Source organism: Hevea brasiliensis, unplaced genomic scaffold, assembly GCF_030052815.1.
Source record: "Hevea brasiliensis isolate MT/VB/25A 57/8 unplaced genomic scaffold, ASM3005281v1 Scaf524, whole genome shotgun sequence".
NCBI classification, from domain to species: Eukaryota; Viridiplantae; Streptophyta; class Magnoliopsida; order Malpighiales; family Euphorbiaceae; genus Hevea; species Hevea brasiliensis.
In genome coordinates, this window is record NW_026615056.1 from 1 (window position 1) to 53,114 (window position 53,114).

The 53,114-nt window shown below is 33.4% G+C and overlaps 2 protein-coding genes, 2 long non-coding RNA genes and 4 pseudogenes across 10 annotated transcripts; 5 read left to right on the plus strand and 3 right to left on the minus strand.

The window, feature by feature from the left end:
- Positions 1-382: 382 nt before the first annotated feature.
- On the minus strand, positions 383-1,450 carry LOC110665615 (uncharacterized). Of its 2 annotated transcripts, XR_002496938.2 has the most exons (4): positions 1,280-1,450; positions 917-1,157; positions 527-679; positions 383-444 (listed from the first exon to the last, which is right to left on the minus strand). It is a non-coding gene; the product is annotated as an uncharacterized LOC110665615 (long non-coding RNA). The 2 variants fall into 2 exon arrangements; XR_002496935.2 differs by having other exon boundaries at positions 383-679.
- A 119-nt stretch (positions 1,451-1,569) lies between these two features.
- Positions 1,570-5,491, plus strand: LOC110665612 (zinc finger CCCH domain-containing protein 48-like). Of its 4 annotated transcripts, XM_058142527.1 has the most exons (8): positions 1,570-1,686; positions 2,093-2,711; positions 2,875-3,060; positions 3,152-3,259; positions 3,613-3,762; positions 4,256-4,435; positions 4,917-5,014; positions 5,118-5,491. In XM_058142527.1, exons 2-8 carry the CDS (start codon positions 2,094-2,096, stop codon positions 5,266-5,268), a joined length of 1,491 nt encoding a protein of 496 aa, XP_057998510.1. In that variant the 5' UTR covers positions 1,570-1,686; position 2,093; the 3' UTR covers positions 5,269-5,491. The 4 variants fall into 4 exon arrangements, with proteins under 4 accessions (XP_057998510.1, XP_057998511.1, XP_057998509.1 ...); XM_058142526.1 differs by lacking the exon at positions 1,570-1,686 and having other exon boundaries at positions 1,818-2,711; XM_058142529.1 differs by lacking the exon at positions 1,570-1,686 and having other exon boundaries at positions 1,820-2,711; positions 4,951-5,014.
- Positions 5,492-5,996: 505 nt separating this feature from the next.
- On the plus strand, positions 5,997-11,311 carry LOC131169106 (uncharacterized; annotated as a pseudogene).
- Positions 11,312-19,945: 8,634 nt separating this feature from the next.
- Positions 19,946-21,129, minus strand: LOC131177513 (uncharacterized). Its single transcript, XR_009146964.1, has 3 exons — positions 20,977-21,129; positions 20,617-20,853; positions 19,946-20,379 (listed from the first exon to the last, which is right to left on the minus strand). It is a non-coding gene; the product is annotated as an uncharacterized LOC131177513 (long non-coding RNA).
- A 143-nt stretch (positions 21,130-21,272) lies between these two features.
- On the plus strand, positions 21,273-24,551 carry LOC110669889 (zinc finger CCCH domain-containing protein 48-like; annotated as a pseudogene).
- Positions 24,552-25,081: 530 nt separating this feature from the next.
- On the plus strand, positions 25,082-31,305 carry LOC110669914 (uncharacterized; annotated as a pseudogene). Its single transcript, XR_009146963.1, has 7 exons — positions 25,082-25,784; positions 26,109-26,396; positions 26,759-26,951; positions 27,099-27,200; positions 27,299-27,370; positions 27,497-27,613; positions 29,672-31,305. The product of XR_009146963.1 is annotated as an uncharacterized LOC110669914 (transcript).
- Positions 31,306-42,737: 11,432 nt separating this feature from the next.
- On the minus strand, positions 42,738-46,744 carry LOC110657855 (uncharacterized). 2 transcript variants are annotated; one of them, XM_058142532.1, is made up of 5 exons: positions 46,584-46,744; positions 45,945-46,122; positions 45,717-45,834; positions 45,459-45,611; positions 42,738-43,353 (listed from the first exon to the last, which is right to left on the minus strand). In XM_058142532.1, exons 2-5 carry the CDS (start codon positions 45,950-45,952, stop codon positions 43,150-43,152), a joined length of 483 nt encoding a protein of 160 aa, XP_057998515.1. In that variant the 5' UTR covers positions 45,953-46,122; positions 46,584-46,744; the 3' UTR covers positions 42,738-43,149. The 2 variants fall into 2 exon arrangements, with proteins under 2 accessions (XP_057998515.1, XP_057998514.1); XM_058142531.1 differs by having other exon boundaries at positions 45,945-46,463; positions 46,584-46,739.
- A 425-nt stretch (positions 46,745-47,169) lies between these two features.
- On the plus strand, positions 47,170-50,979 carry LOC110657948 (zinc finger CCCH domain-containing protein 48-like; annotated as a pseudogene).
- The last annotated feature ends 2,135 nt before the right edge of the window (positions 50,980-53,114 follow it).

Sequence of the window (53,114 nt, forward strand, 5' to 3'; positions counted from 1 at the left end):
AGACAGAATGCAGACCTATCCTATCTCCAGAACAAGTCAATTTGGCACTAAGATAATACCAGACTATGTTAATAAATTATTTTCAAAGGGCTAACCCAAGAACAATGGAAGATGAATCACATAACAACTGATTCCCAAAATAAACAATTTTTCTATTTTTAAATGGAAAAAGCAATTAATGTAAGATGCATGACACAACACTGTACCGTTTACTAATTCTTATCATATTGATTTTACCATTTAAAAATTTCTCAATAAATTTAACAGCAGATTTCTATTCTTTTTCTTCCAAATGATTAAGATACAAATTTATTTCAATGCGTCCCTTCACACCTTACATAAAGCAAATGCCTAAATTAAAGCTATCCTGATAAATGAGAAGTAAAAGAACATTCACAAATTGAGAAAAATAGCATAGAAAGTGTCACTCCTAAGCCAAGATTTCTGTAAGGACAATTCAAAGAAAGAAAGAAGGAATGAATGAATTAATTAATGAAAGAGAAAGATGAATTAATAATAAAACTACCGGGTCAATTTCAACTAATTCACGAGGTGCAACGTTGATGACATTGAGGATCTCAGCTTTTGCAAGTTTGTATGTCTTATACTTCTCCATAAATTCATGGATTTGCTCTCTCGTTTGCCTGCAAGCAGGAGTCTCCACCAAATAAACAGAAACCTACAACAAAAAACAACAAATGCAATTAACACCCATAAGAGTTTAGATTTCTTTTACCCATTCAAATCCTATATACTCAATTTTTTCACTAAAAAATGTAGACACCTTATATTCTGATGATGCTACAGGAGCAATAACCCTTGAGAGGAAATTGTAATACACTCATCCAAGAAAGAATGGAGAGGAAAAAGAAAATGAATAAAAAAAAGCCATTAATGATGTAAGGCAAGCACTTACATCTTCATTGGAATATGATTCTTCAATTCCCCTGAAAATGAGACCAACAAGAAAAACCAGCAGAAAATTAAGAAAATCCTGCTTCAGAATTAGAAGCTAAGCTGTAATAAAACTAAAGTTGCTTATCGAATTTGCGATCAGCTTAAGTCACATATTGGTAGCTCCAAAAACTCAGCTTAACACAAGAGGCAATGGCGGCGAAGCACACTAGCACAAGCAGCAGTTTTGGGAGCTATAAAAGCTGAAAAAAAAACAAAGAAATTTAATCTCCTCAGGCAGTAGAGCTGGAGAAGACGATTCAGACGAGAATGAAGAGGCAAGATCTAAAAATCTACAATGAGGGGAAAAAAGCCTTAGCCTCACCTTGAATCGATGGGAAGAAGAGGAAAGCAGGAAACAACGTCGGTCAGACACAACAGAGGAGGAGCAGGCAAGACCAGTCGACTTCGAGACTAGGAGCTAGATGGAATAGGGCATGAGGCGCTGGATGCAGGAGAAAGATAAGAAAAAAACATATAGCAGATGCAGATGGTGGGCTGGGCTTAGGCAGGCAGACTGTATATGGGCTAGCTGGACGAATGAAGACAAGGGCATATAAGTAATTACATAAATAGGTTAATTAATTTTAAATACTTACCAACGCAGAGTCTTTTATTATCTGTCTTTTATTATCCTCTGTTTTTCAATTCTTGCTTTCTACCCTGTCGTGATCGCCAATACATCAACACAAGACTTCGAAAACTTCATCTCCCTTCTTTCTTTGCATACAGGTTTGATTCTTAACTGCACGCAAGATATGATCTCCAAGAAATCAGTCGCGATGATGCACAAATCCATTTTATTTGTTTGTCCTTGGTGGATTTTTAGGGTTTTCTTTTTAGATTTCATTTTATTTTCATTTGCCTTTGCTGGAGGATAGGCTAATGGAAATCAAGATTCTTGCTTTTATCTAGTTATGGTTTTGTTCTTTGATTGCGGCAACTGATGGATTTTCATATAGTGGATTCGACTGATATGTTGTCTTTATATGCTTTATCTGGCTCCGGTTAAGGTTTTTGTATTCATCGTTTCCGTGGTGTTAAAGAAAACAGATTGGGCAGAGAATGTGGATATCGTTTGATAAATCAGTTATATGGTATCGTCTGTTCATCCTACTATTGTGTTTTGTCTTTCTAGCATGGATGCGAAGATTGCGACCATTCATTCACGACTTGGAGGAGGACCTGCGCGCAACAATGTTGTTTGTCGTTACTGGATGATGGGAAAGTGTAATCGGAACCCCTGTAGGTTCATGCACAGAGAATTGCCACCTCCTAATGTTTATCGAAGAACATCTGAGCAACCCAATCTTTTACGGAAGGAACAATCGATTAGGAGCCCTAGCCATGGCCTCAAAAATTCATTGGCATTGAGTGATGGATCTGAAGTTAAAACTGCTCAGAATAGCACCAATCATGTTATTAAGGATCCACCTAGGAAACGCCCCAATCCTGGGAATTCTTTGGCTTCAAATAGTGGAGGTGGAGGTGGTGGGTCTGAATATAAATGCACTCGTGAGAGCTCCAGTTCTGGCACTAAGGCAATGAATTTGGAGAAGATAAAACCATCCTCTAATTCATCAGTTCTGGTTGTTGAAGGCAATGCTTCTGAAGAAAAAACTGTTGAGTGCTCAAAAAAGGCATGTGAGAACTGGATGTCAGACAAATGTGATAAAGAAGATGGGTGCCAGTTCTTGCATTCATGGTTTTATGGGGATTGGTTTTGGACATTGGCAAAGCTCAAGGGGCACATACAGGTGATCATCTTGTTGAATTTTTCTTTGACTTTCTAGTAATCCGTTCATGTTTTATATAATCTGTGTTTTCTTTTGCATGCAAACAATTTTATGCGCAGGAGGAGTTATTATGTAAACTTATGGATAAATGTTTGATCTTCATTGGTGACTTTTTGTATGATAGGCTGTCTCTGGGATTGCTCTTCCATCAAGATCTGACAAGCTTTTCTCGAGTAGTAGTGATGGAACAGTACATGTTTGGGATTGCAATACTGGTCAATCAACAAGAGTGATAAATGTTGCTGTCAAAATTGGGGCTTTAATCAGTGAAGGCCCCTGGATATTTGTAGGCTTGCCAAATATTGTTAAGGTTAGCTTACATCTGACTTGTAGTGCTTCATCTAGCTTGGTTAGTTTCTGCTTATTATAAGCTTATGGCCATTTTGTGTGTGATCTTTTAGGCATGGAACATTGAGACAGCTGCTGAATTTAATCTCGATGGGCCAGTTGGGCAAGTTAATGCTATAGCTGTAGCTGATGTTGTTGATATGCTTTTTGCGGGGGCACAGGTAATTGCATCTATAATTTTTTAAGTTGTTGACATGTTTACCGGTGGATACAATAAGCTTCTAATTATTGATGCCCGATTTTGTGGAAATTTTGAGATGATGCATTAGGTTTTTGCCACATTATTACTGTTTATTGTTCTTAAATGTAAGGGTGAGGTACTGATGTAGCACAAGCTTTTTGTGTGCCCATTCCTATGATTTTTGGAAGCTGCTTTCCCATTGATGGCATCATGTTCAATTGTTATGCTGTGAATCTTTCTTCTGCATGATTTCTTTTTCTTATCATCACCATGAATATGATGTGGTGAAAAAATAAAGAAGAATTCAAATTGTTTTCTTTTTTGTGTTTACAGGATGGTGCCATTTTGGCTTGGAAAGGGAGTGCTAAGAACCCAAATCCTTTTGAACTGGCCTCATCTATGAAAGGTCACACCAGTGCTGTTATATGCTTGACCATTGGAAGAAATAGGCTATACTCTGGTTCTGTGGACAATACTATAAGGGTAATGCTTGTAACCTTACTATTTTTTCCTTTGTGTGTGATTTTGTGTAGAAGATAGCTCTGATATAGCCCTACACTTTGTAAAACATGAGACTCAATACTCTCAGTCAATTGGATTAAGGCAATACATTGTAATTATGTGAATTTTTGAAGCCAACATGCATATCATTTGTAACGTATCCGATAAGGGTATATTGTTTTCGCCCTATTAATTCACTGAAGTTATTTTGAGGCACTACACCCTTATATATTTGGCTTATTTTAAATTAAATTTTTGTATCAATAGTGCATCTGAGTGATATTTGGAAGAAATTTTATTTCTTTTTGGATTAATTCTTCATGTTTTCTTCCATATCCGATTTCTAAATACATAAGAGTTCAATTTTTTTTTTATCAGCTTTCCTTTTGTTCCTTCATGTGCATGGGAAGGATATATTTGGTTGTTTGATTCTACTCTCACCCTCCAAATTTTGTTTTTGTCATTTTTCTTTTAGGCGTGGGACCTCGACACTTTACAGTGTGTTCATACATTGAGTGGTCATAATGATGCTGTAACGTCTCTTATTTGTTGGGATCAATATCTACTGTCTTGTTCATTAGACAAGACAATAAAAGCATGGGCTTTTACTGAAGAGGGTAACTTGGACGTGATTTACACACATAATGAGGAACATGTAAGTTATTTATCTCCAACTTCTAAGTTTATATTCTTGTGCATTTTAAGTAGACTTTTATTTTTTCTTAGATCTTAGGGTTAGATTTGTTTGAACATTAGTTATTGTGGTATGATTGACCAAGTTTATTTGGTCCTATGGAATGTAGTTCCTAATTTTTATTTAAGCTCTCTTGGTGGATGTAATTTCCGTATGCTATCTTTTATTTTTTAAAAAATTGTACTCAGCTTTAAAAATTTGAGTAAAATCAATCCTATTCTCTTTGAGCTACGAAGATTTTGTTTGTTAATTGTCTTGGGCTTTAATATATGAAGTGGAAGCGTCTATTAAAAATGCAATTGTTATTTGTTTATCGATCTTTGTTATTTGATTTCTTATACTCTATTTCACAGTTATTTTATTTTATTATTTGATTGAAATTGTCAAAGTAATGGTGGAATGAAATAATTTCCATTGTAAAATTAATGTTTCTTTGTAACAGGGCGCTATTGCTCTTTGTGGGATGCCTGATGCAGAAGCAAAACCAATTTTGCTTTACTCTTGCAATGACAATACTGTTTACCTGTACGAACTGCCAACGTAAGTGCACACTAAAAGACCTATAGCAATCAGCGTGCGGTGAATTGATTTTTTTTTTTTTTTTGGCACTGCCCTAAAAATATAATCCTATTTCATTGTCTAGATTCATTGAGAGGGGTAGGATTTTTTCGAAAAGCGAAGTGAGAACAATTCAGACGGGTCCTAGAGGTCTCTTTTTCACTGGTGATGGAATTGGAACGCTGGACGTTTGGAAGTTGACTGAATCACATGGAAGAGCTATGGAAATAGCATGATATCTTTGTAACTACCTGTCTTGCAAAATTTGGTCATCCTGTTTGAGTTCTGTTGATTTTTTTTTTTGTAGAAATTGTAGAACTACGTGGACCTGATCCTTCATTTTGTGATGGAGGTACGTAGGCAGCCTTCGGGTGCGGTCCAAATTATGTAATAACTATTTTTTGTTTGTTTTAAATTCTTTTTGTTTGTTTTTCAATTCACATTTGCATTTCACTTGGCTTTTGGATTTTTGTCATTTGAGCAATATTGTGTAATAAGTAATTGATGTTATTGTCCTTAAGAAGTCATCCTATGACCCATATTCTTTATTGTTATCAAATGTAAGAATTCATCTTAAGGCCCCATATTCTTAATTCTATTATTCATCCTCTCATTTTCAATGAAGTCAATATTGTTTTCATTTTTTCCTTTGTTGAATACTCCCAATACCTACTCTTCATTATGATTCAAAAGGATCGTATCTTTGATTGATTCCATTCCATCAAAATGTTATCACATTACTCTTATCTTTGTTATTGCTCTTTTCTTATACATAAATATCATTTTGCCCTTCTCAATTTAGTTGGGAAAAAGACACTTAAAAAAAAAAATTGAAATTGAGGAAATCCCAAATTCAAATGTGGCAGCGTTGGTCAACTGGAATTTTTCAGCAAGGGAGCATTGTTGGGCATCATGAATAAATTGTGACCAAGAAGAATAAAAAATAAGAAAATGGCAGCGTTTTATGACGCTAACTCAGAAAAATAAATTAGCTTGGAATGAGTGTATGTATAGAAAGTCATCCTCAGGTAACAAGCTGGTTCTTTTGAGTTGGTTTCAGGCACGATGTCTTTTTTTTTTTGTTCTTGTAGATGAAGTACAATATCATCCGAACTAATCCAAGAAGGAATATTTGATGTCTGAATATACAAGCAGACACCAAAGAGAAAATTAAGGGTTTGTATTTTAGTGCTTGAAAATTGGTATAATAATAAGTTTTTGTTGGTAATTAGCTAGCGAAAACGGTTTTGAAGGAGAGCGATGAAGAGCCAGGGGTTGAGAATGAGAAAGTGGAGTCCGCTGCTCTTCCTCCATCTGAGGGGGTTCCTGAAACAACAGGTAAAGAAGAACCCGCTGCAGATGGTCATGACGCTGTTAATACCCAACAGGCTTGTGTTGAGGATTTGAATACAGATGATGATGAGAAGAAAGAGGAATCGGAGAAACATTCTGAGGAGGACGAGGATCCCGTAACTGACACTCAAACTGCCTCACGCAAAATGGAGGTTCCCAATGATAAGGTGCGCTAAAATAGCCCCAAAATGGTAACTAAAGTCTTCAGGAAAATGAATTATTGGAAGGGATTTTGAAGGTGATGCTGTAAAGTCTTACTGGGATCAATTGACTTTGAACCATTTTTAGAGTAGGAAATGGTAGCCAAAATTGTACCACAATGCATAACAGAAATGATTGATATTGCCGCTAACAAAATATATAACCAATTGTATAACGTATACAGAATATATTGTGGCAATCACATTATTGTGATCCCAGTGCAGCCATTTTGCTGTTTCTATTTGCTATTTTGATGATTGGAATCTTTACGGAACTTGTTTTTAAAGAAAGCCTTTGACAAATATGTTGCGTTGCGTAAATACTGTTTTGCAGGTTGGGGTTCTTATTGGAAAGGGTGGAGATACTATTCGTTACCTGCAGACTGCAGTATAATTCTGGGGCAAAAATTCAAATCACAAGGGATGCTGATGCTAATCCTCAATCCACAACAAGGCCAGTAGAAATAATAGGGACTTTAAGTAATATAAAGAAGGCTGAGAAGCTCATTAATGCTGTCATAGCAGAGGTAGCTGAATTAATTTTATTTCCTAAGTACAACTTCCTTGTGTTTTTTCCCAGTTTTCTTTTTCTTTTCTTTAACATGCTATGAGTTGATTTGGAGATTATGATACTGATTTTCTATCATTCCCTAACATAAGCATGATTATTGCAGGCTGATGCTTGTGGTTCCCCCTCCCTTGTAGCTAGGGGCCTACCTAGTGCACAGACCGGTGTAGTGTGAGAACAACTTGAGATGCAAGTTCCAAATGAGAAGGTTGTTGGTTACATTTATAGCTGACGATACATGGTTATTACAGTAAATACTTATTTGATATTTTTTAAACATACTTACGTAATCAGTCCTTGTACCAGGTTGGTCTGATCATAGGCAGAGGTGGGGACGCCATTAAAGCTCTCCAAGCCAAATCGGGAGCGCGCATTCAGGTAGTTGATGTCGTTGGCCTTGCATTGAAATTTGTTTTTGTATAGACTAGGCCTTGATTGTAGTCGTTAACATTGTTTAGAAAGTGTTCATCTTAGGAAATAACTAACAAGCCTATTTTCATTTAGTTGATACCTCAACATCTTCCAGAAGTGGATGGTTCCAAAGAAAGGACAGTGAGAGTGACTGGTGATAGAAAGCAAATTGAGATGGCTAGAGAAATGATAAAGGATGTTATGAATCAGGTTTGTTATTTACGTTTCTTAGTTTCCGCACAATTCAGGCCTAGTTCCTTTCAGTTGTAATTGCATCTATTTGATAGCTATATTGGTTAATATTTGAGTAGTTTCTAATTGTATTCTTCAATTAATTTTTATGTTGATAAATTTTGTTGAATGGTTATCGCTATCAGTTTTAATCCATTGTGAGACACTCTAGTCATGTGAAATTAAGAATTGAAGAATCCAAAATGCGATATTGGATATTTGCTAGTGATTGAGTGGTGAATTTTGATGTTCCATATATGATTTTCTTTAATTCCTTGGTCAATGCATGTGTAGGATCTCATGAGCTGTACTCATGCGCCATTAGTGTTTCAAGTTGGCAACATGTTATGAATGTGTGCTTTGCTTTCAGCACCTTGTTATTCATGGTTTTACTTTGATTAGTGGCATCTCATTGAATATACTTTTGTTAAAAAGGGTTGATTTGGCATAAAAGTGATCAGCTTAGTGGTGCTTGCTTAACAATGATGTTAGGTATATAATTTATGCGGTGAATGCAGAAAGCAACTCTTTTTTTAAATATTTAATATGATTGGCATCATCTTTAAGAGCAAATTGAAGGGGAAATGCAAATATGTAGTTGTAGATCAAATCTTGTTTGACTGGATCAATGAGATGATGGTCTATATCTCTGGCTTTGCCAAGCTACATGTAGTTGTAGATCATGATTTGTTTTGTTTGCATGTGTAGCACCTTTTTGTTTATTTGAAGGAAGGTTGTGTCATAGTTTTCTGTGGGAATGAGAGCTAATTAGTTGATACGTGGGAAGTTGTGGTATTGATGAATGATTCATTCCAAGGTCACTTGAATGCTCTTAGGAAGATCATATATGCAATCCAAGATGTCGGTTGCCACGATTTATTTATGATGAAAATGCCGATTTCGAATTGGTTGACCTTAAAAATGCAGATTTGGCTTTTGCCTTTTCCATGGGGCCAGCATTGCTTTCTCAGTGTAGGAATAGACAACCACCATTCACTTTCATCCACTGAAGAGAGATATCAGGCATTAAATCTCACAATTGCTGGATGTTAATAGTTGGTAAGATTGCTTTGAGACTTGAAAGTTAAAAATCATTCAGTGAGACTGTATTGTATTAACCTTAGTGCTCTTTAGTGCCTCTTCTATGAATGAGACATTTGTTGGAAGAAGTATAATTCGCGGTGAAGTCATAGTGTATGAAGTCATTTTCAGATTGATACATATATTAATTCATATCTATTGCTGTGCTGAACATATGAAGAATGTGGTACATGTTCTATGACATGTATTGGGCTGCTGCAAAGTTGCAATAAAGGCTCAATTACCAAGTTAAGATCAGTACAAGAATATGTTTTGTTGCCCTTGTAACGTGCTAGTTTTCCTAAATAGAGTAACGTGATGTGTTGATGAGTTAGCATGAACGAATGATTTAGGACGGTCATTTGGTTATTATGAAGATCTTGACTCTTGAAGCATTGGTGTCCTATTAACTCTGATAAATTTTCAACTTCAAAGGCTCCTCCTGAAATTCTAAATGTTTCTCTTTTATGGATTTTCAGTTTTGAGTTTACCTTTTATGCAATTATGTGTTGGTCATTGTGGCAGTGCAGAATTGAACTTGAGATTATAATGTTTGCAACAGTTTTGCAGTTCAACATGATTGTTTCTGCAGTTCATTTTGTTAGTTATTAGCATGAGTTTTAATTTTATAAGATTGTTTTCCATTGTTTAGTTGCTAACTGTTAGGATATTGATGGTTAATATTATAATTGGAGCAATGTTTATCCTTTTTTTTATTTTAATTTATGTTTTCTGTTTTCAATTCTTATGGTTCCTTTTGTATGCGTTGCATGCATGCCTTGCGTGTTATTATTGTCAGGGTTTTACCCTGGTGTTTGCTTTGGAAAAGGAGACATGTTTTGCGAATTTAAGCAGCTACTGTGCCTTACTCGTACTGTTTATTTTAATTTTTTTAATAATTCCTTTTTATTTGATAATTGCTTCTTACTAACTTTATTTTTGTAATATGCCTTGTGTAGACTGTGAGGTCATCACCTTACTCTGGCAGTTTCAACCAACAGCATTCCTATCGACCCCGTGGACCTACTGGTCCATCAAATTGGGGTCCACGAGGCCCTCATTCATCACAGCCAAATCCTTACGATTATCATCTCCGAGGACCTTATCCTTCTCAAAGTTCACAATATCCACCTCCAAGTTATGGTGGTTATCCTCCCCAACAAATGGGCCCCGAGGTAACTTTGGTTCTGGTTGGGAGCAAAGACCTCCCACCATGCAGGGGCCAGTTCCGCATGGTGGAGTTTATGACTACGGTGTCCAGGGAGGCCATGTATCTGATCACCCAGCGTCTGGCCCAATTTCTACTCCTGTTTCTGGGCATGCTCCTCGCCCGTCCCCTACCCCTGCCATGTCCCATTCCCCATCACAGGCAAATTATAATTATGGGCAGCCACATGGTCCAGATTATGGGCATCAAGCTCCTTATTCCTAGGCAGTACCTTCTCAGCAGGGCTATGGGCATGGATATGACGAACCAAAGTATGACAATCATGCTCCAATGCAGCATCCTTATGGACATGGAAGTTCCCAACCAGTATATCCGCAAGCCAGCAATCAACCAGGCTATAGGGCGCAGCAGCAGTATGGAAAGCAACCATCATATGGCATGCCATTGCAGGGAGCACCTCCCCAATCATATGGCCCTCCTAGGCCTAGTCAACCTGGTGATATGCCATATCAAGGTCCCATTCAATCCAGTCAATCATATAGTCCAAATGTGCCACCTCAACAGCAGTATCCTTATGCATCAAGTGGGCAATCGTATCCTTCAAATGGATCTGCATCAGGTGCTGAGGGGAACAATCAGGCAATGCCTACTTCTGGCCCCGGCTATCCACAGCAAGGTAGCCAGCCAGTTCCATGTTATCTCAGCCTGGTGGACAACAGTCAACTGGCTATGTGCAAGGTCCAACCAGTGGTTATGGATTATACCCATCTTCGCAACAATGTTATCCAGAACAGCCAGCTTCAAACAATGCAGGTTATGGGTATCAAGGGTCTCAAGATCCTGCTCATGGCAGTGGCCCTGGGGCAACCTATAGTGCACCACCAAGTGGCCAGCAGGCTTATGCTCAGCCAACAGCAACTCAACCAAGTTATGATCAGTCGGTTCCTCAGTCAGGTGCATATGGAGCTGCTCCAGGAAGTGCACCAGTTGGGTATGGGAAAAACCTTGTCTCCCTAGCGCACTTACCCTCAATATGACTCAACTCTGATATATGTTGCACCGCTCTGAGAATTTAGTTATAGCTTGATGGCGAGTTTGTACTGCTGATGCATATTGAGCTTTTGCAGTTAAGTATTACAAATATGTTATTATCCGGGTAGTATTAGCTTTAGATATTTGACTGTTAGGTCTTTTTCTGACTGCCAATCGAACACCAAGATTATGTATCTGCATGATGCTGACTGAGAATGCATCTAAGTTTCTTATCATTGTCGTTTTCTTATTTGCTATGGTCGTTGTTTTCTTTTTCTTTGAAGTGGGCTTTTTGTGTGGATGGATTGTATGATTTGGATCTGGGGTTTTTATTTAAGCGAATCATGAGCAGCCGAAGGAAAACTCTTTGAAATGGTGCTTCTTTCTAGTGTATATTTCTGGGTTTCTATTTACAGGCTTCGAACTTCACATTTCATTTGTTTAGTAGTAGTAAATCCCATGAGAAATTAACTAGAAAAGTAGTTGAATAGGACTTTAGACCCGTAAAAAACAATGAAAATTGGAGGCATTTGTAACTGAAGACGAAGAAAATTAGCCTTTATTTCTGTTTCTTACAGCAGTGGGTGGTTGGGTGAAGAGTTAGCCATCAGGTCTTACGAATGAACAGCCTTTTCCAGGCCCTAATGCCTATCAGTAGAAGATTCGCCACTACCCCGAGTTGCCAGTAGCTATTAAATTCTACGTTATAAAATTGGGGAATGCTAGCTACAGTTACTTGTAAAAGTGACTGTCCAATAATTTTTTTCTTATTAGTTGAAAGAGTATTTAATAAATTTTTGGTAACTTATTATCTATTATCACAAGTTTTTTTTTTTTTCATCTTTTCCATAATTAATTATCATTCTCTCTCCTAATCTCTAATTTACTCACTCTCCTCCTGCCTTAGACAAAACAAAATCCCCCTCTCGTCATTCCACATTTTTTTTTCCTTTTGTCGTTTTCATTTCTTTTGTTTCATCTTCTTTTTTCCTAAAATATTTTATACTTTTCCTCTGTTGTGTTAGTCTTTTACCGTAAAACTTTTTATTTTGGAGGTCAATTTTTTGCTAAATAATAAGAATGCTAAATGATAAGAACTTCAAGAAAAAGAACTTTTCAATAGATATACATATAATTTATACTCTCTTTTTTTGTAATTGATTATTATGGGCACAAATTAATTTTTTTTAAAGAACTCTCAATGAATTCTGGTGGCCACTCTTTTTTTTTTTTTTAAATTGATTATTCTAGGCACTCTATTGTATATTTACAGTTACTTGTATACAATTTATATATGTTGGTAATTTAAAAGAACTCCTATCGAATCTTTAATCTTTTGCAGATGGTAGATTTTGGAAAAAATTTGTTAGGCACTCTAATTTTTTTTTACTAATAAATATATTTAATCCACTTAATTTCTATAAAAACTGAAACTCATTAAAAAAAAATCCTAAATGGAGTGCAATAATTTGTGATCTCTTTGAATTTTCTATAATTCATTGTAGGTAAATTGAAAGTTGAACAACAGTTATTTGTATACAATTTATATATGTTGGTAATTTGAAAGAACTCCTATTGAATCTTAAATCTTTTGTAGATGGTAGATTTAGGCAAAAATTTGTTAGGCACTCTAATTTTTGTTTACTAATAAATATATTTAATCCACTTAATTTCAATAAAAACTAAAACTCATCGAAAAAAAAATCCTAAATAGAGTGCAATAATTTGTTATCTGTTTGAATTTTCTATAATTCATTGTAGGTAAATTGAAAGTTGAACAACAGTTACTTGTATACAATTTATATATGTTGGTAATTTGAAAGAACTCCTATCGAATCTTAAATCTTTTGTAGATGGTAGATTTAGGCAAAAATTTGTTAGGCACTCTAATTTTTTTTTACTAATAAATATATTTAATCCACTTAATTTCTATAAAAACTGAAACTCATCGAAAAAAAATCCTAAATAGAGTGCAATAATTTGTGATCTGTTTGAATTTTCTATAATTCATTGTAGGTAAATTGAAAGTTGAATAATGAAATAGATAAATAAATTTTTTTTTTTAGATATCAAAACGTTACTTTTCATACTCCCAATCATTTTTTTTAATAAATCTAATGGTAATATCTAGTCTTTCATCTATTAGTTTTTTTTTTTTTTGGGGCCTAATAGTTACCCTTTTGAATTTTTTTTACTACCATCTTTCTTATCAACATTGAGATGTTGATCTATGTTTTTTTTTTTCTTTTTTGGAATCATGTTGACATAGATTACTTGAACAGCTTGTTGGGTTTGGTTTGAAAATTAATGTGGAGTTTGTTTAAGAGCATAAGTCATGTATTTAGTTAATATAGAATGAGTATGTTATTAGATTGCTTTGTTCTGCTTTAAGAAATGATTTTATTTTCAGTGTTTTTTGTCTCCAATTTCAAAAATTTTTATTTAAATCATGTCAATATATGATTGCTTGAATAACTTTTTTATTTACTAGAAAGAAAAAAAATAATATTTTAATTATTTTATTTACAGGAAAAGTAGAAAATAAAAATGAGCTTTATTAGTAGCAACACTTTTTTCCTTCTAACTACATTTTTTCATTTTGAATTTCATTATTTTGAATTAATTTGCTATCAAATAATATTTTTTAGAATTAATTTAATTTAAATTAAGGTTTGAAAGGTCCAATTAAAGAAAAAAAAGAATGAATAAATTAGAGGTCAAAAAAAGTAATTAATTAAAGAGAAAAAAGAATAATTAATTAGAAGAAAGAAAAAAAATTAATAATTTTTTTGTTATCTTGATAATAGGTAACAGGTTACCTAAAAATCTAATAAATGCTCTTTCATCAATAAGGAAAAAATTGTTAGACAATCACATTTTCAAGTGACCGTGGCTAGCATTTCTCTCATCAAATTTTACTCTAGCAAGCATGTCATGACCCAACCTATGGGCCGGACCGGCACTAGGACCTAGGCCAGCTTAAAGCCCCCGAGGCCCGTAGTAAGCCTAACTATTGTTCAACCCAACTCTAAGGCCCATTTGGGCCCAATTTCAAGAATTCAATCGAACAGAGTCCGACCATAAAATGGTCCTTTTAACGGGGAGTTTTTGACTCACCCGACCTGTAAACACAATATATAATCAATTGGGGAGCTCAGCTCACCCTCCACATACTCATAATAACATAAAGTCAAATGGGAGCTCAGCTCCCTCATCCAGTCCAACATACATGCATATAATAAGTTTACAGGTCCAACATGACAAATTATATTACAGACTCAAATCAAATAAATATTTCTAACACATGCGAAAATTCTAGGAGTTAACAGAATTATACAAATATTACAGACATTAATAGACGACCTGCGAAGAAGAAAAGCAGGTTAACCACAATAATAATCCTCCTGTAGCTTGGAAAAATAATGAACAAGAGTGAGCGTTCGACTCAGAGATTAAAATATCAATTTTAACCATAATCTCTATAGCTATCTAAAGCTAATGCACCCTGTAGAGTGAAATGCAACATCATCATAAATTTCATACAAATCACATCAAAAAGGTAATTTGGAGCACTCACACACCCAACACTGTCAAACAATACATATATGGAAGCTGATCCCCTAAACAGCCCTCTAAATCCAACCTCTGCCAGCGAAGATCTAAGCCGGACTTTCGCTTAATAAACCAAATACGGGGTCCCAGCGAAGAACTCAAGCCGTGTCTACCCCGAAGGACCGGGTCCCAGCAAAGATCTCAAGCCATGTCTACCCGTCCTGTCCATATCCAACACTATACCACATGCACGCCAACGCACGCACACTGCTCCAAATTATCACAACAATATCTATGGCACTTCAACATTTATGAATGCAATGTAAAACGTGCCTATTGTTTAACTACATAGATACATACTTATAAGTGATGCATGGGCATGCTTGAATATATAATAATATAAATTACAATTAAAATTAATATTTTACTCACAGACTTAACTGTAGTCACTGTGGCGGCTGGGCGGAGGAGGAAGGCTATCCTGGCTCACCTGACAATTTTTATTATAATTATTTAGTACATTTGACTCAATACAAGCTAAGACAAAGATCAAAGAAGTCCTAAGTCGTGCCGAAAATCTGGCAGAGTCTCCCCTATACTTAGGATTTACCCAACCTGCAAAAGGGCTTAAAACGCACTTCTATATCCACAAACCATACACCCATAACTCAATCACTTCACACAGCCCCTCATGGGCCCATCCAAATAGTCATCAATCACAATATGTAAAATTACAGTTTAGTCCTCATAATTTAATCCTTTTGCAAAAAACTACCCAAATGAGTTCTAAAAATTCTAAAACTTTGCCCCGCGGTCCTTAGCATCATTACTAAGCTAATGCAAAAGGAATTATAATTTTCTGAGCTACCATGAATATTTTATGAATTTTTTATCCAATTCATGCACTAGAAAATTATGAAAAAGTAAGGTTCGAGTTAACCTATGCCGATTTTGACTCCGGGGACGCGCTCGGGACGTCTGACAACGATAGGGTAGCCAAAATCTCGATCCAATTCCAAGACTTTTTCGGTAATCTGTCTGTCTGTCCGTTGAATATTTACAGACCTGGGCGACAGTTGAATTTCCGCGAATTGAAGGTACCTACACGAAGCCCATAACACAGGGGTTAGTACAAAATTTTTACGGAATTTTCTAAGCTCATTTAGTGCTCGAAAAACTACTACGAAGTTTCGTGGGACCACCGAAAAACGGTGTCAGAAAATTTTGAAATTTATATTTTCGCGAAGCTCTCGACGAGTAGAACACTCTGGTACTCTTGGTTTTCTCGTGGGGTTCACGGTTTACGAGAAACTAGCCCAAAAGTCGAAATGGGCTAAAACTTTTCGAACAAAAATTGGGCAAACCGCTCGATTGACTTTGGTGTTCTTGGTGTCTATGGAAAGCTTTCGAAGTGTAGATGAAGTTTGACACAAGACCCCTGTCCGATTGGTGGCCGGATCGGCCGAATTTTGGCAGGGAAGGTGAGGCATCACGCACGCACAGGGGAGGAGTTCGCGCGCATTTTTCAGCCTTTTGGAGCGCCGGTCGGCTGTGGGGAGGCACTGGGTTGGCACGCCGGCGAGGTGGGGAGGGCTGGGTGGCAGCTGCGTGGCTTGGGGAGGAGGGAGGAGAGAGAAAACGGGAGAGAGAGGGAGAGAGACGGGAACGCGCGGGGAAGGAAGGAAGAAAAAAAGAAAAGGCCAATCCGATTCGATCGGTCCGATCTGGTCCGATTTGATTCTGCCGATCCGATTCAGGATACAAAATTTTTATATTTTTACTCTGCCTTGGGACCGAAAACGAGGCTCAAAATTTTCGAAAAAAATTCTAGAAAACTCAGAAAAATTCGTAGAGTCCAAATATATTTTTAGTTTTGCCACGTGGTGTTTAAATTAATTTTTAAAAATCATCAAAGTTTTATATTTTCGAAAAATCGAACCCGATTTCTAAAATCCGAAAAATTTCAAATAATTTCCTAAAATTTAAATAAAATGAAATATTAATATTTACTCACAAAATAATAAATTTAAAAATTTGGAGTGTTATAAAGAAACACAAGGTGCAAGTTGTAATAAGGCAATTTTCGTAACCTCATATTCCAACATTTATGCATATAATTTTATCGAAGATAGGATTGCCTTGAAATTCGAGGCAGATGGAGTAACTGTGGAATGGTTCTCTAGAAGGTTCTTATGAATGGTTATGCTGCATTAACTAATAACAATTTTCATTTGGTCCTCTTGTTCTTTTATATTATATGTGTATTTAAAAAAAAAATAATTTATTTAGTTTAATTTAATTATTGGTCCCTTCAAATATTTTTTAAAATTTTTTAATAGGTATATTAATTTTAATTTTTTATTAATTGTTCTCTAAAATTTTTTAATAGTCTTTCAAAAATATTTATAAAAAAATAAATAAGTGCAGTAAAGTTTTATTTTTTGTTAATTGACCTTTCAAATCTTTTATTGACCCAAATAATTTATAATTTATATATTATGATTTAAATTAAAATATTAAAATTATTTGGTTTTCATTAAATAAATACAAAAATTCAATAAAAAATTAATTACTCAAACTTTTAAATCTACAAATTAAAATTTGATTGGCAATTATTATTTGAAAATTAAATTTAGGCTAGCCTAATAATTTCCTATCACATAATCTAGGATTAGATGAGATTTTTTTTTAAATATATATATATATATATATATATATATATATATATATATATATATATATATATATATATTATCTTCCTACTCATTTAGCTTTTTTTCCTTTTATTTTATTTAAATTAAAAATTTATTCTACTTACATATATAAAAGTAGATAAAATTAGTGGTCTTAACAATTAATTGTTTTACAAATCTCTAATTTTTTGTCTCTTTAATTTTAATGATTATTTTTTTTTTAAATCTTATGCAATTATAACATGTAATCTATCTATTTGGTGTTTATATTTATTTTTTTTTTACTTTTGAATTTATGAATTTTATGTAAGAATTTGTATAATATTTTAATATCTATTGTTTTTTATTTTTTGAATTGTATAATTTATATAATAAATTTATATAATAATTAAAACTATAATATTGTAATATTCATATTAATTATTGAAATTTTTATTATAATTTTTTAATTGATAAAAATTTTTTATAGTTTAATTTTTTATGATATTTTTATTTACTATAAATATATATATAAATTAGGCTATTTTTGTTTTCTATTCAAAAACTGATGAATTTAAAAAGTCCAAAAATTTTAACAAAAATCCAGCAGAGTGCCGATTGTAATTTGGACTAACAGTTCTTCTGAACCTACCAAAAATAATTCTCAATATACTCAACAACTCAAACTCAATAGTCTCAAAAATTTTCAAGCATAATGTATCTCAATACAGTATCCAGATTTCTCAGAAATCTCATCAGATTATGAACATCTCAATATTCACAAGTACAATCTCATTATAACTCAAATTCAATTCACATATTAAAATACTTGCTTTTAGTAGCTTCCATAATTCACAGGTTAATTACATGAGTTTATTTTGTACAAGATATACAAATAATTTACAATGTGCTAGGAATGAACAATATACATAACATGTATAAAATGAGCCCTATCTACATGCATTGCTGAGGAGGTGACAACCTTATACTTTTTTGACACTTCTGCAGATCTGAACTCCAAAAATCTCAGTCGACAGTCTACTGATTTTACCTTCAGTACCTGCGCGAGGAAGCAATTCAATCGCGCTAAGCATTTCTGCTTAGTGGTGCAATAGTATAACAAGAAATAATATATACAAATAAAGAAAGAAATAAATCATAATTCGGATACTCAGGAATCAATTTAATTTGGTATGGTATTTCTAGTATCAACTATCTTATATACTAGTTTGTTTCCCTTTGGAAGTGCTTAGTTTATAACCTTTCAGTAAATATAATCCAGGCGATAATCGAAGAAAAATTTTCCAATAGAGAAAACACAATAATGACACATATCTAGGAATAGAATGAAAAATATTTGAACAATTTAAAAAAATATAAATTCAAATATAGTTTCCACATAACAAAATTTTCATTTTTACATAGGAATATGTTTTTAAATTATTGGATTTTTTAAAGTATGGGGACTAACTAATTAATTTTGCTAAACAATAAAGACTAAATAGTAATATTTTTCAAAATAGGTAGGCCAATTAATTAGTTTGACTAAAATAGAAAAACTAAATAATTATTTGACTAGCATTAAAATTAGTTGACCAACAAAATATTTTGATGGAGATATGAAAGAGTTTAAGGGAAGAAAAATATAAAAACTAAATGGTGTATATTTTAAAATAAAAAGACTAAATAATTAGTTTTATTAAAATACAGTAACTAAATAATAATTTCATAAAAAAAAAGGAAATTACAATTAAGTTTTTAAAATATAGAAAAATGTACATGTTAATTTCTAATTTGTTTTTAACAAAATTTTGGTTCATAAATTTAAATTTTATTTAATAAATTGATCTTTCTTTTTTATTAAAATTAGACTCAAGATTTATTTATTGATGTAAAATAATAATAATGTCTCCTCTGATAATATACACATTAATTTGTTTTTCTTTTCATTTTTTTGGAGAAGATAGAAATCCATCTAGTCCAGATAGCATTGCCGAGTTTTTGAGGTCTGTTCAAATCCATTTCAATATAACAAAATTCAACTTTCAAGAAATCCCCTCATTTCTTAAAGTTATGTGGTTATAAGGCTATATAGAGCAACAAATTCATAGACTGCAGCTTCTCAGCTTCTGAGGTTAATAAAATGCCTTGAATCACGGAGCCCAACAGTAGAACCAACACAAACCAAGAACCCAAATAATTGTAACAAAGTGTCACTATTACTAGCCGAAACAATCCCAATAGCTTGGTGCCATATGTTGCAAAAGAAGTATTGCCACAAAAGAAGTATTGCAAAAGAAGTATTTCCAAACATTGTGTTGTAATGATTATAATGATTAATGGCCCAAGATAGTGCAAATTCTGTTTTAAAAAATGCAACATTAGAGAGAAAGAGAGAGATAATTTAGAAATTATGTGAGTTGGCTTGTAGAGTCTAAGGTTGATTGACAGAAAATTGAGTCTGATTTCAATTGAAACACCAATTTGTTAACAGAGTTTAAATTTAAGGACTAAATTATTGCCAAAAATAAATTGAGGATTGATATGTGGATTTTTCTATATCTTATGGACTTAATTGTAATTCATCCTATATTTGAATTAAAGTTCTAATCATAATAAACAGCCAAATTTTTTACCATTTAAAAATTTCTCAGCCAAATTTAACAGCAGATTTCTATTCTTTTTCTGTCCAAATGATTAAGATACAAATTTATTTCAATGCGTCCCTTCACACCTTACATAAAGCAAATACCTAAATTAAAGCTATCCTGATAAATGAGAAGTAAAAGAACATTCACAAATTGAGAAAAATAGCATAGAAAGTGTCACTCCTAAGCCAAGATTTCTGTAAGGACAATTCAAAGAAAGAAAGAAGGAATGAATGAATTAATTAATGAAAGAGAAAGATGAATTAATAATAAAACTACCGGGTCAATTTCAACTAATTCACGAGGTGCAACGTTGATGACATTGAGGATCTCAGCTTTTGCAAGTTTGTATGTCTTATACTTCTCCATAAATTCATGGATTTGCTCTCTCGTTTGCCTGCAAGCAGGAGTCTCCACCAAATAAACAGAAACCTACAACAAAAAACAACAAATGCAATTAACACCCATAAGAGTTTAGATTTCTTTTACCCATTCAAATCCTATATACTCAATTTTTTCACTAAAAAATGTAGACACCTTATATTCTGATGATGCTACAGGAGCAATAACCCTTGAGAGGAAATTGTAATACACTCATCCAAGAAAGAATGGAGAGGAAAAAGAAAATGAATAAAAAAAAGCCATTAATGTAGCAACGCAAGCACTTACATCTTCATTGGAATATGATTCTTTCCCCTGAAAATGAGACCAACAAGAAAAACCAGCAGAAAATTAAGAAAATCCTGCTTCAGAATTAGAAGCTAAGCTGTAATAAAACTAAAGTTGCTTATCGAATTTGCGATCAGCTTAAGTCACATATTGGTAGCTCCAAAAACTCAGCTTAACACAAGAGGCAATGGCGGCGAAGCACACTAGCACAAGCAGCAGTTTTGGGAGCTATAAAAGCTGAAAAAAAAAACAAAGAAATTTAATCTCCTCAGGCAGGAGAGCTGGAGAAGACGATTCAGACGAGAATGAAGAGGCAAGATCTAAAAATCTACAATGAGGGGAAAAAAGCCTTAGCCTCACCTTGAATCGATGGGAAGAAGAGGAAAGCAGGAAACAACGTCGGTCAGACACAACAGAGGAGGAGCAGGCAAGACCAGTCGACTTCGAGACTAGGAGCTAGATGGAATAGGGCATGAGGCGCTGGATGCAGGAGAAAGATAAGAAAAAAACATATAGTAGATGCAGATGGTGGGCTGGGCTTAGGCAGGCAGACTGTATATGGGCTAGCTGGACGAATGAAGACAAGGGCATATAAGTAATTACATAAATAGGTTAATTAATTTTAAATACTTACCAACGCAGAGTCTTTTATTATCTGTCTTTTATTATCCTCTGTTTTTCAATTCTTGCTTTCTACCCTGTCGTGATCGCCAATACATCAACACAAGACTTCGAAAACTTCATCTCCCTTCTTTCTTTGCATACAGGTTTGATTCTTAACTGCACGCAAGATATGATCTCCAAGAAATCAGTCGCGATGATGCACAAATCCATTTTATTTGTTTGTCCTTGGTGGATTTTTAGGGTTTTCTTTTTAGATTTCCTTTTATTTTCGGTTGCCTTTGCTGGAGGATAGGCTAATGGAAATCAAGATTCTTGCTTTTATCTAGTTATGGTTTTGTTCTTTGATTGCGGCAACTGATGGATTTTCATATAATGGATTCGACTGATATGTTGTCTTGATATGCTTTATCCGCTCGGTTAAGGTTTTTGTATTCATCGTTTTCGTGGTGTTGAAGAAAACAGATTGGGCAGAGAATGTGGATATCGTTTGATATATCAGTTATATGGTATCGTCTGTTCATCCTACTATTGTGTTTTGTCTTTCTAGCATGGATGCGAAGATTGCGACCATTCATTCACGACTTGGAGGAGGACCTGCGCGCAACAATGTTGTTTGTCGATAATGGATTATGGGAAAGTGTAATAGGAACCACTGTATGTTCATGAACAGAGAATTGCCACCTCTAATGTTTATCGAAGAACATCTGAGCAACCCAATCTTTTACGGAAGGAACAATCGATTAGGAGCCCTAGCCATGGCCTCAAAAATTCATTGGCATTGAGTGATGGATCTGAAGTTAAAACTGCTCAGAATAGCACCAATCATGTTATTAAGGATCCACCTAGGAAACGCCCCAATCCTGGGAATTCTTTGGCTTCAAATAGTGGAGGTGGAGGTGGTGGGTCTGAATATAAATGCACTCGTGAGAGCTCCAGTTCTGGCACTAAGGCAATGAATTTGGAGAAGATAAAACCATCCTCTAATTCATCAGTTCTGGTTGTTGAAGGCAATGATTCCGAAGAAAAAACTGTTGAGTGCTCAAAAAAGGCATGTGAGAACTGGATGTCAGACAAATGTGATAAAGAAGATTGTGCGAGTTCTTGCATTCATGGTTTTATGGGGATTGGTTTTCGACATTGGCAAAGCTCAAGGGGCACATACAGGTGATCATCTTGTTGAATTTTTCTTTGACTTTCTAGTAATCCGTTCATGTTTTATATAATCTGTGTTTTCTTTTGCATGCAAACAATTTTATGCGCAGGAGGAGTTATTGTGTAAACTTATGGATAAATGTTTGATTTTCATTGGTGACTTTTTGTATGATAGGCTGTCTCTGGGATTGCTCTTCCATCAAGATCTGACAAGCTTTTCTCGAGTAGTAGTGATGGAACAGTACATGTTTGGGATTGCAATCTTGGTCAATCAACAAGAGTGATAAATGTTCTTTGTCAAAATTGGGGCTTTAATCGGTGAAGGCCCTGGATATTTGTAGGCTTGCCAAATATTGTTAAGGTTAGCTTACATCGACTTGTAGTGCTTCATCTAGCTTGGTTAGTTTTACGCTTATTATAAGCTTATGGCCATTTGTGTGTGATCTTTTAGGCATGGAACATTGAGGCAATTTCTGAATTTAATCTCGATGGGCGGTTGGGCAAGTTAATGCTATAGCTGTAGCTGATGTTGTTGATATGCTTTGCGGGGCACGGTAATTGCATCTATAATTTTTAAGTTGTTGACATGTTTACGGTGGATACAATAAGCTTCTAATTATTGATGCCCGATTTTGTGGAAATTTTGAGATGATGCATTAGGTTTTGCCACATTATTCTTGTTTATCGTTCTTAAATGGTAGGGTGAGAATGCGATGTAGCACAAGCTTTTTGTGTGCCCATTCCTATGATTTTTGGAAAGCTGCTCTCCCATTGATGGCATCATGTTCAATTGTTATCTTTGTGAATCTTTCTTACGCATGATTTCTTTTTTTTCTTTTTTTATCATCACCATGAATATGATATGGAGAAAAAATAAAGAAGAATTCAAATTGTTTTCTTTTTTGTGTTTACAGGATGGTGCCATTTTGGCTTGGAAAGGGAGTGCTAAGAACCCAAATCCTTTTGAACTGGCCTCATCTATGAAAGGTCACACCAGTGCTGTTATATGCTTGACCATTGGAAGAAATAGGCTATACTCTGGTTCTGTGGACAATACTATAAGGGTAATGCTTGTAACCTTACTATTTTTTTCCTTTGTGTGTGATTTTGTGTAGAAGATAGCTCTGATATAGCCCTACACTTTGTAAAACATGAGACTCAATACTCTCAGTCAATTGGATTAAGGCAATACATTGTAATTATGTGAATTTTTGAAGCCAACATGCATATCATTTGTAACGTATCCGATAAGGGTATATTGTTTTCGCCCTATTAATTCACTGAAGTTATTTTGAGGCACTACACCCTTATATATTTGGCTTATTTTAAATTAAATTTTTGTATCAATAGTGCATCTGAGTGATATTTGGAAGAAATTTTATTTCTTTTTGGATTAATTCTTCATGTTTTCTTCCATATCCGATTTCTAAATACATAAGAGTTCAATTTTTTTTTTATCAGCTTTCCTTTTGTTCCTTCATGTGCATGGGAAGGATATATTTGGTTGTTTGATTCTACTCTCACCCTCCAAATTTTGTTTTTGTCATTTTTCTTTTAGGCGTGGGACCTCGACACTTTACAGTGTGTTCATACATTGAGTGGTCATAATGATCTTTATGCGTCTCTTATTTGTTGGGATCAATATCTACTGTCTTGTTCATTAGACAAGACAATAAAAGCATGGGCTTTTACTGAAGAGGGTAACTTGGACGTGATTTACACACATAATGAGGAACATGTAAGTTATTTATCTCCAACTTCCAAGTTTATATTCTTGTGCATTTTAAGTAGACTTTTATTTTTTCTTAGATCTTAGGGTTAGATTTGTTTGAACATTAGTTATTGTGGTATGATTGACCAAGTTTATTTGGTCCTATGGAATGTATTTTCTAATTTTTATTTAAGCTCTCTTGGTGGATGTAATTTCCGTATGCTATCTTTTATTTTTTAAAAAATTGTACTCAGTTTTAAAAATTTGAGTAAAATCAATCCTATTCTCTTTGAGCTACGAAGATTTTGTTTGTTAATTGTCTTGGGCTTTAATATATGAAGTGGAAGCGTCTATTAAAAATGCAATTGTTATTTGTTTATCGATCTTTGTTATTTGATTTCTTATACTCTATTTCACAGTTATTTTATTTTATTATTTGATTGAAATTGTCAAAGTAATGGTGGAATGAAATAATTTCCATTGTAAAATTAATGTTTCTTTGTAACAGCGCTATTGCTCTTTGTGGGATGCACGATGCGAAGCAAAACCAATTTTGCTTTGCTCTTGCAGTGACAATCTTTGTTTACTGTCTGAACGCCAGCGTAAGTGCACACTAAAAGACCTATATCAATCTGCGTGCGGTGAATTGATTTTTTTTTTTTTGTCACTGCCCTAAAAATATAATCCTATTTCATTGTTTAGATTCATTGAGAGGGCAGGATTTTTTTGGCGAAGTGAGAACAATTCAGACGGGTCTGGAGGTCTCTTTTCACTGGTGATGGAATTGGAGCATTTGGGCGTTTGGAAGTTGTGAATCACATGGAAGAGCTATGGAAATAGCATGATATCTTTGTAACTACCTGTCTTGCAAAAATTGGTCATCTGTTTGAGTTCTGTTGATTTTTTTTTGTAGAAATTGTAGAACTACGTGGACTGATCCTTCATTTTGTGATGGAGTGCGTAGGCGACCTTGGTGCGGTCCAAATTATGTAATAACTATTTTTTGTTTGTTTTAAATTCTTTTTGTTTGTTTTTCAATTCACATTTGCATTTCACTTGGCTTTTGGATTTTTGTCATTTGAGCAATATTGTGTAATAAGGAATTGATGTTATTGTCCTTAAGAAGTCATCCTATGACCCATATTCTTTATTGTTATCAAATGTAAGAATTCATCTTAAGGCCCCATATTCTTAATTCTATTATTCATCCTCTCATTTTCAATGAAGTCAATATTGTTTTCATTTTTTCCTTTGTTGAATACTCCCAATACCTACTCTTCATTATGATTCAAAAGGATTGTATGTTAAATTGTGCAGTATATCCTTTGCTGCATTAAGATATTTTGGTAATTTGATTGATTCCATTCCATCAAAATGTTATCACATTACTCTTATCTTTGTTATTGCTCTTTTCTTATACATAAATATCATTTTGCCCTTCTCAATTTAGTTGGGAAAACGACACTTAAAAAAAAAAAGAAAATTGAAATTGAGGAAATCCCAAATTCAAATGTGGCAGCGTTGGTCAACTGGAATTTTTCAGCAAGGGAGCATTGTTGGGCATCATGAATAAATTGTGACCAAGAAGAATAAAAAATAAGAAAATGGCAGCGTTTTATGACGCTAACTCAGAAAAATAAATTAGCTTGGAATGAGTGTATGTATAGAAAGTCATCCTCAGGTAACAAGCTGTCACACATTTAGTTCACTTGATTCTACTGTATTATTGGTTTTTCTTTCACCATCCATTGGTTGCTTCAAAATGGCATTATTAGAATTCCCATTTTTTTTCATTTGAGGCTCACTTCTTGCTGGTTCTTTTGAGTTGGTTTCAGGCACGATGTCTTTTTTTTTGTTCTTGTAGATGAAGTACAATATCATCTGAACTAATCCAAGAAGGAATATTTGATGTCTGAATATACAAGCAGACACCAAAGAGAAAATTAAGGGTTTGTATTTTAGTGCTTGAAAATTGGTCTAATAATAAGTTTTTGTTGGTAATTAGCTAGCGAAAACGGTTTTGAAGGAGAGCGATGAAGAGCCAGGGGTTGAGAATGAGAAAGCAGAGTCCGCTGCTCTTCCTCCATCTGAGGGGGTTCCTGAAACAACAGGTAAAGAAGAACCCGCTGCAGATGGTCATGACGCTGTTAATACCCAACAGGCTTCTGTTGAGGATTTGAATACAGATGATGCTGAGAAGAAAGAGGAATCGGAGAAACATTTTGAGGAGGACAAGGATCCCGTAACTGACACTGAAACTGCCTCACGCAAAATGGAGGTTCCCAATGATAAGGTGCGCTAAAATAGCCCCAAAATGGTAACTAAAGTCTTCAGGAAAATGAATTATTAGAAGGGATTTTGAAGGTGATGCTGTAAAGTCTTACTGGGATCAATTGACTTTGAACTATTTTTAGAGTAGGAAATGGTAGCCGTAATTGTACCACAATGCATAACAGAAATGATTGATATTGCCGCTAACAAAATATATAACCAATTGTATAACGTGTACAGAATATATTGTGGCAATCACATTATTGTGATCCCAGTGCAGCCATTTTGCTGTTTCTATTTGCTATTTTGATGATTGGATTCTTTACGGAACTTGTTTTTCAAAAAAACCTTTGACAAATATGTTGCGTAAATACTGTTTTGCAGGTTGGGGTTCTTATTGGAAAGGGTGGAGATACTATTCGTTACCTGCAGACTGCAGTATAATTCTGGGGCAAAAATTCAAATCACAAGGGATGCTGATGCTAATCCTCAATCCACAACAAGGCCAGTAGAAATAATAGGGACTTTAAGTAATATAAAGAAGGCTGAGAAGCTCATTAATGCTGTCATAGCAGAGGTAGCTGAATTAATTTTATTTCCTAAGTACAACTTCCTTGTGTTTTTTCCCAGTTTTCTTTTTCTTTTCTTTAACATGCTATGAGTTGATTTGGAGATTATGATACTGATTTTCTATCATTCCCTAACATAAGCATGATTATTGCAGGCTGATGCTTGTGGTTCCCCCTCCCTTGTAGCTAGGGGCCTACCTAGTGCACAGACCGGTGTAGTGTGAGAACAACTTGAGATGCAAGTTCCAAATGAGAAGGTTGTTGGTTACATTTATAGCTGACGATGCATGGTTATTACAGTAAATACTTATTTGATATTTTTTAAACATACTTACGTAATCAGTCCTTGTACCAGGTTGGTCTGATCATAGGCAGAGGTGGGGACGCCATTAAAGCTCTCCAAGCCAAATCGGGAGCGCGCATTCAGGTAGTTGATGTCGTTGGCCTTGCATTGAAATTTGTTTTTGTATAGACTAGGCCTTGATTGTAGTCGTTAACATTGTTTAGAAAGTGTTCATCTTAGGAAATAACTAACAAGCCTATTTTCATTTAGTTGATACCTCAACATCTTCCAGAAGGGGATGGTTCCAAAGAAAGGACAGTGAGAGTGACTGGTGATAGAAAGCAAATTGAGATGGCTAGAGAAATGATAAAGGATGTTATGAATCAGGTTTGTTATTTACGTTTCTTAGTTTCCGCACAATTCAGGCCTAGTTCCTTTCAGTTGTAATTGCATCTATTTGATAGCTATATTGGTTAATATTTGAGTAGTTTCTAATTGTATTCTTCAATTAATTTTTATGTTGATAAATTTTGTTGAATGGTTATCGCTATCAGTTTTAATCCATTGTGAGACACTCTAGTCATGTGAAATTAAGAATTGAAGAATCCAAAATGCGATATTGGATATTTGCTAGTGATTGAGTGGTGAATTTTGATGTTCCATATATGATTTTCTTTAATTCCTTGGTCAATGCATGTGTAGGATCTCATGAGCTGTACTCATGCGCCATTAGTGTTTCAAGTTGGCAACATGTTATGAATGTGTGCTTTGCTTTCAGCACCTTGTTATTCATGGTTTTACTTTGATTAGTGGCATCTCATTGAATATACTTTTGTTAAAAAGGGTTGATTTGGCATAAAAGTGATCAGCTTAGTGGTGCTTGCTTAACAATGATGTTAGGTATATAATTTATGCGGTGAATGCAGAAAGCAACTCTTTTTTTAAATATTTAATATGATTGGCATCATCTTTAAGAGCAAATTGAAGGGGAAATGCAAATATGTAGTTGTAGATCAAATCTTGTTTGACTGGATCAATGAGATGATGGTCTATATCTCTGGCTTTGCCAAGCTACATGCAGTTGTAGATCATGATTTGTTTTGTTTGCATGTGTAGCACCTTTTTGTTTATTTGAAGGAAGGTTGTGTCATAGTTTTCTGTGGGAATGAGAGCTAATTAGTTGATACGTGGGAAGTTGTGGTATTGATGAATGATTCATTCCAAGGTCACTTGAATGCTCTTAGGAAGATCATATATGCAATCCAAGATGTCGGTTGCCACGATTTATTTATGATGAAAATGCCGATTTCGAATTGGTTGACCTTAAAAATGCAGATTTGGCTTTTGCCTTTCCCATGGGGCCAGCATTGCTTTCTCGGTGTAGGAATAGACAACCACCATTCACTTTCATCAACTGGAGAGATATCAGGCATTAAATCTCACAATTGCTGGATGTTAATAGTTGGTAAGATTGCTTTGAGACTTGAAAGTTAAAAATCATTCAGTGAGACTGTATTGTATTAACCTTAGTGCTCTTTAGTGCCCCTTCTATGAATGAGACATTTGTTGGAAGAAGTATAATTCGCGGTGAAGTCATAGTGTATGAAGTCATTTTCAGATTGATACATATATTAATTCATATCTATTGCTGTGCTGAACATATGAAGAATGTGGTACATGTTCTATGACATGTATTGGGCTGCTGCAAAGTTGCAATAAAGGCTCAATTACCAAGTTAAGATCAGTACAAGAATATGTTTTGTTGCCCTTGTAACGTGCTAGTTTTCCTAAATAGAGTAACGTGATGTGTTGATGAGTTAGCATGAACGAATGATTTAGGACGGTCATTTGGTTATTATGAAGATCTTGACTCTTGAAGCATTGGTGTCCTATTAACTCTGATAAATTTTCAACTTCAAAGGCTCCTCCTGAAATTCTAAATGTTTCTCTTTTATGGATTTTCAGTTTTGAGTTTACCTTTTATGCAATTATGTGTTGGTCATTGTGGCAGTGCAGAATTGAACTTGAGATTATAATGTTTGCAACAGTTTTGCAGTTCAACATGATTGTTTCTGCAGTTCATTTTGTTAGTTATTAGCATGAGTTTTAATTTTATAAGATTGTTTTCCATTGTTTAGTTGCTAACTGTTAGGATATTGATGGTTAATATTATAATTGAAGCAATGTTTATCCTTTTTTTTATTTTAATTTATGTTTTCTGTTTTCAATTCTTATGGTTCCTTTTGTATGCGTTGCATGCATGCCTTGCGTGTTATTATTGTCAGGGTTTTACCCAGGTGTTTGCTTTGGAAAAGGAGACATGTTTTGCGAATTTAAGCAGCTACTGTGCCTTACTCGTACTGTTTATTTTAATTTTTTTAATAATTCCTTTTTATTGGATAATTGCTTCTTACTAACTTTATTTTTGTAATATGCCTTGTGTAGACTGTGAGGTCATCACCTTACTCTGGCAGTTTCAACCAACAGCATTCCTATCGACCCCGTGGACCTATTGGTCCATCAAATTGGGGTCCACGAGGCCCTCATTCATCACAGCCAAATCCTTACGATTATCATCTCCGAGGACCTTATCCTTCTCAAAGTTCACAGTATCCACCTCCAAGTTATGGTGGTTATCCTCCCCAACAAATGGGCCCCGAGGTAACTTTGGTTCTGGTTGGGAGCAAAGACCTCCCACCATGCAGGGGCCAGTTCCGCATGGTGGAGTTTATGACTACGGTGTCCAGGGAGGCCATGTATCTGATCACCCAGCGTCTGGCCCAATTTCTACTCCTGTTTCTGGGCATGCTCCTAGCCCGTCCCCTACCCCTGCCATGTCCCATTCCCCATCACAGGCAAATTATAATTATGGGCAGCCACATGGTCCAGATTATGGGCATCAAGTTCCTTATTCCCAGGCAGTACCTTCTCAGTAGGGCTATGGGCATGGATATGACGAACCAAAGTATGACAATCATGCTCCAATGCAGCATCCTTATGGACATGGAAGTTCCCAACCAGTATATCCACAAGCCAGCAATCAACCAGGCTATAGGGCGCAGCAGCAGTATGGAAAGCAACCATCATGTGGCATGCCATTGCAGGGACCACCTCCCCAATCATATGGCCCTCCTAGGCCTAGTCAACCTGGTGATATGCCATATCAAGGTCCCATTCAATCCAGTCAATCATATGGTCCAAATGTGCCACCTCAACAGCAGTATCCTTATGCATCAAGTGGGCAATCGTATCCTTCAAATGGATCTGCATCAGGTGCTGAGGGGAACAATCAGGCAATGCCTACTTCTGGCCCCGGCTATCCACAGCAAGGTAGCCAGCCAGTTCCATGTTATCTCGGCCTGGTGGACAACAGTCAACTGGCTATGTGCAAGGTCCAACCAGTGGTTATGGATTATACCCATCTTCGCAACAATGTTATCCAGAACAGCCAGCTTCAAACAATGCAGGTTATGGGTATCAAGGGTCTCAAGATCCTGCTTATGGCAGTGGCCCTGGGGCAACCTATAGTGCACCACCAAGTGGCCAGCAGGCTTATGCTCAGCCAACAGCAACTCAACCAAGTTATGATCAGTGTTCCTCAGTCAGGTGCATATGGAGCTGCTCCAGGAAGTGCACCAGTTGGGTATGGGAAAAACCTTGTCTCCCTAGCGCACTTACCCTCAATATGACTCAACTCTGATATATGTTGCACCGCTCTGAGAATTTAGTTATAGCTTGATGGCGAGTTTGTACTGCTGATGCATATTGAGCTTTTGCAGTTAAGTATTACAAATATGTTATTATCCGGGTAGTATTAGCTTTAGATATTTGACTGTTAGGTCTTTTTCTGACTGCCAATCGAGCACCAAGATTATGTATCTGCATGATGCTGACTGAGAATGCATCTAAGTTTCTTATCATTGTCATTTTCTTATTTGCTATGGTCGTTGTTTTCTTTTTCTTTGAAGTGGGCTTTTTGTGTGGATGGATTGTATGATTTGGATCTGGGGTTTTTATTTAAGCGAATCATGAGCAGCCAAAGGAAAACTCTTTGAAATGGTGCTTCTTTCTAGTGTATATTTCTGGGTTTCTATTTACAGGCTTCGAACTTCACATTTCATTTGTTTAGTAGTAGTGAATCCCATGAGAAATTAACTAGAAAAGTAGTTGAATAGGACTTTAGACCCGTAAAAAACATTGAAAATTGGAGGCATTTGTAGTTGAAGACGAAGAAAATTAGCCTTTATTTCTGTTTCTTATAGCAGTGGGTGGTTGGGTGAAGAGTTAGCCATCAGGTCTTACGAATGAACAGCCTTTTCCAGGCCCTAATGCCTATCATTAGAAGATTCGCCACTACCCCGAGTTGCCAGTAGCTATTAAATTCTACGTTATAAAATTGGGGAATGCTAGCTACAGTTACTTGTAAAAGTGACTGTCCAATAATTTTTTTCTTATTAGTTGAAAGAGTATTTAATAAATTTTAGGTAACTTGTTATCTATTATCACAAGTTTTTTTTTTCATCTTTTCCATAATTAATTATCATTTTCTCTCTCCTAATCTCTAATTTATTCACTCTCCTCCTGCCTTAGACAAAACAAAATCCCCCTCTCGTCATTCCACTTTTTTTTTTCCTTTTGTCGTTCTCATTTCTTTTGTTTCATCTTCTTTTTTCCTAAAATATTTTATACTTTTCCTCTGTTGTGTCAGTCTTTTACCGTAAAACTTTTTATTTTGGAGGTCAATTTTTTGCTAAATAATAAGAATGCTAAATGATAAGAACTTCAAGAAAAAGAACTTTTCAATAGATATACATATAATTTATACTCTCTTTTTTGTAATTGATTATTATGGGCACAAATTAATTTTTTTTAAAGAACTCTCAATGAATTCTAGTGGGCACTCTTTTTTTTAAAAAAAATTGATTATTCTAGGTACTCTATTGTATATTTACAGTTACTTGTATACAATTTATATATGTTGGTAATTTAAAAGAACTCCTATTGAATCTTTAATCTTTTGCAGATGGTAGATTTAGGCAAAAATTTGTTAGGCACTCTAATTTTTTTTTACTAATAAATATATTTAATCCACTTAATTGCTATAAAAACTGAAACTCATTAAAAAAAAAAATCCTAAATGGAGTGCAATAATTTGTGATCTCTTTGAATTTTCTATAATTCATTGTAGGTAAATTGAAAGTTGAACAACAGTTATTTGTATACAATTTATATATGTTGGTAATTTGAAAGAACTCCTATCGAATCTTAAATCTTTGTAGATGGTAGATTTAGGCAAAAATTTGTTAGGCACTCTAATTTTTGTTGACTAATAAATATATTTAATCCACTTAATTTCTATAAAAACTGAAACTCATCGAAAAAAAATCCTAAATAGAGTGCAATAATTTGTTATCTGTTTGAATTTTCTATAATTCATTGTAGATAAATTGAAAGTTGAACAACAGTTACTTGTATACAATTTGTATATGTTGGTAATTTGAAAGAACTCCTATCGAATCTTAAATCTTTTGTAGATGGTAGATTTAGGCAAAAATTTGTTAGGCACTCTAATTTTTTTTTACTAATAAATATATTTAATCCACTTAATTTCTATAAAAACTGAAACTCATCGAAAAAAAAATTCTAAATAGAGTGCAATAATTTGTGATCTGTTTGAATTTTCTATAATTCATTGTAGGTAAATTGAAAGTTGAATAATGAAATAGATAAATAAATTTTTTTTTTTAGATATCAAAACGTTACTTTTCATACTCCCAATCATTTTTTTTAATAAATCTAATGGTAATATCTAGTCTTTCATCTATTAGTTTTTTTTTTTTTTTGGGCCTAATAGTTACCCTTTTGAATTTTTTTACTACCATCTTTCTTATCAACATTGAGATGTTGATCTATGTTTTTTTTTTCTTTTTTGGAATCATGTTGACATAGATTACTTGAACAGCTTGTTGGGTTTGGTTTGAAAATTAATGTGGAGTTTGTTTAAGAGCATAAGTCATGTATTTAGTTAATATAGAATGAGTATGTAATTAGATTGCTTTGTTCTGCTTTAAGAAATGATTTTATTTTCAGTGTTTTTTGTCTCCAATTTAAAAAATTTTTATTTAAATCATGACAATATATGATTGCTTGAATAACTTTTTTATTTACTAGAAAGAAAAAAAATAATATTTTAATTATTTTATTTACAGGAAAAGTAGAAAATAAAAATGAGCTTTATTAGTAGCAACACTTCTTTCCTTCTAACTACATTTTTTCATTTTGAATTTCATTATTTTGAATTAATTTGCTATCAAATAATATTTTTTAGAATTAATTTAATTTAAATTAAGGTTTGAAAGGTCCAATTAAAGAAAAAAAAGAATGAATAAATTAGAGGTCAAAAAAAGTAAATAATTAAAGAGAAAAAAGAATAATTAATTAGAAGAAAGAAAAAAAATTAATAATTTTTTTGTTATCTTGATAATAGGTAACAGGTTACCTAAAAACCTAATAAATGCTCTTTCATCAATAAGGAAAAAATTGTTAGACAATCACATTTTCAAGTGACCGTGGCTAGCATTTCTCATCAAATTTTACTCTAGCAAGCATGTCATGACCCAACCTATGGGCCGGACCGGCACTGGGACCTGGGCCAGCCTAAAGCCCCCGAGGCCCGTAGTAAGCCTAACTATTGTTCAACTCAACTCTAAGGCTCATTTGGGCCCAATTTCAAGAATTCAACCGAACAGAGTCCGGCCATAAAATGGACCTTTTAACGGGGAGTTTTTGACTCACCCGACCTGTAAACACAATATATAATCAATTGGGGAGCTCAGCTCACCCTCCACATACTCATAATAACATAAAGTCAAATGGGAGTTCAGCTCCCTCATCCAGTCCAACATACATGTATATAATAAGTTTACAGGTCCAACATGGCAAATTATATTACAGACTCAAATCAAATAAATATTTCTAACACATGCGGAAATTCTAGGAGTTAATAGAATTATACAAATATTACAGACATTAATAGACGACCTGCGAAAAAGAAAAGCAGGTTAACCACAATAATAATCCTCCTGTAGCCTGGAAAAATAATGAACAGGAGTGAGCGTTCGACTCAGAGAGTAAAATATCAATTTTAACCATAATCTCTATAGCTATCTAAAGCTAATGCACCCTGTAGAGTGAAATGCAACATCGTCATAAATTTCATACAAATCACATCAAAAAGGCAATTTGGAGCACTCACACACCTAACACTGTCAAACAATACATATATGGGAGCTGATCCCCTAAACAGCCCTCTAAATCCAACCTCTGCCAGTGAAGATCTCAAGCCGGACTTTCGCTTAATAAACCAAATACAGGGTCCCAGCAAAGAACTCAAGCCGTGTCTACCCCGAAGGACCGGGTCCCAGCGAAGATCTCAAGCCATGTCTACCCGTCCTGTCCATATCCAACACTATACCACACGCACGCCAACGCACGCACAATGCTCCAAATTATCACAACAATATCTATGGCACTTCAACATTTATGAATGCAATGTAAAACGTGCCTATTGTTTAACTACATAGATACATACATATAAGTGATGCATGGGCATGCTTGAACATATAATAATATCGAAATTACAATTAAAATTAATATTTTACTCACAGACTTAACCGTAGTCACTATGGCCGCTAGGCGGAGAAGGAAGGCTGTCCTGGCTCACCTGACAATTTTTATTACAATTATTTAGTACATTTGACTCAATACAAGCTAAGACAAAGAACAAAGATGTCCTAAGTCGTGCCGAAAATCTGGCAGATTCTCCCCTATACCTAGGATCTATCCAACTTGCAAAAGGACTTAAAACGCACTTCTATATCCACAAACCATACACCCATAACTCAATCACATCACACAGCCCCTCCTGGGCCCATCCAAATAGTCATCAATCACAATATGTAAAATTATAGTTTAGTCCTCATAATTTAACCATTTTGCAAAAAACTACCCAAATGAGTTCTAAAAATTCTAAAACTTTGCCCCGCGGTCCTTAGCATCATTACTAAGCTAATGCAAAAGGAATTATAATTTTCTGAGCTACCATGAATATTTTATGAATTTTTTATCCAATTCAAGCACTAGAAAATTACGAAAAAGTAAGGTTCAGGTTTACCTATGCTGATTCTGACTTCGGGGACACGCTCGGGACGTCTAACAACGGTGGGGTAGCTAAAATCTCGATCCAATTCCAAGACTTTTTTGGTAGCACATGCATGCATCAGTTGAATATTTACAGACCCGGGCGACCGTTGAATTTTTGCGATTTGAAGGTACCTACACGAAGCCCATAACACGGGGGTTAGTACAAAATTTTTACGGAATTTTCTAAGCTCATTTAGTGCTCGAAAAAATACTACGAAGTTTCGTGGGACCACTAAAAAACGGTGTCAAAAAATTTTGAAATTTATATTGCCGCGAAGCTCTCGACGAGTGGAGCGCTCTGGTACTCTCGATTTTCTCGTGGGGTTCACGGTTTGCGAGAAATCTAGCCCAAAAGTTGAAATGGGCTAAAACTTCCCAAATAAAAATTGTGCAAACCGCTCGATGGATTTTGGTGTTCTTGGTGTCTATGGAAAGCTTTCGAGGTGTAGATGAAGTTTGACACAAGACCCGGTCCGATTGGTAGCCGGATCGGCCGAATTTTGGTCGGGAAGGTGAGGCATCGCGCGCGCACAGGTGAGGAGTTCGCGCGCATTTTCCGGCCTTTTGGAGCGCCGGTCGGCCGTGGGGAGGCACTGGGGTGGCGCGCCGGCGAGGTGGGTAGGGCTGGGTGGCAGCTGCGTGGCGTGGGGAGGAGGGAGAAGAGAGAAAACAAGAGAGAGGGGGAGAGAGACGGGAACGCACCGGGAAGGAAGGAAGAAGAAAAGAAAATGCAGGTCCGATTCGATCGGTCCGATCCGGTCCGGTTTGATTCGGCCGGTCCGATTCAGGATAAAAAATTTTTATATTTTTACTCTGCCTTGGGGCCGAAAACGAGGCTCAAAATTTTAGAAAAAAATTCTAGAAAACTCAGAAAAATTCGTAGAGTCCAAATATATTTTTAGTTTTACCACGTGGTCTTTAAATTAATTTTTAAAAATCATTAAAGTTTTATATTTTCGAAAAATCGAACCCGATTTCTAAAATCCGAAAAATTTCAAATAATTTCCTAAAATTTAAATAAAATGAAATATTAATATTTACTCACAAAATAATAAATTTAAAAATTTGGGGTGTTATAAAGAAACACAAGGTGCAAGTTGTAATAAGGCAATTTTCATAACCTCATATTCCAACATTTATGCATATAATTTTATCGAAGATAGGATTGCCTTGAAATTCGAGGCAGATGGAGTAACTGTGGGATGGTTCTCTAGAAGTTCTTATGAATGGTTATGCTGCATTAACTAATAACAATTTTCATTTGGTCCTCTTGTTCTTTTATATTATATGTGCATTTAAAAAAAAATAATTTATTTAGTTTAATTTAATTATTGGTCCCTTCAAATAGTTTTTAAAATTTTTTAATAGGTATATTAATTTTAATTTTTTATTAATTGTTCTCTAAAATTTTTTAATAGTCTTTCAAAGATATTTATAAAAAAATAAATAAGTGCAGTAAAGTTTTATTTTTTGTTAATTGACCTTTCAAATCTTTTATTGACCCAATAATTTATAGTTTATATATTATGATTTAAAATATTAAAATTATTTGGTTTTCATTAAATAAATACAAAAATTCAATAAAAAATTAATTACTCAAACTTTAAAATCTACAAATTAAAATTTGATTGGCAATTATTATTTGAAAATTAAATTTAGGCTAGCCTAATAATTTCCTATTACATAACCTAGGATTAGATGAGATTTTAAAATATATATATATATATATATATATATATATATATATATATATATATATATATATATATATATATATATATATATATATTTATCTTCCTACTCATTTAGCTTTTTTTCCTTCTATTTTATTTAAATTAAAAATTTATATAAAAGTAGATAAAATTAGTGGTCTTAACAATTAATATATTTACTTAATTGTTTTACAAATCTCTAATTTTTTGTCTCTTTAATTTTAATGATTATTTTTTTTAAATCTTATGCAATTATAACATATAATCTATCTATTTGGTGTTTATATTTATTTTTTTTTTTACTTTTGAATTTATGAATTTTATGTAAGAGTTTGTATAATATTTTAATATCAATTGTTTTTTATTTTTTGAATTATATAATTTATATAATAAATTTGTATAATAATTAAAACTATAATATTGTAATATTCATATTAATTATAGAAATTTTTATTATAATTTTTTAATTGATAAAAAATTTTTATAGTTTAATTTTTTATGATATTTTTATTTACTATAAATATATATATATATATATATATATTATAATTAGCATCTGCTTAGTTGTATTGTACAAATTATTCTCATATAAATATCGGGCTTCTAACAATAGACATTTTAGTAATTCTGGCCAATATCTTACCATCTAAAAAATTCTTATGCATTTCCCGTCCAGTTTTAGGCAACTAAAAAATGAAATCCAACACATCAATTATTATTGCTTTTAAATCTATTTAATTTTATATATTTTACTTAATAATTTCCTTTAATTTAATATTTTTATAAAATATTTAAATTCTATTTATTTAAAATATGATATATAAAAAAATATTTTTTATATTTAATTAATTTTTTAAATTCAACTAACAAAAAACTCCAACTGACACAAATTTTAAACTCGATCATATACTACCAAAAGTCATCTTGTTAGGATTTAATGAATGAATACATGTAAATACCTTATCCATTGTCGTCCTTAAATTATATTTACAGAGAAGATAGAAGGAGAGAAGGAATTAGGGATTATGATTCTTTCACCGGAGGGAGTTATGGTTTCATTCTCTGTTCAGATCCCCAATGAGCATTGTAAATGTATTTAGTATGCAGTTTAAAAAAAAAAAAAAAAAAGAGTTTTTAGGGATAATCAAGTAATTCTAATATAAACAGCCTTGATTAAATCATTTTTTGTATAATCTAGTCAATTTTAACTTAGATTTGTTTTAAGTTTAAAATCAATTCCCATAAAAAAATCAATATAAATAAATTCTTATTATTGATCAGACTCTTTGAATTGTCCACTTGAATGACCACAAATTTATAATTTTCCATCGAGTTCTTCAAGTAAACTAGCACCTTAATAGTCATCACTAGCATTAGTCTGGATGATTCTTTTTCCTGTGTTTAAAAACTAATTGTAAAACTAATTAATCTTAAAATAAATAGATAAAGAGAATAAAATTTAAGATTTATTCATTCTCTACATTTTAAAAATAAACAAAAATTATGTTATTTTCAATATTTTAATTTTTATTTTTTATATAATAAAAAGTTTAGATGATGAGAGACTCTTCATTTTAGGGTTAAGATATATCATCAATAGATCGCTTAGTAAAAAAAATAATTAATAAAGCTTAAACTTTCAACTTAATGGGATCATTGATTATGTCTTATTAATTAATAAATTTTCATTGGCTTTAATAATTATTTATCAACTACTAATATTTAATTATTAACTATGCAACTGCGCGTCCATATATAGGGGCAGAGAGAAGGAGGGGCTAGTGGGCCATGGCCCCAACTCTCTTGGAAAATTCTTATGTATATATCTACGATAATTTTAATTTTCTTTTAAATTATAGTTATTGACCTAAATATTTTTTTTTTTGCTTTATTATAATATAGCCAATGTGAATTATATGATTATTTTTAATTTTTCATCATATGTTTAATAAATTTTTATAAAATTGACATCTACAATTTTTTTTAATTTATTTATACTCCATTATATTATTTTTTTATTAAATAACATTGATTCCTTCAAAATATATAAATAATAAGTACAATTAGTTTTTAAAATTTTTATTTAATGGAGTCATATATTTCATCCTCTCTCTCCCTATAAAATTTTTAATATTTAAAATTTTAAAGAATTGTAAATAAAAAAATAATTTTAAAAAATAAATTTTAATAATCAAGACATTTTACGATTATTTTAAAATATTAAAATGATGATTACACATTAAGAGTTTTTTTTTTTTTTGCTATCTAATAGAGTTTAAAGATAAAATATTTTCATGTATATCATAAATTTTTATATATCCTATACTACCCTCCTAGAATAAAGTCAAAAAGTCAAAGATATTTCCAGCGTGGATAGTCAAAGCAAGAAATATTTCCAATGTGGCAAACCTAAACAGAGACTCAACGAGCCGAACAAGAAATGACCGAATAATAGTTTTGTTCACTATTTTGGGTGATCAAAACCCTTACCGAGCAAACACCTAGTAACGGATGCAACCCAGATTTCACGAACCAAGCGATAATCCCGCATGTAATCCAGTAAAAGTATATATCACAAAGATCCATGAATATGTAACCAAGATCACCTCCCTAAACAGAGCAACGACTATTTTCTTTAACAGCCTATAAATGCCGGTCAAAAGGGAGACCCAAGTACGCGTACTATCCTCATTACTCTCTGTTATAAAAGAAATCTTTAATATGTCTCTGAAAAGATTTAGATCACTGACTTGAGTATCGGAGTGGCCCACCAGAAGGCCATCCACCTCATCACTTTTTCCCATCGTAAGTCCACGTTGTCGTCTAGGTCAAGCTCAAAAAGATTACCGATAGCATTAATGGTGCCGTTTGTGGGAAGCCCAAATCACCAGCTAAAACATCTACATCCGAGAATACCTCCTTTTTATGACATCCTCTCTTTTTGCTTCCAATAGCCTTTAAAGTTCTTAAACCTAATCATTCCTGCAATTTTTTGTTTTTTTCTCTTTGATGGCTATAGATTCAAGGATTCCAAACAAAGGCATCATTTATGTCACCCTCGCATTGGGAGGAGATCTTCTAGCATCATCCTTGGTCCAAAATATGACCACACCTGGCATCCTATCCGATGAGAATCCACCGCACAACATGGCCACAGATCAGCAAAACCCCTTCCAGGGAATGACACCAGATCATATTTTTCAGCGCATCCAGGAGATGGAGGCCCAAATTTCATTCCTCAAAGGTATGATCCTAGGGACCAGTGCCCCACTAGGAACACCTACCCTAGAAATAGGAAGAATCATAAATGTAAACCCATCCGGAATAGAAGGAAAAACATAGGAAGTCGCCCAGTCAACAAACAACAAATCAGGAAAAAAGAACGGTCGAGACTTGGCGAGCGAACTAGAGGAGCAGTCAGATGAATCACAACGCCCACCAATAAACTAGGGATTGGAAAGGGCAGTACAGAAATACCAAAAACAAGCCGAGGAAGAAGAAATTGGCATGGGAGATGAATCTTCGCTGTCCGAACCAATCCTGGCCAAACAATTCCAACCAAATTTACGTTGCCCCCCCTTGATAAATATGATGGGACAACATATCCAAGGAGCCACATAGCAAACTTTCGAACAACCATGATGCTTCAAATGTCAATGATTATCACTTGTGCAGAGTTTTCCCAACAACATGGACTGGCTTGGCACAAAACCGAACCGAACCGCTTTAATTAGGTAATTCGGTTCGGTTTTGCATTATAAAAATTTCAGTTATTTCAGTTTGGTTCAGTTTTGAAGAGAAAAAAATCAGTTAAACCGAACCGAATACTTTTATTGATTTTTTATTTGATTTATTTTATGGGGAATTTATGAATTATATGTAATTATATATATATAAATTATTTAATTTCATTGATTAATAATTATTAGGTTTAAATCAAGATCAAAATCAGACTAAATAACTTAAAAATCAAATCTAAATAAAAAAATAATAAAAAATCAAAACTAATCAGTTTGAATCAAATCAAACCGAAATATAATGATTCGATTCGATTCGATTTTTTATCCATTTCGGTTTGATTCAATTTTTAAAAATTTTTATTTGATTTTCATGATTTAATTCAGTTGGTTCAGCTTAAACAGGATGCTCACCCCCAGCTAGAATAGGTTCAGATTGATATTGGCTATATTAATTAGAAACAGTGTCAAATCATTGGATTACAATATGTTGTGGTGACAATAAAAATACGTTCATACTCCCAAGATAAATATCAACTTCATTTTTTTGTTCTAGATTGCTGATACATTTCATTAGGAGTCCTGCACTAACAATTTTCAAACTGAAGTGTTCTCAATTTATTCCATGCCCTTGCCATATGACTTGTCTAAACTATTTTTCAGTTTTTATTTGGATTTGGGGTTTTTATTTAAGCGAATCATGAGCCGACGAAGGAAAACTCTTTGAAAGGGTGCTTCTTTCTAGTGTATATTTCTGGGTTTCTATTTACAGGCTTCGAACTTCACATTTTATTTGTTTAGTAGTAGTAAATCCCATGAGAAATTAACTAGAAAAGTAGCTGAATAGGACTTTAGACCTATAAAAAATAATGAAAATTGAAGATATTTGCAGCTAAAGACGAAGAAAATTAGCCTTTTATTTTTGTTTCTTGCAGCAGTGGGTGGTTGGGTGAAGAGTTAGCTATCAGGTCTTACGAATGAATAGCCTTTTCCAGGCCCTAATGCCTATCATTAGAAGATTCGCCACCACCCTGAGTTGGCAGTAGCTACTAAATCCTACATTATCAAATTGAGGAATGCTAGCTACAGTTACTTGTAAAAGTGACTGTCCAACAACTTCTTTCTTATTAGTTGAAAGAGTATTTAATAAATTTTAGGTAACTTGTTATCTATTATCACAGGTTAGACAATTTTAGGTAACTTGAAAGAGTATTTAATAAATTTTAGGTAACTTAAAAGAGTATTTAATAAATTTTAGGTAACTTGTTATCTATTTCATTACAGTTCTTAATATATTTGTTCAAAAACTTTATCTCAGGTTTAGGCTATTTTTGTTTTCTATTCAAAAACTAATCAATTTAAAAAGTCCAAAAATTTTAACAAAAATCCGACAGAGTGCCAACCGTAATTTGGACTAACAGTTCTTCTGAATCTGCCAAAAATAATTCTCAATATACTCAACAACTCAAACTCAATAGTCTCAAAAATTTTCAAACATAATGTATCTCAATACAGTATTCAGATTTCTCAGAAATCTCATCAGATTATGAACATCTCAATATTTACAAGTACAATCTCATTATAACTCAAATTCAATTCACATATTAAAATACTTGCTTTCAGAAGCTTCCATAATTCACAGGTTAATTACATAAGTGGCACTTTAATGTAGGATAGTTGCTATAAATTCATCAATCAATTTGTGAAATTTGAGAAAAATGGAATTGATTGCAGGAAAATTGAAGGATTGCTTGTGCATTAAAATGCAAATTTTTACTTGAAAAATAAATGTTGCTTATTGCAAAAAATGTAAAGATTGCATTGAAATGCAAGTTGTTAAAGAAACTGTAAACTAATCACTTAACTGAAAAGGAGCTGATTGCTTGAAATTGAAAATCTGTACAAGAAAAGTAAATTATCACTGTCCATATTCATGGGCCTAAAATTAACTTTCTACCTCGCCACCGCTTGTGGTTTATACCAGCACTTTTACCATAAAACTTAATTAAAATAATGAATAACACACACCCACACAAGGGACATTTTCGACCATTTACAGCATAAAGCCCTAGTTATCATATATCCAGAACAAGACAATTTGGCACTAAGATAATACCAGACCATGTCCATAAATTACATATATATATATATATATATATATATATATATATATATATATATATATATATTATGGTTTAGAATTTCATTGGTTTCTACGAGGAAAATCCAACATTTGGCCGCAATTTGTCTCCATTTGTTCCCCGTCAACACTTTATTTTCTATCCCCATCAATTTGTTCTCCGGCTAAAGTTTCATTCATATCCTCATTTTGCTCCTCATTCCCAGTTTCTTCTCTATCCTTATCCATCCCTGCTTCAGACGTCAGATCAGCTGGAGGCAGCGGAAATACATTTCTAACCAAGTCCAGTAGTTCTTCTACCTGGTCTCCCAAACGCATTTCAGAGTGCTCTATTATCTGTCAAAAATAAGAAGCTAAAATCACCAATGCATCTTTGGAAGTACACATTTCCTTGAATCAGAAAAGTGGATGAGGCGAGAGAGGGGGATGTAAGGAATATTAGCTATCGAACGGAAAGCAATGACAAAGTGTTCCTGCTTGTTATTTGTTAACCTAGGTCATTAAAAATTAAAGAAACTAAAGTGATAACAAGGATAAATTACTTCTGGGAACAACATTCTTATTTTTGCTACAACCACCACAAGGATTATCTCATATCAATATAATTAGGATTTCCGCCAACTAGAAGCCAAAGGAAATCAAATAGAACACACAGATCTTGGAAGAAAGGCCCTAGTAGTTGATATTGGAAAATATAGCTGTGACATGCTAGCATATAATGTGCTCTAATGAAGTAGGAAGTAGAGTGCAATACCAAAAGAAGTATCAAATATTATTCACATATGCAAAGTAGCTGTTTTAATGAAATCATGAGAGCTAGTAGAGTTTTATAACTGAAGGTTTAACAAATTCAACAGCCAAAAATCCTATTTACTTGCTCTCTTGCAGAGGGTATTGGGAATACACTATTTCTTTAATTTTGATGTGCAATAGGGTTGTCATTTCTGGACTCCTAATTCTTAAAAGATCCAGTTTAATCCTCTGCATATTACATAAAACACGTAACTAAGCAGAAGAAACATTCTATAACATTAATTAGCACCGCTTAGATAGTAACTACACTGTCACCTTATCCTAGGAATTCAACAATGGCACGGACTTGTGGAAAAGATTACAAGAACACCTTAATTTTGAAAGTTTATTCCATCACCATTCTTAAATTTCTCAATATTCTAAAATATCCACATTGGCATTTTCCCTCACCAACCTCCATTTTCAACTATATCTGAGCCTAGTGTGGATCCAGACCTCATAGCTAGATTAGGTTCAGATTGACATTGGCTATAAATTAGCAAAAGTGTCAAATCATTGGATTACAGTATGTTGTGGTGACAATAAAAATACATTCATACTCCCAAGATAAACATCAAGTTCATTTTTTTATTCTAGATTGCTGAAACATTTCATTAGGAGTCCTGCACTAACAATTTTCAAACTGAAGTGTTCTTAATTTATTCCATGCCCTCGCCATATGACTCGTCTAAACTACTTTTCAGCTTTTTAATAAATTTAATTAAAAGCATTACAACATAGTAATTCTTTTCAGTAAAATGCGAAACTGATTGCAAAACAATTTTATAAGGGCTAGGATTAGTTATCACTGCCCACATTCATGAGCCAAAAATTAAATTTCTACCTTACCAATTTCCATAATTTGATGGTGTTAAGAGACCACTTGTGGTTTATACCAGTACTTTTACCATAAAGCGTAATTAAAATAATGAATAACACACACACACACAGAGACAAGGGAACTGATATCCCTACTTACAAAATGTTTGCCACCATTTTCAGCTTAAAGCCTTAGTTATTTCTAGCTCCAACCTTAAACCAAAGCACGTCATTTTGATGAAAAAATGGACAGCCGAAGCATCAATCTTTTTGCGGCGTGCATCCTATTCAGATTCAATAGAACTGAGGGCAGACCTATCATATCTCCAGAACAAGACAATGTGGCACTAAGATAATACCAGACCATGTCAATAAATTATTTTCAAAGGGCTAACCCAAGAACAATGGAAGATGAATCACATAACAACCGATTCCCAAAATAAACAAATTTTCTATTTTTAAATGGAAAAAGCAATTAATGCAAGATGCATGACACAACACTCTACCATTTACTAATTCTTATTATATTGATTTTACCATTTAAAAATTTCTCAGCCAAATTTAACAGCAGATTTCTATTCCTTTTCTGTCCAAATGATTAAGAAACAAATTTATTTCAACGCATCCCTTCACAACTTACATAAAGCAAATACCAAAATTAAAGCTATCCTGATAATTGAGAAGTAAAAGAACATTCACAAATTGAGAAAAATAGCATAAAATTTGTCACTCCTAAGCCAAGATTTCTACAAGGACACAATCAAAGGAAAGAAAGAAAGATAGAATGAATGAATTAATGAAAGAGAAAGATGAATTAATAATGCAATTACCGGGTCAATTTCAACTAATTCACGAGGTGCAATGTTGATGATATTGAGGATCTCAGCTTTTGCAAGTTTGTATGTCTTACACTTCTTCATAAATTCATAGATTTGCTCTCTCGTTTGCCTGGAAGCAGGAGTCTCCACCAAATAATCATAAACCTACAACAAAAACAACAAATGCAATTAACACCCATTAGAGTTTTAGACTTCTTTTATCCATTCAAATCTTATATACTCAATTTTTTCACTAAAAAATGTAAACACCTTATATTCTGATGATGCTACAGGAGCAATAACCCTTGAGGAATCCTTTGAAGCGCCTCTTGCCTTCAGGAAGTCGAGAACTTCAAAATTGGTAAGTGCACCAGCATTGGGTGTTTTTCTGCATTATTACCTGAAAATTGTAATTCACTCATCCAAGAAAGAATGGAGAGATAAAAAGAAAATGAATAATAAAAAAAAAGCCAATAATGTAGTAAGGAAAGCACTTACATCTTCATTGGACTATGATTCTTCAATTTCCTTCAAAATGAGACCAACAAGAAATACCAGCAGATATTGTAGCCGAAACTTAGGGTTAGATACACCCAAGTACACTTGGGTTTGAATTTGTATTTGGACTTGAGATCAGAGCAACAGAACGAGAAAGAGAGGAGAAGTAGTGCACTGGCTGTGCAATCGGGATAGTTCTCAGTATAAAAATTGACAAGAAACCAATCTTAAGTGAATTTTATCACTAATTCCATTAACCACAAAGTATTCATTTGAGTAAGCGAATTAATTTGAACAAATCAAGTGCTTAAATTAAAAAAGAAAATTGAGAAATTCCTGCTTCAGAATAAGAAGCTAAAAACCCCACTGTAATAAAACTGAAGTTGCTTCTCGAATTAGTCACATAAAACTGTAGGAACTTCACGATATTTCTAGCTCCAAAAATTCTATCAGCTTAACATAAGAGGCAATGGCAGCGAAGCACACCAACACAAGCAGCAGTTTTGGGAGCTATAAAAGCTGAAAAATAAAAAGAAATTTAATACCTCAGGTAGGAGAGCTGGAGAAGACGATTCAGACGAGAATGAAGAGGCAAGATTTAAAAATCTACAATGAGGGGGAAAAAAGCCATAGCCTCACCTTGAATCGACAAGAAGAAGAGGAGAGCAGGAAACAACGTCTGTCGGGCACAATAAAGGAGGCGCAGGCAAGACCAGTCGGCGTCGGCGTCTAGAGTACGAGCTAGATGGTCGGATGGGCGAGAGTGAGATTCGGGATCGGGCATGAGGCGCTGGACGGATGAGAAAGATGAGAAGAAAACGTAGAGCAGATGCAGAACCTTTCTTCAAATGTGAGCTGGGCTTGGGCAGGCAGACTGGGCTTTGTGGAGGAATGAAAAAGATACTATATTATCCGGAAAGCATATCAATTCACTGTTTCCCAATTCTTGCTTTCTCCCGCCATGATCGCCAATACTTCAACAGGAGGCTTCAAAAACTTCATCTCCCTTCTTTCTTTGCATACAGGTTTGATTCTTAACTGCACACAAGCTACGATCTCCAAGGAATCAGCCGCGATGATGCTCAAATCCATTTTATTTATTTGTCCTTGGTGGATTTTTAGGGTTTTCTTTTTAGATTTCTTTTTATTTTCAATTGCCTTTACTGGAGACGATTGGAAATCCAGATTCTTGCTTATATCTAGTTATGGTTTTGTTCTTTGATGGTTTTTCATATAATGGAATCGAATAAAAAAAATATGCTTTCTCTGGCTCCCGTTAGGGTTTAAGTATTCATCGTTTACGTGGTGTAAGAGGAAACAGACTGGGCAGAGAATATGGATATTGATTGATATATCAGTTGTATGGTATCGTCTGTTCATCCTACTATTGTGTTTTGTCTTTCTAGCATGAATGCGAAGATTGCGACCATTCATTCACGACTTGGAGGAGAACCTGCGCACAACAATGTTATTTGTCGTTACTGGATGATGGAAAAGTGTAATAGAAACCCTGTAGGTTCATGCACAGAGAATCGCCACCTCCTAATGTTTACCGAAGAACATCTGAGCAACCCAAAACTGCTCTAGCCACGGCCTCAAAAATTCATTGGCATTGAGTGATGGATCTGAAGTTAAAACTGTTCAGAATAGCGCCAATCAGGTTATTAAGGATACACCTAGGAAACGCCCCAATCCTGGGAATTCTTTGGCTTTAAATAGTGGAGGTAGTTGTTCGGAATATAAATGCACTTGTGAGAGTAGGGCTGAGTAGAATTCGATTCAAACTAAAAAATTAAATCAAAATGAGTCAATTCGGTTTAATTGGTTCGGTTTTAAAACTCAATCGATTTGGTTTTGTTTTATATTATAAAAATTTTGGTTATTTCGGTTCTGTTCGGTTTTGAAGAGAAAAAAATTGATTAAATCGAATCGAATCGAATAGTAATTTACATAGTCAAATTGAACTAAATCGAATCGAATTGATTTTTGAATTAATTTATTTTTATGGAAAATTTATGAATTATATTTAATTATATATATATATATATATATATATATATATATTAATTGTTTAATTTCATTGATTAATGGTTATTAGGTTCAAATCAAAGTTAAAATTATACTAACTTGAAAATCAAGTCTAAATTAAAAAATAATCAAAAATCAAACCCATCTGTTTTAAATCGAACCGAAATAGAGCGGTTCGGTTCGATTCGATTTTTCATCCATTTCGGTTCGGTTCGATTTCTAAAATTTACGATTCTATTTTTATAATTTAATTCGGTTCGGTTCGAACCGAATGCTCACCCCTACGTGAGAGCTCCAGTTCTAGCACTGAGGCAATGAATATAGAGTAGATAAAACCATCCTCTAATTCATCAGTTATTGTTGTTGAAAGCAATGCTTCTGAAGATAAAATTGTTGAGAGCTCAAAAAGGCATGCGAGAACTGGATGTCAGCAAATGTGTTAAAGGAGATAGGTGCCAATTCTTGCATTCATGGTTTAATGGGGATTGGTTTTCGACATTGACAAAGCTGGAGGGACACAGATAGGTGATCATTTTGTTCAATTTTTCTTTGACTTTCCAGTAATTCATTCATGTTTTATACAATATCTGTTTTCTTTAATATAATTCTTATCATGTTTTATAAGTTAATGTGTGAACTTATGAATAATTGTTTGAATTTCATTGTTGATTTTTTGTATGCTAGGCTGTCTCTGGGATTGCACTTCCTTCAAGATGGGACAAGCTTTTCTCCGAGTAGCAGTGATCGAACAGTGCATGTTTGGGATTGCGATACTGATCAATCAATAATAGTGATAAATCTTGGTGATAAAATTTGGGCTTTAATCAGTGAAGGACCCTGGATATTTGTAAGTTTGCCAAATAGCGTTAAGGTTAGCTTTCATCTGACTTGCAATGCTTCATCTAGCTTGGTTAGTTTCTGCTTATGAGCTTAGGGCCATTTTGTACGTGATTTTGCAGGCATGGAACATTGAGACAGCTACTGAAGTTAATCTTGATGGGCCAATTGGGCAAGTTTATGCTATGGCTGTAGCTTATGTTGTTGATATGCTTTTTGCAGGGGCACAGGTAATTGCATCTATAATTTTTTTAAGTTGTTGACATGTTTGCTAGTAGATACAATAAACTTCTAATTATTGATGCGTGATTTTGTGTAAATTTTGGAGCTGATGCATTAGGTTTTTGCCACATTATTATTATTTATTGTTTTTAAATTTAAGGGTAAGGCACTAATGTAGCGCAAGTTTTAAGTGTGCCCATACCTATGGTTTTTGGAATCTACTCTCCCATTGACGGCGATGTATTCAATTGTTATGCGGTGAATCTTTCTTCTGCATGATTTTCTTTATCATCACCATGAATATGATTTGAAAAAAAGAAGAATTCAAATCCTTTTTCTTTTTCGTGTTTGCAGGATGGTGCCATTTTGGCTTGGAAAGAGAGTACTGAGAACCCAAAGCCTTTTGAACTGGTCTCATCTTTGAAAGGTCACACCACTGCTGTTATATGCTTAACTATTGGAAAAAATAGGCTATGCTCTGGTTCAATGGACAATACTATAAGGGTAATGCTTGTAACCTTACTATTTTATTCTTTGTGTTGTGATTTTGTATACAAGATAGTTTTGATATTGCCCTACACTTTGCTAAACATGTGACTCAACACTCTCAATCAATCGGATTAGTGCAATACATTGTAATACTTTTGAAGCCCACATGCATATCATTTGTATTATATCTGAAGAGTATACTTTTATATCAATAGTGCATCTGAGTTATATGTGGAAGAAATTTTATTTCTTGTAAGATTAATTCTTCATGTTTTCTTCTGTATTTGACTTCTAAATTTTATTTTTATATCAATAGTGCATCCGAGTTGAATTTTTCTTTTTTCTTTTTTTCATCATTTTTCCTTGCATCGCTTCATGTGCATGAGAAGGATATATTTGTTTATATGATTCCACTCTCACTGTTCAAATTTTGATTTTGTTATTTTTCTTTCAGGTGTGGGACTTAAACACTTTACAGTGTATTCATACACTGAGTGGTCATAACGATGTTGTGACATCTCTTATTTGCTGGGATCAGCCTCTACTAACTTGTTCATTACAAGACAATAAAAGCGTGAGCAGCTGCTGAAGTGGGCAACTTGGAGGTGATCTATACACATAATGAGGAACATACAAGTTATTTATCTCCAACCTCTAAGTGTACATTCTTGAGCATTTTTAAGTAGACTTTTTTTTTTTCCCCTTAGATCTCGCGATTGGATTTTTGTGAACATTAGTTGTTGTGGCATGATTGATCAAGTTTATTTGATACCTTATGGATGGTCCTATGGAATGTAGTCCCAAATTTTTATTTCTGCTCTCTTGATGGATGTAATTTTTGTGTTCTATTCTTTATTTTTTTAAAAAATTGTACCAGTTTTAAATATTTGAGTCAAATTAATCTTCATCTCTAAGCTAAAAAGATTTTGTTTGTTAATTGGTTTGGCTCTAATATATGAAGTGGAAGCATTTGTTAAAATGTAGTTGTCATTTGTTTATGGATCTTTGTTATTTGATTTCACACCCCATTTCATTGTTATTTTATTTATTATTTAATTAAAATTGTCAAAATAAGGGTGGAATGAAATAATTTTCATTATAAAATTAATGTTTCTTTGTAACAGGGTGCTATTGCTCTTTGTGGGATGCATAATGCAAAAACAAATCCAATTTTGTTTTGCTCTTGCAATCACAATACTATTTACATGTACTACCTATCATCATAAGTGCATACTAAATGACTTGCGGCGAACTTATCTTTTCAATTTTGGCATTGCCTTACAAAAATAATCCTTTTTCATTGTTTACATTCATAGAGAGGGGCAGAATTTTTTCAAAAAGCAAAGTGAGAACAATTCAAACGGGTCTTGGAAGTCTTTTTCTCACAGGTGATGCAAGAGGAATGCTAGCTGTTTGGAAGTTGGCAGAATCACGTGGAAGACTTATGGAAGTAGCATAATATGCCTGTATATCTTGCAAAATTTCGTCATCCTATTATAGTTCTGTTGATTTTTTTTTTTTTAGAAATTGTAAAACTACGTGAACCTGATCCTCTATTTTATAATGGAGATATATAGACAGCTTTCGATTGTAGTCCAAATTATAAATAAATCTATTTTATTTGTTTTAAATGTTTTTGGTTTCTCTTTCAATTCACATTTGCATTTCATTTGGCTTTTGGATTTTTGTCTTTTGAGTGATGTTGTGTACTAATGAATTGATTTTATCATATGTAAGAAATTATCTTAAGATCCCATATTCTTAATTGTTATCATAAGTAAGAATTCATCTCAGAACCTCGAATTCATCTCAGAACCTCATATTCTTAATTCTATTATTTATCCTCTCATTTTTAATGAAGCCGATTTTTTTTTCATTTTTTTTCTTGTTGTATATTCCCAATATCTTTTTTTCATTATGATTGAAAAGGATTTTACATTTTCAATACAAGATTATTTTGTATGTTAAATTGCGCAGTATATCCTTAGTTACATTCAGATGTATGGCTTTTTATTGTTTTTGTTTGGTAATTAGATTGATTCTATTCCATCAAAATATTATCACAGTACTCCTTTTTGTTATTGCTCTTTTCTTATACAGAAATATCATTTTACTCTTCTCAATTTAGCCGGGAAAACGACACTTAAAATATTACTGCAACAGAGAAATTGATCTCAAAAAGTCGAATTTGATATATTTATTTTTGGTTAATAGCATTAAATTTTTTTTTGAATTAACTTGATTGATCTAATCTTTAAACATCTCCGATAATAGTTATTAATTAAAATTTATGGCAAATTTATGACTATAAGATTTTTGGGGTCCTAAGTTTTATTTTCACTAATATTAAATTTGTTACATTATTTTTTCTAATAAATTTGTATTATTTATTCATTAAGAATGATTTGGTTTATGAAAAAAAGTTTAGAAAAAAATTACATCGAAAAAATCACAATAATTTTAAACACTCAACAGTGCACTTTAGCATAGTTCTAATCATCATGCGCCATCCTTACATGATTGGTTTGCCGTTCTACGTCAAATGCTGCCATAGAATTTCAATTGTACTATATAATATCTGTGTCATTCCAACAGAGTTGGGCAAAAATCTATAACCGCTGCCTTGCCTCTATGCTCTATTTCTACTATATGCTCTATTTCTACCTTAAGAATCGAGAGAGAGAATCGCACAAAGAAGAAAATTTGTTAACAAAAAATGGCAACTGATGATTAGGAGATTTCTAACACCTAATAAAAAATTGAAAAAAAGGTTAAAAATATTTAAAACTGTGAGATTTCAAATTTCAATCATAATTAGTGTCAAATGAATTAAAAAATTAAAATAAAAAAATAAAATTAAAACAAACATATAATAGAAACAAAATAATACTAATAAAAATTATTATTGTAAAAAGTCAATAATAGTATTGGGCTTTGAGATAGAAAAATAGTTTGGTACGGTTATAGGAACAATGGCTCTTTTGGTTTTAATGTTATAGTATAAATTAAAAAAAAATTATTTAAAAATATTTTAATAAAAAAAATAACAATTAGTATAAATTTAATAAAAAATTAAAAATGAAAATTAAAAGAAAGAAAAAAATTAAGAAAAAAAGCAAAAAAGCTAGGCTTACTATTTAATAATAATAATAATTAGCATAAATATAATAATTAAATAGTTAAATAAGTTAAACAAAATATTAAATTAGTATAAAAAATAAGATAAGAATAATTTAAATGGTTATATAAATTATAGTTGAGTGATTGAAGATTTAAAATAAATTGAAATTAAAAATATTTTAAAAAATAAAAAAGCAATTGATATTTTTGTAATAAAAGAATAAATGATTTTTTTTAAAAAAAATTATAAAAAACTAAAGAAAAACTTGCAAGAAAAAAATAAGAAGTCAGAAAAATTTCAAGGTATCTATTATTGAAAAAATAAGCCTAAGTATGTTTGTAGAGAAAAAATAATAATAAAAGAAAGAAGTAAAGAAATAAAAAAGGAAAAAAAAAAAGCAAGGAAGGAAAAGGGCAAAAAGAGAAACCAAATACTAAGCCCAAATAGCCAATGAACTCTGAATTAAATAAGCA

Bases quoted from the DNA above. Each gene is read 5' to 3' on its own strand.
- LOC110665612 (XM_058142526.1), top strand. From the start codon at position 2,049: ATGGTATCGTCTGTTCATCCTACTATTGTGTTTTGTCTTTCTAGCATG. The intron at 3,061-3,151 runs GTTAGCTTACAT...GTGATCTTTTAG, and splicing joins GCTTGCCAAATATTGTTAAG to GCATGGAACATTGAGACAGC. The intron at 3,260-3,612 runs GTAATTGCATCT...TTGTGTTTACAG, and splicing joins TGCTTTTTGCGGGGGCACAG to GATGGTGCCATTTTGGCTTG.
- LOC110657855 (XM_058142532.1), bottom strand. The intron at 45,612-45,716 runs GTGTTTACATTT...TTTTTGTTGTAG, and splicing joins TAGCATCATCAGAATATAAG to GTTTATGATTATTTGGTGGA. The intron at 43,354-45,458 runs GTAATTGCATTA...TATTTTTGACAG, and splicing joins AATTAGTTGAAATTGACCCG to ATAATAGAGCACTCTGAAAT.